General features: G+C 44.3%; 8 non-coding genes across 8 annotated transcripts; all 8 read right to left on the reverse strand.

Moving 5' to 3' along the window:
- Window positions 1–15,190: 15,190 nt before the first annotated feature.
- On the reverse strand, window positions 15,191–15,275 carry TRNAR-UCU (transfer RNA arginine (anticodon UCU)). Its single transcript is given in 2 exon segments — window positions 15,191–15,226; window positions 15,239–15,275. It is a non-coding gene; the product is annotated as a tRNA-Arg (tRNA).
- An 11,625-nt stretch (window positions 15,276–26,900) lies between these two features.
- Window positions 26,901–26,985, reverse strand: TRNAR-UCU (transfer RNA arginine (anticodon UCU)). Its single transcript is given in 2 exon segments — window positions 26,901–26,936; window positions 26,949–26,985. It is a non-coding gene; the product is annotated as a tRNA-Arg (tRNA).
- Window positions 26,986–32,327: 5,342 nt separating this feature from the next.
- Window positions 32,328–32,412, reverse strand: TRNAR-UCU (transfer RNA arginine (anticodon UCU)). Its single transcript is given in 2 exon segments — window positions 32,328–32,363; window positions 32,376–32,412. It is a non-coding gene; the product is annotated as a tRNA-Arg (tRNA).
- A 4,169-nt stretch (window positions 32,413–36,581) lies between these two features.
- TRNAR-UCU (transfer RNA arginine (anticodon UCU)) lies at window positions 36,582–36,666 on the reverse strand. Its single transcript is given in 2 exon segments — window positions 36,582–36,617; window positions 36,630–36,666. It is a non-coding gene; the product is annotated as a tRNA-Arg (tRNA).
- Window positions 36,667–40,834: 4,168 nt separating this feature from the next.
- On the reverse strand, window positions 40,835–40,919 carry TRNAR-UCU (transfer RNA arginine (anticodon UCU)). Its single transcript is given in 2 exon segments — window positions 40,835–40,870; window positions 40,883–40,919. It is a non-coding gene; the product is annotated as a tRNA-Arg (tRNA).
- A 3,102-nt stretch (window positions 40,920–44,021) lies between these two features.
- Window positions 44,022–44,106, reverse strand: TRNAR-UCU (transfer RNA arginine (anticodon UCU)). The gene is given in 2 exon segments: window positions 44,022–44,057; window positions 44,070–44,106. It is a non-coding gene; the product is annotated as a tRNA-Arg (tRNA).
- Window positions 44,107–45,086: 980 nt separating this feature from the next.
- TRNAR-UCU (transfer RNA arginine (anticodon UCU)) lies at window positions 45,087–45,171 on the reverse strand. The gene is given in 2 exon segments: window positions 45,087–45,122; window positions 45,135–45,171. It is a non-coding gene; the product is annotated as a tRNA-Arg (tRNA).
- A 980-nt stretch (window positions 45,172–46,151) lies between these two features.
- TRNAR-UCU (transfer RNA arginine (anticodon UCU)) lies at window positions 46,152–46,236 on the reverse strand. The gene is given in 2 exon segments: window positions 46,152–46,187; window positions 46,200–46,236. It is a non-coding gene; the product is annotated as a tRNA-Arg (tRNA).
- Between the last annotated feature and the right edge of the window lie 25,853 nt (window positions 46,237–72,089).

The raw sequence follows: 72,089 nt of genomic DNA on the forward strand, positions 1-72,089 counted from the left end.
ATGCATACCACAAATTACACCCCAAAACACATTCTGCTATTACTCCCGAGTATGGCGATACCACATGTGTGAGACTTTTACACAACGTGGCCACATACAGAGGCCCAACTTGCAGGGAGCGCCATCAGGCGTTCTGGAGCACCCAGGCCAATTCTGACATTTCTCTCCTACATGTCAAAATCATCATTAATTTGCTAGAAAATTACATAGAACCCCAAAACATTATATATTTTTTTTAGCAAACACCCTAGAGAATACAATGGTGGTCGTTGCAACTTTTTATCACACACAGTATTTGCGCAGCAATTTTTCGAAACGCGTTTTTAAAAACAAAAACAGTTTTGTGCTTAAAAAAAACAAAAACAGTAATGTTAGCCCAATGTTTTTGCATAATGTGAAAGATGAAGTTACACTGAGTAAATAGATACCTAACATGTCACCCTTCAAAATTGCACACGCTCGTGGAATGGCGCCAAACGTCGCTACTTAAAAATCCCCATAGGCAACACTTTCAATTTTTTTTTTACTGGTTACATTTTTGAGTTACAGAGGAGGTCTAGGGCCAAAATTATTGCTCTCGCTCTAACGTTTGCAGCAATACCTCACATGTGTGGTTTGAACACTGTTTTCTTATGTGGGCGGGACTTACGTATGCGTTCGCTTCTGCATGCGAGCACATGGGGACAGGGGCGCTTTACATTTTTTTTTTTTTTTTATTGTTCATTTTACTTTATTTATTTTAGTTTGACATTTTTTTTCCCCAAAAATATTTTTTTTATCACTTTTATTCCTATTATAAGGAATGTAAACATCCCTTGTAATAGGAATAGGCATCACAGGTCCTCTTTACAGTGAGATATGGGGTCAATAAGACCTCACATCTCACCTCTAGGCTGGGAAGCCTGAAATAAATAAATTAAATAAATAAAAATGGCAGGGTATTGGCAGAGTATTGGCAGAGTATTGGCAGAGTATTGGCAGGGTATTGGCAGGGTATTGGCAGGGTATTGCAGAGTATTGGCAGGGTATGGCAGGGTATTGGCAGGGTATTGCAGAGTATTGGCAGGGTATTGGGTATTGCAGAGTATTGGCAGGGTATGGCAGAGTATTGGCGTGTATTGCAGAGTATTGGCAGGGTATTGCAGAGTATTGGCAGGGTATTGCAGAGTATTGGCGTGTATTGCAGAGTATTGGCAGGGTATTGGGTATTGCAGAGTATTGGCAGGGTATTGTAGAGTATTGGCAGGGTATTGCAGGGTATTGCAGAGTAATGGCAGGGTATTGGGTATTGCAGAGAATTTAATGTGTATAACTGACTCAATTATAAGCAAGTAGAAAAAATAAGTACCCTTACCAGATGGGTTGGACACATCCACCTTATAGTAGTGTGTCTTGCGAGCTTATGGGGGGGCTCCGGCCACTCACCCCAGTACACCGACCCGATATATTTTCCTCTCAGGGTTCCTCGCGGTCTGCGGATAGGAAAGGTGAGTGGGATTTCCGTGTCAAACGCTGCGATCGAACTTGAAGCCAGACGTCCCGCAAAAGTTCACCATAAAGGAAATAGAGCATAGAATACGCTTCGCATGGTGAAATACAACCAATGATGGTTTATTGAAAAAAAATTTCGATGAACAAAACTAAAATGATAAAATCACGTGATACATAAAAAATAGCAATGTGGGGAGCAGACAACTGCTAGCCCTACGCGTTTCGACCTCAAAGTCTTCAACAGGGGCATAGCCTGACTCCCCCACATTGCTGCAATATATAGACTGAATATTCAATTAGAAAAACAAAGGCTCATGGGAAAACTCCACCCCCAAAGTTAACCCCATGTATGCTCACACCATGTTAAGAACGTGAACACACAGGACTCTGAACGCTTCTCAGCATACTCAAATTACATGCCCAAAGTCACAGCACGGCACACAGTACCTGTCGTTGGTATAGCACTCATACATAACCAACTATAGGCTCAGATAGATTCAAATTATCGTACTTCCTGCGTTCCAACTGAAACCGGAAGCAGGACGTGTGTTGGTATATCTGTGTGATGACGCCAGTGTATCAATTAACCGGCGCCATCATATCCCTCGGGTGGCTCTGGACGGACATCTGTACCCGTCTCACCCCAAAAAACGTTTTATGTCTGAAGGCAGTCATCCCGTATACCGGGGGAAATGACGTTTTACCATCTCTAGGGCGGAAACGGCATCGCTGGTAAACAAAATCAGCGACGTCACATCCGCAGGGACTTCTAGTGTAAATCTCGTCGGCGGAAATGACGTCGCCGACAAATCAGCGACGCCATATCCCCCCCGTGCCCCAAGCCTCATCCTGATGCCTAAGGAAAGGATGAAGTGACGTCTGATAATAAACAATGGACGTCCACTCTCCGTGGAGAACCATTACAATATGAAATCAAATGAATCAATGGGTAAATAGAATAGATTGAAATGAAATGAGAATGGAGAGTGATAAGGAGTGTAAATAGAAATTGAAAGGAAAATAAAATAAGAATATGAATAAAAATATAAATAAAAATAAATATAAATCAATATACAAATGAAAAATAAATGAAAAAATCAATGAAAAAAGAATAGATTGAAATGAAATGAGAATGGAGAGTGATAAGGAGTGTAAATAGAAATTGAAAGGAAAATAAATTAAGAATATGAATAAAAATATAAATAAAAATAAATATAAATCAATATACAAATGAAAAATAAATGAAAAAATCAATGAAAATAAAAATAAAAAAATAAAAATAAAAATAGAAATAAAAATAGAACTGAAAATAAAAATAAAATAAAATTGAAAATAAAATAAATATGAAAATAAATATGAAAATAAAGAAGAATGTAAAAAAAAAAAATATATATATAATGAAAATGATAAAAATGAAAATAACAATGAAAATGATAATAAAAATCAATAAACTTGCTGCCCAGGGTGCTCTTCATGCTTCAGATGGTCCCGTTTGGGATACCGGTGGGGTTTTTCACAACTTTGACATCTCTGGTTTACCGGTACATATGGAATAGGAGAAAGCCCAGGCTGAATAGATCTCTCCTCATCCGCCCTAAGTGTAGCGGGGGTTTAGCTGTACCGGACTTTAAGCTTTATTACAGGGCCGTTGTGCTGACTAGACTCTCTGACCTGAAGTATTGCAAGGGCTCAAAACTCTGGGTAAACTTAGAAGCGGACCTTTGTGGCGCTGAACCTTCCACACTGATGTGGATCCCGAGGAAGTTCCGGACCCTTTTGCCTACCACGTCACCGCTTACACACTCCTCCTTGATGGTGTGGGACTCTATCTGTAAGATGAATGGCTGGTTGTGTAACTCCCCCCTAATGCCCTTGGTGGGTCACAATTTCTTCCCACCGGGTAACATGGACCCTCAGATTCACCCGTGGCGGCTGGGCACTAACACATGTCTACATCAGTTCACCGGCCCATCCGGGGTGTTGCCTCTTTCTTCCATCTTGGGCGACTCCTCCATATCCTACATGGATCGATGGAAGCATCATCAACTACTGAACTTTGTTCGCATGCTACCAAAGCCCCTGCGCACCTTGGCGGAGCTTACTCCGGTGGAAACCGCATTCGCTGACTCTGACCCGATTGAGAGGCCGGTCTCGTACTTTTATCAGGCATTGCTGTCCCTCACCTCTACGGGTACTCCCTCCTTCCTACGGTACTGGGAAAGGGAACTACATACGGCCCTGTCTCCGTCCCAGCAGTCACAAATCCTAACCCTGGCTCATACCTCCTCTGGATCCTCTAAGACGTCAGAAATGGCGTATAAACTTTTGACCAGATGGCACTACACACCGGTTGTTTTACATAGGTTTTCTCCTCAGTCCTCCCCACTTTGTTGGCGGGAGTGCGGGGAGGTAGCCACTCATGCTCATATTTGGTGGTACTGCCCGAGGATCCGACCATTCTGGCTAGCGATTTTCTACACGATCAAAGAAATCCAGGGGTGGGAGGTACCTAATGACCCGTGGTATGTTTTGTTCCATTGCACGGGGAAGCCGACGGGCCCCTATAAGAGGTCGATTACGCCACACCTCTTAAACGCTGCCAAAACCCTCATTCCTCAGTTTTGGAAGATGAAGACGATCCCCACGCTCCGGCGTTGGTTACTTAACGTGGATACCACATATTACATGGAGGACATGACCCTCTCCCTCCGGGGTAAATCTGAGTTGGCAACGAAGATCTGGGCCTGTTGGGTTGCCTTTAAATATTCCTCTAGTTATGCAGCCATAATGTCTCAACCAGTGTGATGTGATCATAATTTTTGTTTTTACTATATCTACTGTACTTTTGCAATTGATTGTCTGAGGGTGGTCTGCCCCCCCCCCCCCATCCCCTCCTCCCCCCCCCCCCTTCTTTCTCTTTTTCTCTCTCTTCCTGTTTATTTTCCCTTTCCTTTACTTCCCCTCTATTTCTGTCCACTATATTCCCTCTTTTATAATAGAAGAGATGGGTGTATTTATCTATGCCATGGTAACTGAGGATATACTGTTGCTGCCCTTGATGTTGGTTGATGTATTGATCGTTATGCTTTGTACACGCTTCTCTTCTTTAATAAACATTAATTAAAAAAAAAAAAAAAAAAAAAATCAATAAAAATCTAAATATATGTAAATGAAAATAAAGAGAAAATGAAAAATAAAATGGTGAAAGTTAAAGTAAAAATAAAAATAAAGATGAAAACAAAAATAAAAATACAAAAATACAAAGATAACTAAATAGAGACTAATGAGGTGCCACTCACCCCCGGTCGATGAAACAATTAATGTCCCATTCGACGTTCATACCATGGGGTGAGTAGCACCTCAACTCATGTATTCAGTAGGTCTCAAGACGGGATATACCTCTAACCCGTGGTTCTCCTCTCCAATGGGGGGTGAACTTGTCAATTATCTGGAACATAGTCCCTTTAGGGTCTTTCTGATGATGCTCCAGAAAATGACGGGGTACAGTATGTTTGTTGCATCCTTTCTTAATCTTCGCAATGTGTCCATTAATGCGAACCGAAAACTCTCTCTTAGTGCGACCAACATACTGCATTTTACACGGGCAAGTAATTAAATACACCACATATTACGTGGCACAGGTAGCAAAATGTCTCATGTTATACACACGTGATGTGGTGCTGGACATAAAAGAATCTGATTTCGGCTTCAAAACATTGTGTGAGCACACATTGCACCTTCTACAAGGAAAATATCCCTTACACTCCGGAAAGAAAACAGGCTTCCTAGGTGGGTCAATGACATTAGGAGCCAATTCCCCCCTCACTGAACGTGCTCCCCTAAAAATAACTGCAGCTCGTTCTGGTAAAGATGGTCCTAATATTTTATCGTTACGTAAGACCTTCCAATGTCTATTTAATATTTTGGTAATTTCTCGATACTGGACAGAAAAGGAAGTAAAAAAGGACCATTTCCAATGGTCTGCTTCTCTAATTTTTTGTTTAGGAACCAGCCATGATTTTCTGTCCACTTGTTGTACGGCTACAATATCCCTATCAAGAGTTTCTGGTTTATAACCTTTTTCTAGGAACTTCTGTCTCAGAACCATTGATTGTGACCGATAGTCCTCCATATTTGAGCAATTCCACCGTAGGCGTAAAAATTGACCTTTAGGAATAGACTTCAACCATTGCTGGTGATGGCAGCTATCTACCGGAATAAATCCATTCCGGTCGGTAGGTTTGAAATGGGTACGCAACACCAGTTGTCTATTCAAGATAGAAATCTCTAAATCTAAGAAATGTATCATATTAGTACTAATTTCAAAGGAAAGTGAGATCCCACGGTCGTTAGCATTCAATTCTGCTATAAAATTAGAAAGCGACAGATTGTCACCCCTCCATAGGAGGAGGATGTCGTCTATATACCTCGCCCACAGGACCAACTCCGGTCTCTCATGGGCATAGACGACATCCTCCTCCCACTGGGCCATGAATAAATTGGCTAAGCTGGGGGCATATTTCGCTCCCATAGCCACGCCCTTGATTTGAGAGTAAAACTCACCCTGAAACCAAAAATAATTGTGGTCTGTTGCAAATTTTAACAGTTCCATAATATAATTTTTATGGATCAATGACAAGGTGGATTTTCTAAAAAGAAAGGATTCTACTGCAGCTAAACCTAAATCAAGCAGTATAGATGTGTATAAAGATGACACATCTGCTGTTACTAGAAGGAGGTCATCATAATACTCGACTTGTTCTAACCTATTGATGGTATCTCGAGTATCCTTCAAATAGGAGGGTATGTCTCTAACTAGGGGCTGTAAATAAAAGTCAATATATTTACCAATCCAAGAAGTAACAGAATCGATCCCGCTCACAATTGGTCTACCTGGCGGGTGAACAGGGTCCTTGTGTACCTTAGGGAGGTAATATATGACTGGGATCCTAGGAGCTAACGGGACTAGATGTTCTTGTTGCTTCTTATTAAGGATCTTCAAAGAAAAGCCCTCATTGACCAATTCAACTAGAGCTGATTTATATTCCGTTGTGGGATCTTTGGACAGAACCCTATATGTAGCGCAATCACTTAATAAGGATTTCATCTCAGTAATGTAATCTTTTTTATCTAAGACTACTATTCCCCCACCCTTATCTGCGGGGCGAATAATGAGGTCCTTCTTATCACAAAGGGACCAAAGACCTGATTGAATAGCTGGATCCTGATGAATATGTTTTTTGGGCAATGAATCTAAATCCTGAAGGACAAGATTCTTGAACACATTAATAGAATGTGCGGAAACATTGGGGGGGTTAAAGAGGGATGGGTTCGAAAGCCCGGAATGTAGAACGTCGGATGGTTGGTCTCTATTCGGACCGTTAAAAGGATTTGATAAAAAGTGTCTTTGTATGTTAAGTTTCCGAACATATTTGTGTAGATCAACAAATGTGTGGAATTTATTCAATTGTCGGGGGGGTACAAATTTGAGTCCCTTGTCCAGAACACGTTTTTCGTTCTCTGATAGGACAACTTGACTCAAATTGAAAATGCCTTTACCTACTGAACTCTTTTGCGTTTTCCTCCATTGGAGGCGCCACCCCCCTCTGCACCCTCTTTTGGTTTTGGACTTCGAATATAATTTTGCCTTGGGTCGTGAAAACCCGAAGGATAAGAAGGACCCCCAAATCCATGGTTATATGGGGTCTGCATATATTCTTCCTCCCTATTCCAATAGGCTAGTTCATATTGTACATTTCGGAAGTCCCCATCTTACAACGCTGCATAACGGTTTGTGGTGTGCATTGGGGTGGTATGTTGGTAACTGGTGTCTCCATTATGAGATCCAGTATTGTAGCTGGGCATCCTCTGGTTATTAGGTCCATTTCTATGTGGTGCCCCTTTGTATTGGAGATTGCTGGAATTGTTCCTCCTCTCGTGTTGGCCCCTGCCCTTTTTAGGGGGTAAATATGTATTATATATTTGGCCTGGATGTTTATTAGGGAATTAATTCGTTGACTGATTATGGTTCCCAGAATTGAAATTCCTAGGAGAGAAAGGTTGTACTAAATGCATATTTGGATTAGATGTATAATAACCCGAAGGGATGAAAGGGGGTATTACCTGCTCAGATATCTGTTCAGGCAATGGAAACGTGGAAGTCATAACGTCCGTTGGAACATTTAAGTTAATCTGTTCAGTAGTCTGAACAATTTTTTTTTGCCAATTAAAAACCAAACGGGTCTGGTAATCAGTGACATCTCGATTGTACTTTTTCTGTTTTTTTCAGTTTTTTTATTCTTTGATCTTTTTCTTCTTTCTCTAATAGAACTCTAAGGTTAGCCAATTTATTCATGGCCCAGTGGGAGGAGGATGTCGTCTATGCCCATGAGAGACCGGAGTTGGTCCTGTGGGCGAGGTATATAGACGACATCCTATGGAGGGGTGACAATCTGTCGCTTTCTAATTTTATAGCAGAATTGAATGCTAACGACCGTGGGATCTCACTTTCCTTTGAAATTAGTACTAATATGATACATTTCTTAGATTTAGAGATTTCTATCTTGAATAGACAACTGGTGTTGCGTACCCATTTCAAACCTACCGACCGGAATGGATTTATTCCGGTAGATAGCTGCCATCACCAGCAATGGTTGAAGTCTATTCCTAAAGGTCAATTTTTACGCCTACGGCGGAATTGCTCAAATATGGAGGACTATCGGTCACAATCAATGGTTCTGAGACAGAAGTTCCTAGAAAAAGGTTATAAACCAGAAACTCTTGATAGGGATATTGTAGCCGTACAACAAGTGGACAGAAAATCATGGCTGGTTCCTAAACAAAAAATTAGAGAAGCAGACCATTGGAAATGGTCCTTTTTTACTTCCTTTTCTGTTTAGTATTGAGAAATTACCAAAATATTAAATAGACATTGGAAGGTCTTACGTAACGATAAAATATTAGGACCATCTTTACCAGAACGAGCTGCAGTTATTTTTAGGGGAGCACGTTCAGTGAGGGGGGAATTGGCTCCTAATGTCATTGACCCACCTAGGAAGCCTGTTTTCTTTCCGGAGTGTAAGGGATATTTTCCTTGTAGAAGGTGCAATGTGTGCTCACACAATGTTTTGAAGCGGAAATCAGATTCTTTTATGTCCAGCACCACATCACGTGTGTATAACATGAGACATTTTGCTACCTGTGCCACGAAATATGTGGTGTATTTAATTACTTGCCTGTGTAAAATGCAGTATGTTGGTCGCACTAAGAGAGAGTTTTCGGTTCGCATTAATGAACACATTGCGAAGATTAAGAAAGGATGCGACAAACATACTGTACCCCGTCATTTTCTGGAGCATCATCAGAAAGACCCTAAAGGGACTATGTTCCAGATAATTGACAAGTTCACCCCCCATTGGAGAGGAGAACCACGGGTTAGAGGTATATCCCGTCTTGAGACCTACTGGATACATGAGTTGAGGTGCTACTCACCCCATGGTATGAACGTCGAATGGGACATTAATTGTTTCATCGACCGGGGGTGAGTGGCACCTCATTAGTCTCTATTTAGTTATCTTTGTATTTTTGTATTTTTATTTTTGTTTTCACCTTTATTTTTACTTTAACTTTATTCTATTTTCACCATTTTATTTTTCATTTTCTCTTTATTTTCATTGACATATATTTAGATTTTTATTGATTTTTATTATCATTTTCATTGTTATTTTCATTTTTATCATTTTCATTATATTTTTATATATATATATATTTTTTTTACATTCTTCTTTATTTTCATATTTATTTTCATATTTATTTTATTTTCAATTTTATTTTATTTTTATTTTCAGTTCTATTTTTATTTCTATTTTTATTTTTATTTTATTTTTTTTATTTTTTATTCTATTTTTATTTTTATTTTCATTGATTTTTTCATTTATTTTTCATTTGTATATTGATTTATATTTATTTTTATTTATATTTTTATTCATATTCTTATTTTATTTTTCTTTCAATTTCTATTTACACTCCTTATCACTCTCCATTCTCATTTCATTTCAATCTATTCTATTTACCCATTGATTCATTTGATTTCATATTGTAATGGTTCTCCACGGAGAGTGGACGTCAATTGTTTATTATCAGACGTCACTTCCTCCTTTCCTTAGGCATCAGGATAAGGCTTGGGGCACGGGGGGATATGGTGTCGCTGATTTGTCGGCGACGTCATTTCCGTCGACGAGATTTACACTAGAAGTCCCTGCGGATGTGACGTCGTTGGTTTTGTTTACCAGCGACGCCGTTTCCGCCCTAGAGATGGTAAAACGTCATTTCCGGAACCGGACGCGAGGCTTGGAACGCAAGCCGGCGTTCCGGCCCCCGTTAATAAGGATGCCCCCGGTATACGGGATGACTGCCTTCAGACATAAAAAGTTTTTTGGGGTGAGACGGGTACAGATGTCCGTCCAGAGCCACCCGAGGGATATGATGGCGCCGGTTAATTGATACACCGGCGTCATCACACAGATATACCAACACACTTCCTGCTTCCGGTTTCAGTTGGAACGCAGGAAGTACGATAATTTGAATCTATCTGAGCCTATAGTTGGTTATGTATGAGTGCTATACCAACGACAGGTACTGTGTGCCGTGCTGTGACTTTGGGCATGTAATTTGAGTATGCTGAGAAGCGTTCAGAGTCCTGTGTGTTCACGTTCTTAACATGGTGTGAGCATACATGGGGTTAACTTTGGGGGTGGAGTTTTCCCATGAGCCTTTGTTTTTCTAATTGAATATTCAGTCTATATATTGCAGCAATGTGGGGGAGTCAGGCTATGCCCCTGTTGAAGACTTTGAGGTCGAAACGCGTAGGGCTAGCAGTTGTCTGCTCCCCACATTGCTATTTTTTATGTATCACGTGATTTTATCATTTTAGTTTTGTTCATCGAAAAAAAAATTCAATAAACCATCATTGGTTGTATTTCACCATGCGAAGCGTATTCTATGCTCTATTTCCTTTATGGTGAACTTTTGCGGGACTTCTGGCATCAAGTTCGATCGCAGCGTTTGACACGGAAATCCCACTCACCTTTCCTATCCGCAGACCGCGAGGAACCCTGAGAGGAAAATATATCGGGTCGGTGTACTGGGGTGAGTGGCCGGAGCCCCCCCATAAGCTCGCAAGACACACTACTATAAGGTGGATGTGTCCAACCCATCTGGTAAGGGTACTTATTTTTTCTACTTGCTTATAATTGAGTTCCAAGAGTCGCCAAGGGCGGAGAACTTAGCAGGATAATTCACCCTGAATGCCATCTGCGGACTTGTAATTCAGCTTGAGACGCACCAGAGTGAATCATTTTTTGGGACTGTTCTCAAATACTTCATGAACTTTTGTATTCACTTGCTTGTATTGTCAGTTATATACATTATTTACTTCTTTCACCTATTTAAATAGGTGCCTTCTATTTATGTTATCTGAACTTGGTTTGTTTGTGTGCTAGCGGCTGGGCTGTGTTCTTCACAGAAATTTTGTAGTTTTATCACTTTTCCTTTCACTTGTTTTTGTTTGAATTAGCGCGGTGTTTTCCTTTTGTATTGCAGAGTATTGGCAGGGTAGTGCAGAGTACTGGCAGGGTATTGCAGAGTATTGGCAGGGTATTGCAGAGTATTGGCGTGTATTGCAGAGTTTCGGCAGGGTATTGCAGAGTATCGGCAGGGTATTGCAGAGTATTGACAGGGTATTGCAGAGTATTAGCAGGGTATTGGGTATTGCCGAGTATTGGCAGGGTATTGCAGAGTATTGGCAGGGTATTGGGTATTGCAGAGTATTGGCAGGGTATCGTAGATTTTTGGCAGGGTATTGGGTATTGCAGAGTATTGGCAGGGTATTGGGTATTGCAGAGTATTGGCAGGGTAGTGCAGAGTATTGGCAGGGTATTGCAGAGTATTGGCAGGGTATTGCAGAGTATTGGCAGGGTATTGCAGAGTATTTGGTAATGCAGAGTATTAGCAGGGTATTGCAGAGTATTGGGTAATGCAGAGTTTTGGGTAATGCAGAGTATTGGCAGGGTATGGCAGAGTATTGGCAGGGTATGGCAGAGCATTGGGTAATGCAGAGTATTGGCAGGGATTGGCAGAGGATTGGCAGAGTATTGCAGAGTATTGGCAGGGTATGGCAGAGTATTGCAGAGTACTGGCAGGGAATTAAGGGGTTCAATTTCGGTGAGCGGCGATGTGAGCACTGCAGATGCAGCCCACAGCGCTGCTGACACCGATCTCTTCCCCCTCCGCTGTACCGATCGGTACAGAGAGGGGGAGGGAGGAACCGGCGTCATAACATGACACCGGTTTGTTTACAAGTGATCCCTCTGTCATTTCACGGAGCGATCATGTGGTAAACGCCCGCGATGAGCGGCCGTTTACCGTGATCCATGATGCGGACCCGGCGGTCACGGATGCTCTCGAGTGCGTGCCCCAGGGGGCACGCGAGAGCTGAATTCTGGGAGGCCGTTAATTAACGGCCTCTCAGAGTTAGACGACCGCCATGAAGCCGTTAATCGGCTATGGGCCGGTTGTTAAGTGGTTAACAGGGACGTTTAATTAAAATTTTTGATGCAATGCTTTGCAGCAGGGCTCATTCCTGCACTACAACTAGAGTATATGGGAGAGGTTGCAGTGTTATGGCACCAGCACCAGTGCCTAAGGCCCAATTTTTCAGCCCCTGTTTAACAGGGGCATTTAATTACAATTTTTGATGCAATGCTTTGCTGCAGGGCTCATTCCTGCACTACAACTAGAGTATATGGGAGAGGTTGCAGTTTCGTGGCACCAGCACCAGTGCCTAAGGCCGAATTTTTCAGCCCCTGTTTAACAGGGGCATTTAATTAAAATTTTTGATGCAATGCTTTGCTGCAGGGCTCATTCCTGCACTACAACTAGAGTATATGGGAGAGGTTGCAGTGTTGTGGCACCAGCACCAGTGCCAGCAGCCCAATTTTTCAGCCCCTGTTTAACAGGGGCGTTTAATTACAATTTTTGGTGCAATGCTTTGCAGCAGGGCTCATTCCTGCACCACAACTAGATTATATGGGAGAGGTTGCAGTGTCGTGGCACCAGCACCAGTGCCTAAGGCCCAATTTTTCACCCCCTGTTTAACATGGGCGTTTAATTAAAATTTTTGGTGCAATGCTTTGCAGCAGGGCTCATTCCTGCACCACAACTAGAGTATATGGGAGAGGTTGCAGTATTGTGGCACCAGCACCAGTGCCTAAGGCCCAGTTTTTCAGCCCTGTTTAACAGGGGCGTTTAATTACAATTTTTAATGCAATGCTTTGCAGCAGGGCTCATTCCTGCACCACAACTAGAGTATATGGGAGAGGTTGCAGTGCCGTGGCACCAGCACCAGTGCCTAAGGCCCAATTTTTCAGCCCCTGTTTAACAGGGGCATGTAATTACAATTCTTGATATGATATTTCACAGCAGAACCCGTTCCTGTGCCCATCGAGAGTAACTGTGAAGACTTATAGTGTTGTGGCACCAGCACCACAACCACCAAAGGCCCAATTTTTCTACCACTGTTCAACAATGGCATGTAATTACAATTCTTGATATAATCGTTCACAGCAGGGCGCTCCAGCACCCACCAAGAGTCACTTTGAGGGCTTACAATGTTGTGGCAACACCAACACCTTGTTCCGCCATTTCTGCAGAACATATAGGGCAGGCCCCTACTTTCAAACATCCAACTTACAAACGTCTGCTACTTGCAAACGGAAGGAGACAACAGGAAGTGAGATGAAAAAAGACGGACGAAAAACAAATTATGCAGGGGTGATAACCCTTCCCTATGTTTTCCAAAAAGCTTAAAAATAGATATTTTGACTGGAGCTACACTTTAAAAATTTACCAGTTCAAAATTACAAACAGATTCTACTTAACACAACAAACCTACACAGACCCTGTCTTGTTTGCACCACCTGTATACTGCTGTTCTGAGTATATAGGGCCTAGGGACCCCATGTCTTTCCTTTTTTTAATAGGGGTACGGGGTTGCCCTTAATATCCGTACAAGACCCAAAGGGGCCGGTAATGGGCAGGGGGGGGGCTATCCATGCCATTTTTCTCAATGATTTTCATCCCTATTGCCAGAACCAGATATTACATTAAGACCGCAAGCAGTTTTAAATTACTTTTTTTACGTTAAATGTTATTTTGTGCAGGGACTGTTCTAAACACGGGAAACACGTGGAACTTCACAGGCATACTATAGACACCCCCCAGGCACGATATTTAAAGCAATATTTCACTTTTTATTCACTTTAATCGTCATTAAAATCAGTGCTCCCGCAAAAACGGCCATTTTTAAAAACATTTTAGGCATTGACCCATGTACCCTGGGGCAGGAGGCAGGTCCCCAAGCCCTTTTTAGGACAGTATCTTGCATATTAGCCATTAAAATTAGCACTTTTTATTTCAAACATTGGAGTCCCATAGATTCAGCGGGGTTTTAAAGTTCGCACAAATTTTCGGTCCATTCGAGGGTTCTGGTGCGAACTGAGCCGGGGGGGGGGGGGGGGTTGTTCGGCTCATCCCTACTTTATAGCATTAGAGCAGCATCACTATGTACACAGACTATATAAAATGGACTCTGGTGGAACTGGAACCCACAACCTTTGAATTACTACACCACCTAGAAGTCCAATGTGCTATCCATTGCGCCACAGAGCCCTCCCTGTGTGCATTTTTTCAGAGGACCTTGCCTGAGGAACTACTCAAGTCATAGAACATAAACACATCCCCATGCTGGCTGCCACTAAATAATAGGGATGAGCTCGAGTTCTGGTCCAGATACAGTTTAAGATTGAAATGTTGCTATTTGGCCTTAGCACTACATCTTTTTATCTTTAGGTGGGAACTGGAGGTTAAGTAGCAGTATTTGTGTTGTTGGAGAAAGGAAAAGCTCAGCTATTAGGTAATGGTGGGATAGCTTCCCTGAAGAGTTTCCAGGGATCAACTGAGGCATAGAGAGTTGGAAATAGCCATATAGATTGGAGTTTAAGTGGATGGGAGAGAACAAGGTAGTTTGTTTCATACTATCAGATAAGGTTGATGTTGTAGCTAGGGGCAGAGTTGTGGGTAGCTTTTTATGTTAGTATTTTGAATTTGATTTGTTGGGTGAACAGAAGCCAGGGAGAGATTGGCAGAGAGGTGTTGGCTGACACTTCTACTGGTAAATGGTTGGCAAGAGGGATAAGACTGGCAGCATCATATAAGAAAGACTGAAGGGACCATGGTCTGTTTAGAAGCAGGCCAAATAATAGGGAGTTGCAATAGTCAAGGCGAGACATATCAAGGGAGTGAAGTGGAAGTTTGGTGGTGTCATCGGCTAAGATGGGGCATTAGTTGGAAATTTTATTGAGGTGAAGTTAGCAAAATTTGGACAGTAAATGGTTGTGGGGCTGACACTGTAATAGGGAAGAGAACAATAGACTGCAGGTTAGCTTACCAATCCCCCTCTTTACTTTGAACTTCACAGGGTACCTCCAATTTTGCTAATATCAGCTCTCAAGATAAGCCTTAGACAGTAGGTGCCATCTTTAGCTTGTATGGCAAATTCACTTCACTACAGCTACCTTATTATTGGAATCCATTACTTTATAGCATTAGAGCAGCAGCACTATGAACACAGACTATATAAAACCGACTCTGGTGGGACTCGAACCCACGACCTTTGAATTACTACACCACCTAGAAGTCCAATGTGCTATCCATTGCGCCACAGAGCCCTCCCTGTCTATTTTTTTCAGAGGACCTTGCCTAAGGAACTACTCAAGTCATAGCACATAAAAACATCTTCATGCTGGCTGCCACTAAATAATAGGGATGAGCTCGAGTTTTGGTCCAGATACAGTTTAAGATTGAAATGTTGCTATTTGGCCTTCGCACTACATCTTTTGATCTTTAGGTGGGAACTGGAGGTTAAGTGCAGTAGTTGTGTTGTTGGAGAAAGGAAAAGCTCAGCTATTAGGTAATGGCGGGATAGCTTCCCTGAAGAGTTTCCAGGGATCAACTGAGGCATAGAGAGTTGGAAATAGCCATATAGATTGGAGTTTAAGAGGATGGGAGAGAACAAGGTAGTTTGTTTGATACTATCAGATAAGGTTGATGTTGTAGCTAGGGGCAGAGTTGTGGGTAACTTTTTATGTTAGTATTTTGAATTTGATTTGTTGGGTGAACGGAAGCCAGGGAGAGATTGGCTGAGAGGTGTTGGCTGACACTTCTACTGGTAAATGGTTGGTAAGAGGGATAAGACTGGCAGCAGGATATAAGAAAGACTGAAGGGACCATGGTCTGTTTAGAAGCAGGCCAAATAATAGGGAGTTGCAATAGTCAAGGCGAGACATATCAAGGGAGTGAAGTGGAAGTTTGGTGGTGTCATCGGCTAAGATAGGACATTGTTTGGAAATCTTACTGAGATGAAGTTAGCAAGATTTGGACAGTAAATGGTTGTGGGGCTGACACTGTAATAGGGAAGAGAACAATAGACTGCAGGTTAGCTTACCAATCCCCCTCTTTACTTTGAACTTCACAGGGTACCTCCAATTTTGCTAATATCAACTCTCAAGATAAACCTGAGACAGTAGGTGCCATCTTTAGCTTGTATGGCAAATCCACTTCACTACAGCTACGTTATTATTGGAATCCATTACTTTATAGCATTAGAGCAGCATCACTATAAACACAGACTATATAAAACCGACTGTGGTGGGACTCGAACCCACAACCTTTGAATTACTACAACACCTAAAAGTCCAATGCGCTAACCATGACGCCACAGAGCCCTCTCTACGTGTGTTTCAGAAGACCTTGCCTGAGGAACTACTCAAGTCATAGCACATAAACACATCCCCATGCTGGCTGCCACTAAATAATAGGGATGAGCTCGAGTTCTGGTCCAGATACAGTTTAAGATTGAAATGTTGCTATTTGGCCTTAGCACTACATCTTTTGATCTTTAGGTGGGAAATGAAGGTTAAGTAGCAGTATTTGTGTTGTTGGAGAAAGGAAAAGCTCAGCTATTAGGAAATGGCGGGATAGCTTCGCTGAAGAGTTTCCAGGGATCAACTGAGGCATAGAGAGTTGGAAATAGCCATTTAGATTGGAGTTTAAGAGGATGGGAGAGAACAAGGTAGTTTGTTTGATACTATCAGATAAGGTTGATGTTGTAGCTAGGGGCAGAGTTGTGGGTAGCTTTTTATGTTAGTATTTTGAATTTGATTTGTTGGGTGAACAGAAGCCAGGGACAGATTGGCAGAGAGGTGTTGGCTGACACTTCTATTGGTAAATGGTTGGTAAGAGGGATAAGACTGGCAGCAGCATATAAGAAAGACTGAAGGGACCATGGTCTGTTTAGAAGCAGGCCAAATAATAGGGAGTTGCAATAGTCAAGGCGAGACATATCAAGGGAGTGAAGTGGAAGTTTGTTGGTGTCATCGGCTAAGACGGGGCATTGTTTGGAAATCTTATTGAGGAGAAGTTAGCAAAATTTGGACAGTAAATGGTTGTGGGGCTGACACTGTAATAGGGAAGAGAACAATAAACTGCAGGTTTGCTTATCAATCCCCTTCTTTACTTTGAACTTCACAAGGTACCTCCAATTTTGCTAATATAAACTCTCAAGATAAGCCTGAGACAGTAGGTGCCATCTTTAGCTTGTATGGCAAATTCACTTCACTACAGCTACCTTATTATTGCAATCCATTACTTTATAGCATTAGAGCAGCATCACTATAAACACAGACTATATAAAACCGACTCTGCTGGGACTCGAACCCACAACCTTTGAATTACTACAACACCTAAAAGTCCAATGCGCTAACCATGACGCCACAGAGCCCTCTCTACGTGTGTTTCAGAAGACCTTGCCTGAGGAACTACTCAAGTCATAGCACATAAACACATCCCCATGCTGGCTGCCACTAAATAATCGGGATGAGCTCGAGTTCTGGTCCAGATACAGTTTAAGATTGAAATGTTTCTATTTGGCCTTAGCACTACATCTTTTGATCTTTAGATGGGAACTGGAGGTTAAGTAGCAGTATTTGTGTTGTTGGAGAAAGGAAAAGCTCAGCTATTAGATAATGGCGGGATAGCTTCTCTGAAGAGTTTCCAGAGATCAACTGAGGCATAGAGAGTTGGAAATAGCCATTTAGATTGGAATTTAAGAGGATGGGAGAGAACAAGGTAGTTTGTTTGATACTATCAGATAAGGTTGATGTTGTAGCTAGGGGCAGAGTTGTGGGTAGCTTTTTATGTTAGTATTTTGAATTTGATTTGTTGGGTGAACAGAAGCCAGGGACAGATTGGCAGAGAGGTGTTGGCTGACACTTCTACTGGTACATGGTTGGTAAGAGGGATAAGACTGGCAGCAGCATATAAGAAAGACTGAAGGGACCATGGTCTGTTTAGAAGCAGGCCAAATAATAGGGAGTTGCAATAGTCAAGGCGAGACATATCAAGGGAGTGAAGTGGAAGTTTGGTGGTGTCATCGGCTAAGATAGGACATTGTTTGGAAATCTTACTGAGATGAAGTTAGCAAGATTTGGACAGTAAATGGTTGTGGGGCTGACACTGTAATAGGGAAGAGAACAATAAACTGCAGGTTAGCTTACCAATCCCCCTCTTTACTTTGAACTTCACAGGGTACCTCCAATTTTGCTAATATCAACTCTCAAGATAAGCCTGAGACAGTAGGTGCCATCTTTAGCTTGTATGGCTAATTCACTTCACTACAGCTACCTTATTATTGCAATCCATTACTTTATAGCATTAGAGCAGCATCACTATAAACACAGACTATATAAAACCGACTCTGGTGGGACTCGAACTAACAACCTTTGAATTATTACACCACCTAGAAGTCCAATGTGCTATCCATTGCGCCACAGAGCCCTCCCTGTGTGTCTTTTCAGAGGACCTTGCCTGAGGAACTACTCAAGTCATAGCACATAAACACATCCCCATGCTGGCTGCCACTAAATAATAGGGATGAGCTCGAGTTCTGGTCCAGATACAGTTTAAGATTGAAATGTTTCTATTTGGCCTTAGCACTACATCTTTTGATCTTTAGGTGGGAACTGGAGGTTAAGTAGCAGTATTTGTGTTGTTGGAGAAAGGAAAAGCTCAGCTATTAGGTACTGGCGGGATAGCTTCCCTGAAGAGTTTCCAGGGATCAACTGAGGCATAGAGAGTTGGAAATAGCCATATAGATTGGAGTTTAAGAGGATGGGAGAGAACAAGGTAGTTTGTTTGATACTATCAGATAAGGTTGATGTTGTAGCTAGGGGCAGAGTTGTGGGTAGCTTTTTATGTTAGTATTTTGAATTTGATTTGTTGGGTGAACAGAAGCCAGGGACAGATTGGCAGAGAGGTGTTGGCTGACACTTCTACTGGTAAATGGTTGGTAAGAGGGATAAGACTGGCAGCAGCATATAAGAAAGACTGAAGGGACCATGGTCTGTTTAGAAGGAGGCCAAATAATAGGGAGTTGCAATAGTCAAGGCGAGACATATCAAGGGAGTGAAGTGGAAGTTTGTTGGTGTTATCGGCTAAGACGGGGCATTGTTTGGAAATCTTATTGAGGTGAAGTTAGCAAAATTTGGACAGTAAATGGTTGTGGGGCTGACACTGTAATAGGGAAGAGAACAATAAACTGCAGGTTTGGCTTCCAATCCCCCTCTTTACTTTGAACTTCACAGGGTACCTCCAAGCCATCTTTAGCTTGTATGGCAAATTCACTTCACTACAGCTACCTTATTATTGGATTCCATTACTTTATAGCAGGGGTCTCAAACTGGCGGCCCTCCAGCTGTTGCGGAACTACAAGTCCCAGCATGCCTTTGCCTATGGGAGCCATGCTTGTAACTGTCAGTCTTGCAATGCCTCATGGGAATTGTAGTTCCGCAACAGCTGGAGGGCCACCAGTTTGAGACCCCTGCTTTATAGCATTAGAGCAGCATCACTATGAACACAGACTATATAAAACAGACTCTGGTTGGACTTGAACCCACAACCTTTGAATTAATACACCACATAGAAGTCCAGCATGCTATCCGTTGCACCACAGAGCCTTCCCTACGTGTGCTTTCAGAGGACCTTGCCTGAGGAACTACTCAAGTCATAGCACATAAACACATCCCCATGCTGGCTGCCACTAAATAATAGGGATGAACTCAAGTTCTGGTCCAGATACAGTTAAAGATTGAAATGTTGCTATTTGGCCTTAGCACTACATCTTTTGATCTTTAGGTGGGAACTGGAGGTTAAGTAGCAGTATTTGTGTTGTTGGAGAAAAGAAAAGCTCAGCTATTAGGTAATGGCGGGATAGATTCCCTGAAGAGTTTCCAGGGATTAACTGAGGCATAGAGAGTGGGATATAGCCATATAGATTGGAGTAAGGAATTTAAGAGGATGGGAGAGAACAAGGTAGTTTGTTTGATACTATCAGATAAGGTTGATGTTGTAGCTAGGGGCAGAGTTGTGGGTAGATTTTTATGTTAGTATTTTGAATTTGATTTGTTGGGTGAACAGAAGCCAGGGAGAGATTGGCAGAGAGGTGTTGGCTGACACTTCTACTGGTAAATGGTTGGTAAGAGGGATAAGACTGGCAGCAGCATATAAGAAAGACTGAAGGGACCATGGTCTGTTTAGAAGCAGGCCAAATAATAGGGAGTTGCAATAGTCAAGGCGAGACATATCAAGGGAGTGAAGTGGAAGTTTGTTGGTGTCATCGGCTAAGACGGGGCATTGTTTGGAAATCTTATTGAGGAGAAGTTAGCAAAATTTGGACAGTAAATGGTTGTGGGGCTGACACTGTAATAGGGAAGAGAACAATAAACTGCAGGTTTGCTTATCAATCCCCTTCTTTACTTTGAACTTCACAAGGTACCTCCAATTTTGCTAATATAAACTCTCAAGATAAGCCTGAGACAGTAGGTGCCATCTTTAGCTTGTATGGCAAATTCACTTCACTACAGCTACCTTATTATTGCAATCCATTACTTTATAGCATTAGAGCAGCATCACTATAAACACAGACTATATAAAACTGACTCTGGTGGGACTCGAACCCACAACCTTTGAATTACTACAACACCTAAAAGTCCAATGCGCTAACCATGACGCCACAGAGCCCTCTCTACGTGTGTTCAGAAGACCTTGCCTGAGGAACTACTCAAGTCATAGCACATAAACACATCCCCATGCTGGCTGCCACTAAATAATAGGGATGAGCTCGAGTTCTGGTCCAGATACAGTTTAAGATTGAAATGTTTCTATTTGGCCTTAGCACTACATCTTTTGATCTTTAGGTGGGAACTGGAGGTTAAGTAGCAGTATTTGTGTTGTTGGAGAAAGGAAAAGCTCAGCTATTAGGTAATGGCGGGATAGCTTCTCTGAAGAGTTTCCAGGGATCAACTGAGGCATAGAGAGTTGGAAATAGCCATTTAGATTGGAATTTAAGAGGATGGGAGAGAACAAGGTAGTTTGTTTGATACTATCAGATAAGGTTGATGTTGTAGCTAGGGGCAGAGTTGTGGGTAGCTTTTTATGTTAGTATTTTGAATTTGATTTGTTGGGTGAACAGAAGCCAGGGACAGATTGGCAGAGAGGTGTTGGCTGACACTTCTACTGGTAAATGGTTGGTAAGAGGGATAAGACTGGCAGCAGCATATAAGAAAGACTGAAGGGACCATGGTCTGTTTAGAAGCAGGCCAAATAATAGGGAGTTGCAATAGTCAAGGCGAGACATATCAAGGGAGTGAAGTGGAAGTTTGGTGGTGTCATCGGCTAAGATAGGACATTGTTTGGAAATCTTACTGAGATGAAGTTAGCAAGATTTGGACAGTAAATGGTTGTGGGGCTGACACTGTAATAGGGAAGAGAACAATAGACTGCAGGTTAGCTTACCAATCCCCCTCTTTACTTTGAACTTCACAGGGTACCTCCAATTTTGCTAATATCAACTCTCAAGATAAACCTGAGACAGTAGGTGCCATCTTTAGCTTGTATGGCAAATCCACTTCACTACAGCTACGTTATTATTGGAATCCATTACTTTATAGCATTAGAGCAGCATCACTATAAACACAGACTATATAAAACCGACTGTGGTGGGACTCGAACCCACAACCTTTGAATTACTACAACACCTAAAAGTCCAATGCGCTAACCATGACGCCACAGAGCCCTCTCTACGTGTGTTTCAGAAGACCTTGCCTGAGGAACTACTCAAGTCATAGCACATAAACACATCCCCATGCTGGCTGCCACTAAATAATAGGGATGAGCTCGAGTTCTGGTCCAGATACAGTTTAAGATTGAAATGTTGCTATTTGGCCTTAGCACTACATCTTTTGATCTTTAGGTGGGAACTGGAGGTTAAGTAGCAGTATTTGTGTTGTTGGAGAAAGGAAAAGCTCAGCTATTAGGTAATGGCGGGATAGCTTCCCTGAAGAGTTTCCAGGGATCAACTGAGGCATAGAGAGTTGGAAATAGCCATATAGATTGGAGTAAGGAATTTAAGAGGATGGGAGAGAACAAGGTAGTTTGTTTCATACTATGAGATAAGGTTGATGTTGTGGCTAGGAGCAGAGTTTTTGGGTAGCTTTTTATGTTAGTATTTTGAATTTGATTTGTTGGGTGAACAGAAGCCAGGGACAGATTGGCAGAGAGGTGTTGGCTGACACTTCTACTGGTAAATGGTTGGTAAGAGGGATAAGACTGGCAGCAGCATATAAGAAAGACTGAAGGGACCATGGTCTGTTTAGAAGCAGGCCAAATAATAGGGAGTTGCAATAGTCAAGGCGAGACATATCAAGGGAGTGAAGTGGAAGTTTGGTGGTGTCATCGGCTAAGATAGGACATTGTTTGGAAATCTTACTGAGATGAAGTTAGCAAGATTTGGACAGTAAATGGTTGTGGGGCTGACACTGTAATAGGGAAGAGAACAATAAACTGCAGGTTAGCTTACCAATCCCCCTCTTTACTTTGAACTTCACAGGGTACCTCCAATTTTGCTAATATCAACTCTCAAGATAAGCCTGAGACAGTAGGTGCCATCTTTAGCTTGTATGGCTAATTCACTTCACTACAGCTACCTTATTATTGCAATCCATTACTTTATAGCATTAGAGCAGCATCACTGTAAACACAGACTATATAAAACCGACTCTGGTGGGACTCGAACCTACAACCTTTGAATTACTACAACACCTAAAAGTCCAATGCGCTAACCATGACGCCACAGAGCCCTCTCTACGTGTGTTTCAGAAGACCTTGCCTGAGGAACTACTCAAGTCATAGCACATAAACACATCCCCATGCTGGCTGCCACTAAATAATAGGGATGAGCTCGAGTTCTGGTCCAGATACAGTTTAAGATTGAAATGTTTCTATTTGGCCTTAGCACTACATCTTTTGATCTTTAGGTGGGAACTGGAGGTTAAGTAGCAGTATTTGTGTTGTTGGAGAAAGGAAAAGCTCAGCTATTAGGTAATGGCGGGATAGCTTCTCTGAAGAGTTTCCAGGGATCAACTGAGGCATAGAGAGTTGGAAATAGCCATTTAGATTGGAATTTAAGAGGATGGGAGAGAACAAGGTAGTTTGTTTGATACTATCAGATAAGGTTGATGTTGTAGCTAGGGGCAGAGTTGTGGGTAGCTTTTTATGTTAGTATTTTGAATTTGATTTGTTGGGTGAACAGAAGCCAGGGACAGATTGGCAGAGAGGTGTTGGCTGACACTTCTACTGGTAAATGGTTGGTAAGAGGGATAAGACTGGCAGCAGCATATAAGAAAGACTGAAGGGACCATGGTCTGTTTAGAAGCAGGCCAAATAATAGGGAGTTGCAATAGTCAAGGCGAGACATATCAAGGGAGTGAAGTGGAAGTTTGGTGGTGTCATCGGCTAAGATAGGACATTGTTTGGAAATCTTACTGAGATGAAGTTAGCAAGATTTGGACAGTAAATGGTTGTGGGGCTGACACTGTAATAGGGAAGAGAACAATAAACTGCAGGTTAGCTTACCAATCCCCCTCTTTACTTTGAACTTCACAGGGTACCTCCAATTTTGCTAATATCAACTCTCAAGATAAGCCTGAGACAGTAGGTGCCATCTTTAGCTTGTATGGCTAATTCACTTCACTACAGCTACCTTATTATTGCAATCCATTACTTTATAGCATTAGAGCAGCATCACTGTAAACACAGACTATATAAAACCGACTCTGGTGGGACTCGAACCTACAACCTTTGAATTACTACAACACCTAAAAGTCCAATGCGCTAACCATGACGCCACAGAGCCCTCTCTACGTGTGTTTCAGAAGACCTTGCCTGAGGAACTACTCAAGTCATAGCACATAAACACATCCCCATGCTGGCTGCCACTAAATAATAGGGATGAGCTCGAGTTCTGGTCCAGATACAGTTTAAGATTGAAATGTTTCTATTTGGCCTTAGCACTACATCTTTTGATCTTTAGGTGGGAACTGGAGGTTAAGTAGCAGTATTTGTGTTGCTGGAGAAAGGAAAAGCTCAGCTATTAGGTAATGGCGGGATAGCTTCTCTGAAGAGTTTCCAGGGATCAACTGAGGCATAGAGAGTTGGAAATAGCCATTTAGATTGGAATTTAAGAGGATGGGAGAGAACAAGGTAGTTTGTTTGATACTATCAGATAAGGTTGATGTTGTAGCTAGGGGCAGAGTTGTGGGTAGCTTTTTATGTTAGTATTTTGAATTTGATTTGTTGGGTGAACAGAAGCCAGGGACAGATTGGCAGAGAGGTGTTGGCTGACACTTCTACTGGTAAATGGTTGGTAAGAGGGATAAGACTGGCAGCAGCATATAAGAAAGACTGAAGGGACCATGGTCTGTTTAGAAGCAGGCCAAATAATAGGGAGTTGCAATAGTCAAGGCGAGACATATCAAGGGAGTGAAGTGGAAGTTTGGTGGTGTCATCGGCTAAGATAGGACATTGTTTGGAAATCTTACTGAGATGAAGTTAGCAAGATTTGGACAGTAAATGGTTGTGGGGCTGACACTGTAATAGGGAAGAGAACAATAGACTGCAGGTTAGCTTACCAATCCCCCTCTTTACTTTGAACTTCACAGGGTACCTCCAATTTTGCTAATATCAACTCTCAAGATAAACCTGAGACAGTAGGTGCCATCTTTAGCTTGTATGGCAAATCCACTTCACTACAGCTACGTTATTATTGGAATCCATTACTTTATAGCATTAGAGCAGCATCACTATAAACACAGACTATATAAAACCGACTGTGGTGGGACTCGAACCCACAACCTTTGAATTACTACAACACCTAAAAGTCCAATGCGCTAACCATGACGCCACAGAGCCCTCTCTACATGTGTTTCAGAAGACCTTGCCTGAGGAACTACTCAAGTCATAGCACATAAACACATCCCCATGCTGGCTGCCACTAAATAATAGGGATGAGCTCGAGTTCTGGTCCAGATACAGTTTAAGATTGAAATGTTGCTATTTGGCCTTAGCACTACATCTTTTGATCTTTAGGTGGGAACTGGAGGTTAAGTAGCAGTATTTGTGTTGTTGGAGAAAGGAAAAGCTCAGCTATTAGGTAATGGCGGGATAGCTTCCCTGAAGAGTTTCCAGGGATCAACTGAGGCATAGAGAGTTGGAAATAGCCATATAGATTGGAGTAAGGAATTTAAGAGGATGGGAGAGAACAAGGTAGTTTGTTTCATACTATGAGATAAGGTTGATGTTGTGGCTAGGAGCAGAGTTTTTGGGTAGCTTTTTATGTTAGTATTTTGAATTTGATTTGTTGGGTGAACAGAAGCCAGGGACAGATTGGCAGAGAGGTGTTGGCTGACACTTCTACTGGTAAATGGTTGGTAAGAGGGATAAGACTGGCAGCAGCATATAAGAAAGACTGAAGGGACCATGGTCTGTTTAGAAGCAGGCCAAATAATAGGGAGTTGCAATAGTCAAGGCGAGACATATCAAGGGAGTGAAGTGGAAGTTTGTTGGTGTTATCGGCTAAGATGGGGCATTGTTTGGAAATCTTATTGAGGTGAAGTTAGCAAAATTTGGACAGTAAATGGTTGTGGGGCTGACACTGTAATAGGGAAGAGAACAATAAACTGCAGGTTTGGCTTCCAATCCCCCTCTTTACTTTGAACTTCACAGGGTACCTCCAAGCCATCTTTAGCTTGTATGGCAAATTCACTTCACTACAGCTACCTTATTATTGGATTCCATTACTTTATAGCATTAGAGCAGCATCACTATGAACACAGACTATATAAAACAGACTCTGGTTGGACTTGAACCCACAACCTTTGAATTAATACACCACATAGAAGTCCAACATGCTATCCGTTGCACCACAGAGCCTTCCCTACGTGTGCTTTCAGAGGACCTTGCCTGAGGAACTACTCAAGTCATAGCACATAAACACATCCCCATGCTGGCTGCCACTAAATAATAGGGATGAGCTCGAGTTCTGGTCCAGATACAGTTTAAGATTGAAATGTTGCTATTTGGCCTTAGCACTACATCTTTTGATCTTTAGGTGGGAACTGGAGGTTAAGTAGCAGTATTTGTGTTGTTGGAGAAAGGAAAAGCTCAGCTATTAGGTACTGGCGGGATAGCTTCCCTGAAGAGTTTCCAGGGATCAACTGAGGCATAGAGAGTTGGAAATAGCCATATAGATTGGAGTTTAAGAGGATGGGAGAGAACAAGGTAGTTTGTTTGATACTATCAGATAAGGTTGATGTTGTAGCTAAGGGCAGAGTTGTAGGTAGCTTTTTATGTTAGTATTTTGAATTTGATTTGTTGGGTGAACAGAAGCCAGGGAGAGATTGGCAGAGAGGTGTTGGCTGACACTTCTACAGGTAAATGGTTGGTAAGAGGGATAAGACTGGCAGCAGCATATAAGAAAGACTGAAGGGACCATGGTCTGTTTAGAAGCAGGCCAAATAATAGGGAGTTGCAATAGTCAAAGCGAGACATATCAAGGGAGTGAAGTGGAAGTTTGTTGGTGTTATCGGCTAAGATGGGGCATTGTTTGGAAATCTTATTGAGGTGAAGTTAGCAAAATTTGGACAGTAAATGGTTGTGGGGCTGACACTGTAATAGGGAAGAGAACAATAAACTGCAGGTTTGCTTCCCAATCCCCTTCTTTACTTTGAACTTCACAGGGTACCTCCAATTTTGCTAATATAAACTCTCAAGATAAGCCTGAGACAGTAGGTGCCATCTTTAGCTTGTATGGCAAATTCACTTCACTACAGCTACCTTATTATTGCAATCCATTACTTTATAGCATTAGAGCAACATCACTATAAACACAGACTATATAAAACCGACTCTGGTGGGACTCGAACCCACAACCTTTGAATTACTACACCACCTAGAAGTCCAATGCGCTATCCATTGTGCCACAGAGCCCTCCCTGCGAGATTTTTTTCAGAGGACCTTGCCTGAGGAACTACTCAAGTCATAGCACATAAACACATCCCCATGCTGGCTGCCACTAAATAATAGGGATGAACTCAAGTTCTGGTCCAGATACAGTTTAACCACTTTCAGACCGGACCATTTTGCTGGTAAATGACCAGAGGTCTTTTTACACTTTGGCACTGCGCTGCTTTAACTGGTAATTGCGCGGTCATGCAATGTTGTACCCAAACAAAATTTGCGTCCTTTTCTTCCCACAAATAGAGCTTTCTTTTGATGGTATTTGATTGCCTCTGCGATTTTTATTTTTTGCGATATAAACGTAAAAAGACCGCAAATTTTGAAAAAAAATGATATTTTCTACTTTTTGTTATTAGAAAAATCCAATAAACTCAATTTTAGTCATACATTTAGGCCAAAATGTATTCAGCCACATGTCTTTGGTAAAAAAAAAGTCAATAATTGTATATTTATTGGTTTGCGCAAAATTTGTCACATCTACAAACTAAGGTACGTTTTCTGGAATTTACACAGCTTTTAGTTTACGACTGCCTATCTCATTTCTTGAGGTGCTAAATTGGCAGGGCAGTACAAACCCCCCCAAATGACCCCATTTTGGAAAGTAGACCCCCTAAGGAAATTGATAAGAGGCATGTTGAGCCCATTGAATATTTTATTTTTTTGCCTCAAGCGATTGAATAATGACAAAAAAAATTTTTTTTTTTTTTTTACACAAAGTTGTCACTAAATGATATATTGCTCACACATGCTATGGGCATATGTGAAATGACACCCCAAAATAAATTCTGCTGCTTCTCCTGAGTACGGGGATACCACATATGTGGGACTTTTTGGGAGCCTAGCCGCGTACGGGGCCCCGAAAACCAAGCACCGCCTTCAGGCTTTCTAAGGGCGTAAATTTTTGAGTTCACTTCTCACTACCTATTACAGTTTTGAAGGCCATAAAATGCCAAGATGGCACAAAACCCCCACAAATGACCCCATTTTAGAAAGTAGACACCCCAAGCTATTTGCTGAGAGGCATGTTGAGTTCATGGAATATTTTATATTTTGCCACAAGTTACGGGAAAATTACAAACTTTTTTTTTTTTATTTTTTTTTTCACAAAGTTGTCACTAAATGATATATTGCTCATGCATGCCATGGGCATATGTGAAATGACACCCCAAAATAAATTCTGCTGCTTCTCCTGAGTACGGGGATACCACATATGTGGGACTTTTTGGGAGCCTAGCCGCGTACGGGGCCCCGAAAACCAAGCACCGCCTTCAGGCTTTCTAAGGGCGTTACAGTTTTGAAGGCCATAAAATGCCAAGATGGCACAAACCCCCCCCAAATGACCCCATTTTGGAAAGTAGACACCCCTAAATTTAGGGGTACACTAGTGAGACTAGGTAATAAATGGCGGGTGCCCTGAAACTATAAAAAAATAACTAACCAACCAGCTTCACCTGTAACAGTTATATGGTGATCACTGGTGAAAGGGTTAACTAGGGGGCAATCAGGGGGCTTTATGCGGTAGTATATGGGGGTCCCTGGCGCTATAAAAAGCTGCGGCGAACCTAAATACCTACCTGCCTAACTAGCGTCACCTGTGACACTAATACAGCGATCAGAAAAACGATCGCTTATTAGGCTGGGTTCACACTGGAGCGATGCGGGAACGCCACGAATGCGCGGCGGGTTCCCGCATCGCATGCCTCCCGGCGGCAGTTCACACTGCCCTATGCGAACTGCTGGGAGTGTCAGTGAAATGTTAATGACACCCCCAGATCAGTTCGCATATCGCAGTGCGATATGCAAACTTGGATCGCATGGTGTGAACACCCATGCGATCCGATTCTGCTGCGGACCAAAAAAAGGGTCCCGTGCGAGTTTGCGGCGGGTGCGACACGAATTCAGCCATACTATCTGTATAGCTGAACTCGAATCGCACAGAGATCGGATGTGATTTGCACTGCAGTGCGGTGCGAATCACATCCGTTCTCATAAACCGCTGCAATGTGAACCCAGCCTTAGTGACACTGGCGACGGGGGGTGATCACGGGGTTAAACCTTTATTGGGGGGGTTAGGGGGGTACCTTAGAACTAAAGGGGGCTAACCCTAACTGCCCTAACAGTTATTAGTCACAAATGACACCCGCCGGGTGATCAGGGGGTTAAACCTTTATTAGGTAATAAATGGCGGGTGCCCTGAAACTATAAAAAAATAACTAACCAACCAGCGTCACCTGTAACAGTTATATGGTGATCACTGGTGAAAGGGTTAACTAGGGGGCAATCAGGGGGCTTTATGCGGTAGTATATGGGGGTCCCTGGCGCTATAAAAAGCTGCGGCGAACCTAAATACCTACCTGCCTAACTAGCGTCACCTGTGACACTAATACGGCGATCAGAAAAATGATCGCTTATTAGGCTGGGTTCACACTGGAGCGATGCGGAAACGCCGCGAATCCGCGGCGGGTTCCCGCATCGCATGCCTCCCGGCGGCAGTTCACACTGCCCTATGCGGACTGCTGGGAGTGTCAGTGAAATGTTACTGACACCCCCAGATCAGTTCGCATATCGCAGTGCGATCTGCAAACTCGGATCGCATGGTGTGAACACCCATGCGATCCGATTCTGCTGCGGGCCAAAAAAAGGGTCCCGTGCGAATTTGCGGCGGGTGCGGCGGGTGTGGCGGGTGCGGCGAATGGCTGAACTCGAATCGCACAGAGATCGGATGTGATTTGCACTGCAGTGCGGTGCGAATCACATTCGTTCTCATAAACCGCTGCAATGTGAACCCAGCCTTAGTGACACTGGCGACGGGGGGTGATCACGGGGTTAAACCTTTATTGGGGGGGTTAGGGGGGTACATTAGAACTAAAGGGGGCTAACCCTAACTGCCCTAACAGTTATTACAGTCACAAATGACACCAATGCAAAAAAAAAAAAAAAAAAAAAAAAAATGACATTGGTGTCACTGTGACTGGGGGGCAGGGGTAATTGGGGGGGTGATCGGGGGGTAAAGGGGGGGTGTGAGTGTGCCTGGCATGTTCTACTGTGTGTGTAGAGTGTTGGTGCAACTCACCGATCCGCTCTCCTCCGTGTCGGAACGAAAAATACCGACACGGAGGAGAGAATACATCACTTCCTCTCCTGTGTTTACATTACAGGAGAGGAAGTGATGTCACGGGGGATTCCTATTCGTCGGGAGCGATCGCGTGGGGGTGGCCATGAATGAATGGCTGCCCCCTCGTCCCGGATCACTCCCGGACGAAAACCGACCGCCGCAGGCACCGGGCGGGGGCCCTATCGGGCCCCCGACCCGCGGGAGGCAAGGGACGTACATGTACGCCAATATGCCTGCCCGTGCCATGCTGTCGACGTACATCGTCGTGCGGCGGTCGGCAACTGGTTAAGATTGAAATGTTGCTATTTGGCCTTAGCACTACATCTTTTGATCTTTAGGTGGGAACTGGAGGTTAAGTAGCAGTATTTGTGTTGTTGGAGAAAGGAAAAGCTCAGCTATTAGGAAATGGCGGGATAGCTACCCTGAAGAGTCTCCAGGGATCAACTGAGGCATAGAGAGTTGGAAATAGCCATATAGATTGGAGTTTAAGAGGATGGGAGAGAACAAGGTAGTTTGTTTGATACTATCAGATAAGGTTGATGTTGTAGCTAGGGGCAGAGTTGTGGGTAGCTTTTTATGTTAGTATTTTGAATTTGATTTGTTGGGTGAACAGAAGCCAGGGACAGATTGGCAGAGAGGTGTTGGCTGACACTTCTACTGGTAAATGGTTGGTAAGAGGGATAAGACTGGCAGCAGCATATAAGAAAGACTGAAGGGACCATGGTCTGTTTAGAAGCAGGCCAAATAATAGGGAGTTGCAATAGTCAAGGCGAGACATATCAAGGGAGTGAAGTGGAAGTTTGTTGGTGTTATCGGCTAAGATGGGGCATTGTTTGGAAATCTTATTGAGGTGAAGTTAGCAAAATTTGGACAGTAAATGGTTGTGGGGCTGACACTGTAATAGGGAAGAGAACAATAGACTGCAGGTTAGCTTACCAATACCCCTCTTTACTTTGAACTTCACAGGGTACCTCCAATTTTGCTAATATCAACTCTCAAGATAAGCCTTAGACAGTAGGTGCCATCTTTAGCTTGTATGGCAAATTCACTCCACTACAGCTACCTTATAATTGGAATCCATTACTTTATAGCATTAGAGCAGCATCACTATGAACACAGACTATATAAAACTGACTCTGGTGGGACTCGAACTCACAACCTTTGTTATTACTACACCACCTAGAAGTCCAACGCGCTATCCATTGCGCCACAGAGCCCTCCCTGTGTGTTTTTTTCAGAGGACCTTGCCTGAGGAACTACTCAAGTCATAGTACATAAACACATCCCCATGCTGGCTGCCACTAAATAATAGGGATGAGCTCGAGTTCTGGTCCAGATACAGTTTAAGATTGAAATGTTGCTATTTGGCCTTAGCACTACATCTTTTGATCTTTAGGTGGGAACTGGAGGTTAAGTAGCAGTATTTGTGTTGTTGGAGAAAGGAAAAGCTCAGCTATTAGGTAATGGCGGGATAGCTTCCCTGAAGAGTTTCCAGGGATCAACTGAGGCATAGAGAGTTGGAAATAGCCATATAGATTGGAGTAAGGAATTTAAGAGGATGGGAGAGAACAAGGTAGTTTGTTTGATACTATCAGATAAGGTTGATGTTGTAGCTAGGAGCAGAGTTTTTGGGTAGCTTTTTATGTTAGTATTTTGAATTTGATTTGTTGGGTGAACAGAAGCCAGGGACAGATTGGCAGAGAGGTGTTGGCTGACACTTCTACTGGTAAATGGTTGGTAAGAGGGATAAGACTGGCAGCAGCATATAAGAAAGACTGAAGGGACCATGGTCTGTGTAGAAGCAGGCCAAATAATAGGGAGTTGCAATAGTCAAGGCGAGACATATCAAGGGAGTGAAGTGGAAGTTTGTTGGTGTCATCAGCTAAGATGGGGCATTGTTTGGAAATCTTATTGAGGTGAAGTTAGCAAGATTTGGACAGTAAATAGTTATGGGGCTGACACTGTAATAGGGAAGAGAACAATAGACTGCAGGTTAGCTTACCAATACCCCTCTTTACTTTGAACTTCACAGGGTACCTCCAATTTTGCTAATATCAACTCTCAAGATAAACCTGAGACAGTAGGTGCCATCTTTAGCTTGTATGGCAAATTCACTTCACTACAGCTACCTTATTATTGGAATCCATTACTTTATAGCATTAGAGCAGCATCACTATGAACACAGACTATATAAAACAGACTCTGGTGGGACTCGAACCCACAACCTTTGAATTACTACACCACCTAGAAGTCCAATGTGCTATCCATTGCGCCACAGAGCCCTCCCTGTGTGTTTTTTTCAGAGGACCTTGCCTGAGGAACTACTCAAGTCATAGCACATAAACACATCCCCATGCTAGCTGCCACTAAATAATAGGGATGAACTCAAGTTCTGGTCCAGATACAGTTTAAGATTGAAATGTTGCTATTTGGCCTTAGCACTACATCTTTTGATCTTTAGGTGGGAACTGGAGGTTAAGTATCAGTATTTGTGTTGTTGGAGAAAGGAAAAGCTCAGCTATTAGGTAATGGCGGGATAGCTACCCTGAAGAGTCTCCAGGGATCAACTGAGGCATAGAGAGTTGGAAATAGCCATATAGATTGGAGTTTAAGAGGATGGGAGAGAACAAGGTAGTTTGTTTGATACTATCAGATAAGGTTGATGTTGTAGCTAGGGGCAGAGTTGTGGGTAGCTTTTTATGTTAGTATTTTGAATTTGATTTGTTGGGTGAACAGAAGCCAGGGACAGATTGGCAGAGAGGTGTTGGCTGACACTTCTACTGGTACATGGTTGGTAAGAGGGATAAGACTGGCAGCAGCATATAAGAAAGACTGAAGGGACCATGGTCTGTTTAGAAGCAGGCCAAATAATAGGGAGTTGCAATAGTCAAGGCGAGACATATCAAGGGAGTGAAGTGGAAGTTTGTTGGTGTTATCGGCTAAGATGGGGCATTGTTTGGAAATCTTATTGAGGTGAAGTTAGCAAAATTTGGACAGTAAATGGTTGTGGGGCTGACACTGTAATAGGGAAGAGAACAATAAACTGCAGGTTAGCTTACCAATCCCCCTCTTTACTTTGAACTTCACAGGGTACCTCCAATTTTGCTAATATCAGCTCTCAAGATAAGCCTTAGACAGTAGGTGCCATCTTTAGCTTGTATGGCAAATTCACTCCACTACAGCTACCTTATAATTGGAATCCATTACTTTATAGCATTAGAGCAGCATCACTATGAACACAGACTATATAAAACTGACTCTGGTGGGACTCGAACTCACAACCTTTGTTATTACTACACCACCTAGAAGTCCAACGCGCTATCCATTGCGCCACAGAGCCCTCCCTGTGTGTTTTTTTCAGAGGACCTTGCCTGAGGAACTACTCAAGTCATAGCACATAAACACATCCCCATGCTGGCTGCCACTAAATAATAGGGATGAGCTCGAGTTCTGGTCCAGATACAGTTTAAGATTGAAATGTTGCTATTTGGCCTTAGCACTACATCTTTTGATCTTTAGGTGGGAACTGGAGGTTAAGTAGCAGTATTTGTGTTGTTGGAGAAAGGAAAAGCTCAGCTATTAGGTAATGGCGGGATAGCTTCCCTGAAGAGTTTCCAGGGATCAACTGAGGCATAGAGAGTTGGAAATAGCCATATAAATTGGAGTAAGGAATTTAAGAGGATGGGAGAGAACAAGGAAGTTTGTTTCATACTATCAGATAAGGTTGATGTTGTGGCTAGGAGCAGAGTTTTTGGGTAGCTTTTTATGTTAGTATTTTGAATTTGATTTGTTGGGTGAACAGAAGCCAGGGAGAGATTGGCAGAGAGGTGTTGGCTGACACTTCTACTGGTAAATGGTTGGTAAGAGGGATAAGACTGGCAGCAGCATATAAGAAAGACTGAAGGGACCATGGTCTGTTTAGAAGCAGGCCAAATAATAGGGAGTTGCAATAGTCAAGGCGAGACATATCAAGGGAGTGAAGTGGAAGTTTGTTGGTGTTATCGGCTAAGATGGGGCATTGTTTGGAAATCTTATTGAGGTGAAGTTAGCAAAATTTGGACAGTAAATGGTTGTGGGGCTGACACTGTAATAGGGAAGAGAACAATAAACTGCAGGTTTGCTTACCAATCCCCCTCTTTACTTTGAACTTCACAGGGTACCTCCAATTTTGCTAATATCAACTCTCAAGATAAGCCTGAGACAGTAGGTGCCATCTTTAGCTTGTATGGCAAATTCACTTCAGTACAGCTACCTTATTATTGGAATCCATTACTTTATAGCATTAGAGCAGCACCACTATGAACACAGACTATATAAATCTGACTCTGGTGGGACTTGAACCCTCAACCTTTGAATTACTACACCACCTAGAAGTCCAATGCGCTATCCATTGCGCCACAGAGCCCTCCCTGTGTGTTTTTTTCAGAGGACCTTGCCTGAGGAACTACTCAAGTCATAGCACATAAACACATCCCCATGCTGGCTGCCACTAAATAATAGGGATGAGCTCAAGTTCTGGTCCAGATACAGTTTAAGATTGAAATGTTGCTATTTGGCCTTAGCACTACATCTTTTGATCTTTAGGTGGGAACTGGAGGTTAAGTAGCAGTATTTGTGTTGTTGGAGAAAGGAAAAGCTCAGCTATTAGGTAATGGCGGGATAGCTTCCCTGAAGAGTTTCCAGGGATCAACTGAGGCATAGAGAGTTGGAAATAGCCATATAGATTGGAGTAAGGAATTTAAGAGGATGGGAGAGAACAAGGTAGTTTGTTTCATACTATCAGATAAGGTTGATGTTGTGGCTAGGAGCAGAGTTTTTGGGTAGCTTTTTATGTTAGTATTTTGAATTTGATTTGTTGGGTGAACAGAAGCCAGGGACAGATTGGCAGAGAGGTGTTGGCTGACACTTCTACTGGTAAATGGTTGGTAAGAGGGATAAGACTGGCAGCAGCATATAAGAAAGACTGAAGGGACCATGGTCTGTTTAGAAGCAGGCCAAATAATAGGGAGTTGCAATAGTCAAGGCGAGACATATCAAGGGAGTGAAGTGGAAGTTTGTTGGTGTTATCGGCTAAGATGGGGCATTGTTTGGAAATCTTATTGAGGTGAAGTTAGCAAAATTTGGACAGTAAATGGTTGTGGGGCTGACACTGTAATAGGGAAGAGAACAATAAACTGCAGGTTAGCTTACCAATCCCCCTCTTTACTTTGAACTTCACAGGGTACCTCCAATTTTGCTAATATCAACTCTCAAGATAAGCCTTAGACAGTAGGTGCCATCTTTAGCTTGTATGGCAAATTCACTCCACTACAGCTACCTTATAATTGGAATCCATTACTTTATAGCATTAGAGCAGCATCACTATGAACACAGACTATATAAAACTGACTCTGGTGGGACTCGAACTCACAACCTTTGTTATTACTACACCACCTAGAAGTCCAACGCGCTATCCATTGCGCCACAGAGCCCTCCCTGTGTGTTTTTTTCAGAGGACCTTGCCTGAGGAACTACTCAAGTCATAGTACATAAACACATCCCCATGCTGGCTGCCACTAAATAATAGGGATGAGCTCGAGTTCTGGTCCAGATACAGTTTAAGATTGAAATGTTGCTATTTGGCCTTAGCACTACATCTTTTGATCTTTAGGTGGGAACTGGAGGTTAAGTAGCAGTATTTGTGTTGTTGGAGAAAGGAAAAGCTCAGCTATTAGGTAATGGCGGGATAGCTTCCCTGAAGAGTTTCCAGGGATCAACTGAGGCATAGAGAGTTGGAAATAGCCATATAGATTGGAGTAAGGAATTTAAGAGGATGGGAGAGAACAAGGTAGTTTGTTTCATACTATCAGATAAGGTTGATGTTGTGGCTAGGAGCAGAGTTTTTGGGTAGCTTTTTATGTTAGTATTTTGAATTTGATTTGTTGGGTGAACAGAAGCCAGGGACAGATTGGCAGAGAGGTGTTGGCTGACACTTCTACTGGTAAATGGTTGGTAAGAGGGATAAGACTGGCAGCAGCATATAAGAAAGACTGAAGGGACCATGGTCTGTGTAGAAGCAGGCCAAATAATAGGGAGTTGCAATAGTCAAGGCGAGACATATCAAGGGAGTGAAGTGGAAGTTTGTTGGTGTCATCAGCTAAGATGGGGCATTGTTTGGAAATCTTATTGAGGTGAAGTTAGCAAGATTTGGACAGTAAATAGTTATGGGGCTGACACTGTAATAGGGAAGAGAACAATAGACTGCAGGTTAGCTTACCAATACCCCTCTTTACTTTGAACTTCACAGGGTACCTCCAATTTTGCTAATATCAACTCTCAAGATAAACCTGAGACAGTAGGTGCCATCTTTAGCTTGTATGGCAAATTCACTTCACTACAGCTACCTTATTATTGGAATCCATTACTTTATAGCATTAGAGCAGCATCACTATGAACACAGACTATATAAAACAGACTCTGGTGGGACTCGAACCCACAACCTTTGAATTACTACACCACCTAGAAGTCCAATGTGCTATCCATTGCGCCACAGAGCCCTCCCTGTGTGTTTTTTTCAGAGGACCTTGCCTGAGGAACTACTCAAGTCATAGCACATAAACACATCCCCATGCTAGCTGCCACTAAATAATAGGGATGAACTCAAGTTCTGGTCCAGATACAGTTTAAGATTGAAATGTTGCTATTTGGCCTTAGCACTACATCTTTTGATCTTTAGGTGGGAACTGGAGGTTAAGTATCAGTATTTGTGTTGTTGGAGAAAGGAAAAGCTCAGCTATTAGGTAATGGCGGGATAGCTACCCTGAAGAGTCTCCAGGGATCAACTGAGGCATAGAGAGTTGGAAATAGCCATATAGATTGGAGTTTAAGAGGATGGGAGAGAACAAGGTAGTTTGTTTGATACTATCAGATAAGGTTGATGTTGTAGCTAGGGGCAGAGTTGTGGGTAGCTTTTTATGTTAGTATTTTGAATTTGATTTGTTGGGTGAACAGAAGCCAGGGACAGATTGGCAGAGAGGTGTTGGCTGACACTTCTACTGGTACATGGTTGGTAAGAGGGATAAGACTGGCAGCAGCATATAAGAAAGACTGAAGGGACCATGGTCTGTTTAGAAGCAGGCCAAATAATAGGGAGTTGCAATAGTCAAGGCGAGACATATCAAGGGAGTGAAGTGGAAGTTTGTTGGTGTTATCGGCTAAGATGGGGCATTGTTTGAAATCTTATTGAGGTGAAGTTAGCAAAATTTGGACAGTAAATGGTTGTGGGGCTGACACTGTAATAGGGAAGAGAACAATAAACTGCAGGTTAGCTTACCAATCCCCCTCTTTACTTTGAACTTCACAGGGTACCTCCAATTTTGCTAATATCAGCTCTCAAGATAAGCCTTAGACAGTAGGTGCCATCTTTAGCTTGTATGGCAAATTCACTCCACTACAGCTACCTTATAATTGGAATCCATTACTTTATAGCATTAGAGCAGCATCACTATGAACACAGACTATATAAAACTGACTCTGGTGGGACTCGAACTCACAACCTTTGTTATTACTACACCACCTAGAAGTCCAACGCGCTATCCATTGCGCCACAGAGCCCTCCCTGTGTGTTTTTTTCAGAGGACCTTGCCTGAGGAACTACTCAAGTCATAGCACATAAACACATCCCCATGCTGGCTGCCACTAAATAATAGGGATGAGCTCGAGTTCTGGTCCAGATACAGTTTAAGATTGAAATGTTGCTATTTGGCCTTAGCACTACATCTTTTGATCTTTAGGTGGGAACTGGAGGTTAAGTAGCAGTATTTGTGTTGTTGGAGAAAGGAAAAGCTCAGCTATTAGGTAATGGCGGGATAGCTTCCCTGAAGAGTTTCCAGGGATCAACTGAGGCATAGAGAGTTGGAAATAGCCATATAAATTGGAGTAAGGAATTTAAGAGGATGGGAGAGAACAAGGAAGTTTGTTTCATACTATCAGATAAGGTTGATGTTGTGGCTAGGAGCAGAGTTTTTGGGTAGCTTTTTATGTTAGTATTTTGAATTTGATTTGTTGGGTGAACAGAAGCCAGGGAGAGATTGGCAGAGAGGTGTTGGCTGACACTTCTACTGGTAAATGGTTGGTAAGAGGGATAAGACTGGCAGCAGCATATAAGAAAGACTGAAGGGACCATGGTCTGTTTAGAAGCAGGCCAAATAATAGGGAGTTGCAATAGTCAAGGCGAGACATATCAAGGGAGTGAAGTGGAAGTTTGTTGGTGTTATCGGCTAAGATGGGGCATTGTTTGGAAATCTTATTGAGGTGAAGTTAGCAAAATTTGGACAGTAAATGGTTGTGGGGCTGACACTGTAATAGGGAAGAGAACAATAAACTGCAGGTTTGCTTACCAATCCCCCTCTTTACTTTGAACTTCACAGGGTACCTCCAATTTTGCTAATATCAACTCTCAAGATAAGCCTGAGACAGTAGGTGCCATCTTTAGCTTGTATGGCAAATTCACTTCAGTACAGCTACCTTATTATTGGAATCCATTACTTTATAGCATTAGAGCAGCACCACTATGAACACAGACTATATAAATCTGACTCTGGTGGGACTTGAACCCTCAACCTTTGAATTACTACACCACCTAGAAGTCCAATGCGCTATCCATTGCGCCACAGAGCCCTCCCTGTGTGTTTTTTTCAGAGGACCTTGCCTGAGGAACTACTCAAGTCATAGCACATAAACACATCCCCATGCTGGCTGCCACTAAATAATAGGGATGAGCTCAAGTTCTGGTCCAGATACAGTTTAAGATTGAAATGTTGCTATTTGGCCTTAGCACTACATCTTTTGATCTTTAGGTGGGAACTGGAGGTTAAGTAGCAGTATTTGTGTTGTTGGAGAAAGGAAAAGCTCAGCTATTAGGTAATGGCGGGATAGCTTCCCTGAAGAGTTTCCAGGGATCAACTGAGGCATAGAGAGTTGGAAATAGCCATATAGATTGGAGTAAGGAATTTAAGAGGATGGGAGAGAACAAGGTAGTTTGTTTCATACTATCAGATAAGGTTGATGTTGTGGCTAGGAGCAGAGTTTTTGGGTAGCTTTTTATGTTAGTATTTTGAATTTGATTTGTTGGGTGAACAGAAGCCAGGGACAGATTGGCAGAGAGGTGTTGGCTGACACTTCTACTGGTAAATGGTTGGTAAGAGGGATAAGACTGGCAGCAGCATATAAGAAAGACTGAAGGGACCATGGTCTGTTTAGAAGCAGGCCAAATAATAGGGAGTTGCAATAGTCAAGGCGAGACATATCAAGGGAGTGAAGTGGAAGTTTGTTGGTGTTATCGGCTAAGATGGGGCATTGTTTGGAAATCTTATTGAGGTGAAGTTAGCAAAATTTGGACAGTAAATGGTTGTGGGGCTGACACTGTAATAGGGAAGAGAACAATAAACTGCAGGTTAGCTTACCAATCCCCCTCTTTACTTTGAACTTCACAGGGTACCTCCAATTTTGCTAATATCAACTCTCAAGATAAGCCTTAGACAGTAGGTGCCATCTTTAGCTTGTATGGCAAATTCACTCCACTACAGCTACCTTATAATTGGAATCCATTACTTTATAGCATTAGAGCAGCATCACTATGAACACAGACTATATAAAACTGACTCTGGTGGGACTCGAACTCACAACCTTTGTTATTACTACACCACCTAGAAGTCCAACGCGCTATCCATTGCGCCACAGAGCCCTCCCTGTGTGTTTTTTTCAGAGGACCTTGCCTGAGGAACTACTCAAGTCATAGTACATAAACACATCCCCATGCTGGCTGCCACTAAATAATAGGGATGAGCTCGAGTTCTGGTCCAGATACAGTTTAAGATTGAAATGTTGCTATTTGGCCTTAGCACTACATCTTTTGATCTTTAGGTGGGAACTGGAGGTTAAGTAGCAGTATTTGTGTTGTTGGAGAAAGGAAAAGCTCAGCTATTAGGTAATGGCGGGATAGCTTCCCTGAAGAGTTTCCAGGGATCAACTGAGGCATAGAGAGTTGGAAATAGCCATATAGATTGGAGTAAGGAATTTAAGAGGATGGGAGAGAACAAGGTAGTTTGTTTCATACTATCAGATAAGGTTGATGTTGTGGCTAGGAGCAGAGTTTTTGGGTAGCTTTTTATGTTAGTATTTTGAATTTGATTTGTTGGGTGAACAGAAGCCAGGGACAGATTGGCAGAGAGGTGTTGGCTGACACTTCTACTGGTAAATGGTTGGTAAGAGGGATAAGACTGGCAGCAGCATATAAGAAAGACTGAAGGGACCATGGTCTGTGTAGAAGCAGGCCAAATAATAGGGAGTTGCAATAGTCAAGGCGAGACATATCAAGGGAATGAAGTGGAAGTTTGTTGGTGTCATCAGCTAAGATGGGGCATTGTTTGGAAATCTTATTGAGGTGAAGTTAGCAAGATTTGGACAGTAAATAGTTATGGGGCTGACACTGTAATAGGGAAGAGAACAATAGACTGCAGGTTAGCTTACCAATACCCCTCTTTACTTTGAACTTCACAGGGTACCTCCAATTTTGCTAATATCAACTCTCAAGATAAACCTGAGACAGTAGGTGCCATCTTTAGCTTGTATGGCAAATTCACTTCACTACAGCTACCTTATTATTGGAATCCATTACTTTATAGCATTAGAGCAGCATCACTATGAACACAGACTATATAAAACAGACTCTGGTGGGACTCGAACCCACAACCTTTGAATTACTACACCACCTAGAAGTCCAATGTGCTATCCATTGCGCCACAGAGCCCTCCCTGTGTGTTTTTTTCAGAGGACCTTGCCTGAGGAACTACTCAAGTCATAGCACATAAACACATCCCCATGCTAGCTGCCACTAAATAATAGGGATGAACTCAAGTTCTGGTCCAGATACAGTTTAAGATTGAAATGTTGCTATTTGGCCTTAGCACTACATCTTTTGATCTTTAGGTGGGAACTGGAGGTTAAGTATCAGTATTTGTGTTGTTGGAGAAAGGAAAAGCTCAGCTATTAGGTAATGGCGGGATAGCTACCCTGAAGAGTCTCCAGGGATCAACTGAGGCATAGAGAGTTGGAAATAGCCATATAGATTGGAGTTTAAGAGGATGGGAGAGAACAAGGTAGTTTGTTTGATACTATCAGATAAGGTTGATGTTGTAGCTAGGGGCAGAGTTGTGGGTAGCTTTTTATGTTAGTATTTTGAATTTGATTTGTTGGGTGAACAGAAGCCAGGGACAGATTGGCAGAGAGGTGTTGGCTGACACTTCTACTGGTACATGGTTGGTAAGAGGGATAAGACTGGCAGCAGCATATAAGAAAGACTTAAGGGACCATGGTCTGTTTAGAAGCAGGCCAAATAATAGGGAGTTGCAATAGTCAAGGCGAGACATATCAAGGGAGTGAAGTGGAAGTTTGTTGGTGTTATCGGCTAAGATGGGGCATTGTTTGGAAATCTTATTGAGGTGAAGTTAGCAAAATTTGGACAGTAAATGGTTGTGGGGCTGACACTGTAATAGGGAAGAGAACAATAAACTGCAGGTTAGCTTACCAATCCCCCTCTTTACTTTGAACTTCACAGGGTACCTCCAATTTTGCTAATATCAGCTCTCAAGATAAGCCTTAGACAGTAGGTGCCATCTTTAGCTTGTATGGCAAATTCACTCCACTACAGCTACCTTATAATTGGAATCCATTACTTTATAGCATTAGAGCAGCATCACTATGAACACAGACTATATAAAACTGACTCTGGTGGGACTCGAACTCACAACCTTTGTTATTACTACACCACCTAGAAGTCCAACGCGCTATCCATTGCGCCACAGAGCCCTCCCTGTGTGTTTTTTTCAGAGGACCTTGCCTGAGGAACTACTCAAGTCATAGCACATAAACACATCCCCATGCTGGCTGCCACTAAATAATAGGGATGAGCTCGAGTTCTGGTCCAGATACAGTTTAAGATTGAAATGTTGCTATTTGGCCTTAGCACTACATCTTTTGATCTTTAGGTGGGAACTGGAGGTTAAGTAGCAGTATTTGTGTTGTTGGAGAAAGGAAAAGCTCAGCTATTAGGTAATGGCGGGATAGCTTCCCTGAAGAGTTTCCAGGGATCAACTGAGGCATAGAGAGTTGGAAATAGCCATATAAATTGGAGTAAGGAATTTAAGAGGATGGGAGAGAACAAGGAAGTTTGTTTCATACTATCAGATAAGGTTGATGTTGTGGCTAGGAGCAGAGTTTTTGGGTAGCTTTTTATGTTAGTATTTTGAATTTGATTTGTTGGGTGAACAGAAGCCAGGGAGAGATTGGCAGAGAGGTGTTGGCTGACACTTCTACTGGTAAATGGTTGGTAAGAGGGATAAGACTGGCAGCAGCATATAAGAAAGACTGAAGGGACCATGGTCTGTTTAGAAGCAGGCCAAATAATAGGGAGTTGCAATAGTCAAGGCGAGACATAGCAAGGGAGTGAAGTGGAAGTTTGTTTGTGTTATCGGCTAAGATGGGGCATTGTTTGGAAATCTTATTGAGGTGAAGTTAGCAAAATTTGGACAGTAAATGGTTGTGGGGCTGACACTGTAATAGGGAAGAGAACAATAAACTGCAGGTTTGCTTACCAATCCCCCTCTTTACTTTGAACTTCACAGGGTACCTCCAATTTTGCTAATATCAACGCTCAAGATAAGCCTGAGACAGTAGGTGCCATCTTTAGCTTGTATGGCAAATTCACTTCAGTACAGCTACCTTATTATTGGAATCCATTACTTTATAGCATTAGAGCAGCACCACTATGAACACAGACTATATAAATCTGACTCTGGTGGGACTTGAACCCTCAACCTTTGAATTACTACACCACCTAGAAGTCCAATGCGCTATCCATTGCGCCACAGAGCCCTCCCTGTGTGTTTTTTTCAGAGGACCTTGCCTGAGGAACTACTCAAGTCATAGCACATAAACACATCCCCATGCTGGCTGCCACTAAATAATAGGGATGAGCTCAAGTTCTGGTCCAGATACAGTTTAAGATTGAAATGTTGCTATTTGGCCTTAGCACTACATCTTTTGATCTTTAGGTGGGAACTGGAGGTTAAGTAGCAGTATTTGTGTTGTTGGAGAAAGGAAAAGCTCAGCTATTAGGTAATGGCGGGATAGCTTCCCTGAAGAGTTTCCAGGGATCAACTGAGGCATAGAGAGTTGGAAATAGCCATATAGATTGGAGTAAGGAATTTAAGAGGATGGGAGAGAACAAGGTAGTTTGTTTCATACTATCAGATAAGGTTGATGTTGTGGCTAGGAGCAGAGTTTTTGGGTAGCTTTTTATGTTAGTATTTTGAATTTGATTTGTTGGGTGAACAGAAGCCAGGGACAGATTGGCAGAGAGGTGTTGGCTGACACTTCTACTGGTAAATGGTTGGTAAGAGGGATAAGACTGGCAGCAGCATATAAGAAAGACTGAAGGGCCATGGTCTGTTTAGAAGCAGGCCAAATAATAGGGAGTTGCAATAGTCAAGGCGAGACATATCAAGGGAGTGAAGTGGAAGTTTGTTGGTGTTATCGGCTAAGATGGGGCATTGTTTGGAAATCTTATTGAGGTGAAGTTAGCAAAATTTGGACAGTAAATGGTTGTGGTGCTGACACTGTAATAGGGAAGAGAACAATAGACTGCAGGTTAGCTTACCAATCCCCCTCTTTACTTTGAACTTCACAGGGTACCTCCAATTTTGCTAATATCAACTCTCAAGATAAGCCTGAGACAGTAGGTGCCATCTTTAGCTTGTATGGCAAATTCACTTCACTACAGCTACCTTATTATTGGAATCCATTACTTTATAGCATTAGAGCAGCACGACTATGAACACAGACTATATAAATCTGACTCTGGTGGGACTTGAACCCACAACCTTTGAATTACTACACCACCTAGAAGTCCAATGCGCTATCCATTGCGCCACAGAGCCCTCCCTGTGTGTTTTTTTCAGAGGACCTTGCCTGAGGAACTACTCAAGTCATAGCACATAAACACATCCCCATGCTGGCTGCCACTAAATAATAGGGATGAGCTCGAGTTCTGGTCCAGATACAGTTTAAGATTGAAATGTTGCTATTTGGCCTTAGCACTACATCTTTTGATCTTTAGGTGGGAACTGGAGGTTAAGTAGCAGTATTTGTGTTGTTGGAGAAAGGAAAAGCTCAGCTATTAGGTAATGGCGGGATAGCTTCCCTGAAGAGTTTCCAGGGATCAACTGAGGCATAGAGAGTTGGAAATAGCCATATAGATTGGAGTAAGGAATTTAAGAGGATGGGAGAGAACAAGGTAGTTTGTTTGATACTATCAGATAAGGTTGATGTTGTAGCTAGGAGCAGAGTTTTTGGGTAGCTTTTTATGTTAGTATTTTGAATTTGATTTGTTGGGTGAACAGAAGCCAGGGACAGATTGTCAGAGAGGTGTTGGCTGACACTTCTACTGGTAAATGGTTGGTAAGAGGGATAAGACTGGCAGCAGTATATAAGAAAGACTGAAGGGACCATGGTCTGTTTAGAAGCAGGCCAAATAATAGGGAGTTGCAATAGTCAAGGCGAGACATATCAAGGGAGTGAAGTGGAAGTTTGTTGGTGTTATCGGCTAAGATGGGGCATTGTTTTGAAATCTTATTGAGGTGAAGTTAGCAAAATTTGGACAGTAAATGGTTGTGGGGCTGACACTGTAATAGGGAAGAGAACAATAAACTGCAGGTTTGCTTACCAATCCCCCTCTTTACTTTGAACTTCACAGGGTACCTCCAATTTTGCTAATATCAACTCTCAAGATAAGCCTGAGACAGTGGGTGCCATCTTTAGCTTGTATGGCAAATTCACTACACTACAGCTACCTTATTATTGGAATCCATTACTTTATAGCATTAGAGCAGCACCACTATGAACACAGACTATATAAATCTGACTCTGGTGGGACTTGAACCCACAACCTTTGAATTACTACACCACCTAGAAGTCCAATGCGCTATCCATTGCGCCACAGAGCCCTCCCTGTGTGTTTTTTTCAGAGGACCTTGCCTGAGGAACTACTCAAGTCATAGCACATAAACACATCCCCATGCTGGCTGCCACTAAATAATAGGGATGAGCTCGAGTTCTGGTCCAGATACAGTTTAAGATTGAAATGTTGCTATTTGGCCTTAGCACTACATCTTTTGATCTTTAGGTGGGAACTGGAGGTTAAGTAGCAGTATTTGTGTTGTTGGTGAAAGGAAAAGCTCAGCTATTAGGTAATGGCGGGATAGCTTCCCTAAAGAGTTTCCAGGGATCAACTGAGGCATAGAGAGTTGGAAATAGCCATATAGATTGGAGTAAGGAATTTAAGAGGATGGGAGAGAACAAGGTAGTTTGTTTCATACTATCAGATAAGGTTGATGTTGTGGCTAGGAGCAGAGTTTTTGGGTAGCTTTTTATGTTAGTATTTTGAATTTGATTTGTTGGGTGAACAGAAGCCAGGGACAGATTGGCAGAGAGGTGTTGGCTGACACTTCTACTGGTAAATGGTTGGTAAGAGGGATAAGACTGGCAGCAGCATATAAGAAAGACTGAAGGGACCATGGTCTGTTTAGAAGCAGGCCAAATAATAGGGAGTTGCAATAGTCAAGGCGAGACATATCAAGGGAGTGAAGTGGAAGTTTGTTGGTGTTATCGGCTAAGATGGGGCATTGTTTGGAAATCTTATTGAGGTGAAGTTAGCAAAATTTGGACAGTAAATGGTTGTGGTGCTGACACTGTAATAGGGAAGAGAACAATAGACTGCAGGTTAGCTTACCAATCCCCCTCTTTACTTTGAACTTCACAGGGTACCTCCAATTTTGCTAATATAAACTCTCAAGATAAGCCTGAGACAGTAGGTGCCATCTTTAGCTTGTATGGCAAATTCACTTCACTACAGCTACCTTATTATTGCAATCCATTACTTTATAGCATTAGAGCAGCATCACTATAAACACAGACTATATAAAACCGACTCTGGTGGGACTCGAACCCACAACCTTTGAATTACTACACCACCTAGAAGTCCAATGCGCTATCCATTGCGCCACAGAGCCCTCCCTGTGTGTTTGTTTCAGAGGACCTTGCCTGAGGAACTACTCAAGTCATAGCACATAAACACATCCCCATGCTGGCTGCCACTAAATAATAGGGATGAGCTCGAGTTCTGGTCCAGATACAGTTTAACCACTTGCCGACCGCCGCACGACGATATACGTCGGCAGAATGGCACGGGCAGGCATATGGACGTATATGTAAGTCCCTGCCTTCCCGCGGGTGGGGGGCCCGATCGGGCCCCCCCCCCGGTGCCTGCGGCGGTCGGCATTCGTTCGGGAGCGATCCGGGATGAGGGGGCAGCCATTCATTCATGGCCACCCCCTCGCGATCGCTCCCGACGAATAGAAATGCTCCACGACATCACTTCCTCTCCTCACAGGAGAGGAAGTGATGTAATCTCTCCTCCGTGACGGTATTTTTTGTTCCGGCACCGAGGAGAGAGGATCGGTGAGTTGCACAAACACTACACAATACAGTAGAACATGCCAGGCACACTCACACCCCCCTTTACCCCCCGATCACCCCCCCAATTACCCCTGCCCCCCCCCCAGTCACAGTGACACCAATTGCATTTTTTTTTTTTTTGCATTGGTGTCATTTGTGACTGTAATAACTGTTAGGGCAGTTAGGGTTAGCCCCCTTTAGTTCTAATGTGCCCCCCTAACCCCCCAATAAAGGTTTAACCCCGTGATCACCCCCCGTCGCCAGTGTCACTAAGGCTGGGTACACATTGCAGCGGTTTATGAGAACGAATGTGATTCGCACCGCACTGCAGTGCAAATCACATCCGATCTCTGTGCGATTCGAGTTCAGCCATACAGATAGTGTGGCTGAATTCGCGCCGCACCCGCCGCACCCGCCGCAAATTCGCACGGGACCCTTTTTTTGGTCCGCAGCAGAATCGGATCGCATGGGTGTTCACACCATGCGATCCGAGTTTGCAGATCGCACTGCGATATGCGAACTGATCTGGGGGTGTCATTAACATTTCACTGACACTCCCAGCAGTTCGCATAGGGCAGTGTGAACTGCCGCCAGGAGGCATGCGATGCGGGAAGCCGCTGCGGATTCGTGGCGTTCCCGCATCGCTCCAGTGTGAACCCAGCCTAATAAGCAATCGTTTTTCTGATCGCTGTATTAGTGTCACAGGTGACGCTAGTTAGGCAGGTAGGTATTTAGGTTCGCCGCAACTTTTTATAGCGCCAGGGACCCCCATATACTACCGCATAAAGCCCCCTGATTGCCCCCTAGTTAACCCTTTCACCAGTGATCACCATATAACTGTTACAGGTGACGCTGGTTGGTTAGTTATTTTTTTATAGTTTCAGGGCACCCGCCATTTATTACCTAATAATAAAGGTTTAACCCCCTGATCACCCGGCGGGTGTCATTTGTGACTGTAATAACTGTTAGGGCAGTTAGGGTTAGCCCCCTTTAGTTCTAAGGTACCCCCCTAACCCCCCCAATAAAGGTTTAACCCCGTGATCACCCCCCGTCGCCAGTGTCACTAAGGCTGGGTTCACATTGCAGCGGTTTATGAGAACGTATGTGATTCGCACCGCACTGCAGTGCAAATCACATCCGATCTCTGTGCGATTCGAGTTCAGCCATACAGATAGTATGGCTGAATTCGCGTTGCACCCGCCGCACCTGCCGCAAACTCGCACGGGACCCTTTTTTTGGTCCGCAGCAGAATCGGATCGCATGGGTGTTCACACCATGCGATCCGAGTTTGCAGATCGCACTGCGATATGCGAACTGATCTGGGGGTGTCATTAACATTTCACTGACACTCCCAGCAGTTCGCATAGGGCAGTGTGAACTGCCGCCGGGAGGCATGCGATGCGGGAACCCGCTGCGGATTCGTGGCGTTCCCGCATCGCTCCAGTGTGAACCCAGCCTAATAAGCGATCGTTTTTCTGATCGCTGTATTAGTGTCACAGGTGACGCTAGTTAGGCAGGTAGGTATTTAGGTTCGCCGCAACTTTTTATAGCGCCAGGGACCCCCATATACTACCGCATAAAGCCCCCTGATTGCCCCCTAGTTAACCCTTTCACCAGTGATCACCATATAACTGTTACAGGTGGCGCTGGTTGGTTAGTTATTTTTTTATAGTTTCAGGACACCCGCCATTTATTACCTAATAATAAAGGTTTAACCCCCTGATCACCCGGCGGGTGTCATTTGTGACTGTAATAACTCTTAGGGCAGTTAGGGTTAGCCCCCTTTAGTTCTAAGGTACCCCCCTAACCCCCCCAATAAAGGTTTAACCCCGTGATCACCCCCCGTCGCCAGTGTCACTAAGGCTGGGTTCACATTGCAGCGGTTTATGAGAACGGATGTGATTCGCACCGCACTGCAGTGCAAATCACATCCGATCTCTGTGCGATTCGAGTTCAGCCATACAGATAGTATGGCTGAATTCGCGTTGCACCCGCCGCACCCGCCGCAAACTCGCACGGGACCCTTTTTTTGGTCCGCAGCAGAATCGGATCGCATGGGTGTTCACACCATGCGATCCGAGTTTGCAGATCACACTGCGATATGCGAACTGATCTGGGGGTGTCATTAACATTTCACTGACACTCCCAGCAATTCGCATAGGGCAGTGTGAACTGCCGCCGGGAGGCATGCGATGCGGGAACCCGCCGCGGATTCGTGGCGTTCCCGCATCGCTCCAGTGTGAACCCAGCCTAATAAGCGATCGTTTTTCTGATCACTGTATTAGTGTCACAGGTGACGCTAGTTAGGCAGGTAGGTATTTAGGTTCGCCGCAGCTTTTTATAGCGCCAGGGACCCCCATATACTACCGCATAAAGCCCCCTGATTGCCCCCTAGTTAACCCTTTCACCAGTGATCACCATATAACTGTTACAGGTGACGCTGGTTGGTTAGTTATTTTTTTATAGTTTCAGGGCACCCGCCATTTATTACCTAGTCTCACTAGTGTACCCCTAAATTTAGGGGTGTCTACTTTCCAAAATGGGGTCATTTGGGGGGGGGTTTGTGCCATCTTGGCATTTTATGGCCTTCAAAACTGTAACGCCCTTAGAAAGCCTGAAGGCGGTTCTTGGCTTTCGGGGCCCCGTACGCGGATAGGCTCCCAAAAAATCCCACACATGTGGTATCCCCGTACTCAGGAGAAGCAGCAGAATTTATTTTGGGGTGTCATTTCACATATGCCCATGGCATGCGTGAGCAATATATCATTTAGTGACAACTTTGTGAAAAAAAAATAAAAAAAAATTAAAGTTTGTAATTTTCCCGCAACTTGTGGCAAAATATAAAATATTCCATGGACTCAACATGCCTCTCAGCAAATAGCTTGGGGTGTCTACTTTCTAAAATGGGGTCATTTGTGGGGATTTTGTGCCATCTTGGCATTTTATGGCCTTCAAAACTGTAATAGGTAGTGAGAAGTGAAATCAAAAATTTACGCCCTTAGAAAGCCTGAAGGCGGTTCTTGGCTTTCGGGGCCCCGTACGCGGCTAGGCTCCCAAAAAGTCCCACATATGGGGTATCCCCGTACTCAGGAGAAGCAGCAGAATTTATTTTGGGGTGTCATTTCACATATGCCCATAGCATGTGTGAGCAATATATCATTTAGTGACAACTTTGTGTAAAAAAAAATAAAAAAATTTATTTTTGTCATTATTCAATCGCTTGAGGCAAAAAAATAAAATATTCAATGGGCTCAACATGCCACTTATCAATTTCCTTAGGGGGTCTACTTTCCAAAATGGGGTCATTTGGGGGGGTTTTGTACTGCCCTGCCATTTTAGCACCTCAAGAAATGAGATAGGCAGTCGTAAACTAAAAGCTGCGTAAATTCCAGAAAACTTACCTTAGTTTGTAGATGTGACAACTTTTGCGCAAACCAATAAATATACAGTTATTGACTTTTTTTTTACCAAAGACATGTGGCTGAATACATTTTGGCCTAAATGTATGACTAAAATTGAGTTTATTGGATTTTTCTAATAACAAAAAGTAGAAAATATCATTTTTTTTCAAAATTTGCGGTCTTTTTACGTTTATATCGCAAAAAATAAAAATCGCAGAGTCAGTCAAATACCTTTAAAAGAAAGCTCTATTTGTGGGAAGAAAAGGACGCAAATTTCGTTTGGGTACAACATTGCATGACCGCGCAATTACCAGTTAAAGCAGCGCAGTGCCAAAGTGTAAAAAGACCTCTGGTCATTTACCAGCAAAATGGTCCGGTCTGAAAGTGGTTAAGATTGAAATGTTGCTATTTGGCCTTAGCACTACATCTTTTGATCTTTAGGTGGGAACTGGAGGTTAGTGATGGCCGAACGGTTCGCCCGGCGGTCGTTTCGCGGCGAATTTCCGACTTTCGCCGTCCGCGGGTTCGAACGCCTTTTTCCGTCGTTCGCCCCGGCGGACTTACGTGTTTAATGTATACAAGAACTTTAACCTTTCGTGACACGTTTATCATGTGTTACAGGACAACCAATTGAGACATGACAGCTCATGGACACTTGGACATTCCCCCTAACCTATAAATACACCCGATCCGGTGGCCATTTTACATTCTTTCTTCTGTCACTGTAGGGAAAGGATCCTGTGTGGAGTAGGGACAGAGAAAACGCTAGCTATTTGGTACACAAAAGTTCTTTTCAGGACTGGTATAGGTGTTAGGTCAGCAGCCTGAGTTTCTTTTGTCAGTTTAGATAAAGGGACAGAGCGCTGTATGCTGCTATTTTAGGGACAGCTCAGCCAGATTAGTCTTTCTTCATCATCATCATCATCATCATCATTAGCTGTTACTATCAGGTCCACAAAAGAGCTGTTCCAGCTAATCGTTCCAGCCTACTCTTTTTTGCCAATTTGTATAGGGACAGGCAGGAAGCAGTGTGTCAGGCAGTGAGGATAATTTTAAAGACTTGCTGTTACTATTAGTTCCACAAAGGTTCTTTTCAGGACTGGTATCAGTGGTACGGTAATAGGCTTGTACACGTATAATATTCTTTCTTCCAAATATAGAAAGAATATTATACTTGACTGCTGCCCTTCTGCTGCAGTCTGCTAATCATTCACAACTCACTTGTTCCACAAAGCTCTTTATCAGGACTGGTAACTTGGTCTGTCTAGGGTGCTACGGTACATAGGCTTGGGTGCGGTACAGTCTGCTGTTCTGTAAGGACCGCTATCGGTCCACAATACATAGGGTTGCCGTGCACTACTGCTGACCGCTGCCCTATACTGCAGCAGTCCTTCATTGGTATAGGGACTGACGTACAGTCTGCTAATCACTAACACACAACCTGCTTGGTCCACAAAAGTTCTTATAAGGACTGGTAACTTGGTATAGGGTGCTACGGTACATAGGCCTGAGTGCGTTACAGTCTGCTGTTCTGTAAGGACCGCTATCGGTCCACAATACATAGGGTTGCCGTGCACTACTGCTGACCGCTGCCCTATACTGCAGCAGTCCTTCAGCGGTATAGGGACTGACGCACAGTCTGCTAAACACTAACACACAACCTGCTTGGTCCACAAAAGTTTTTATAAGGACTGGTAACTTGGTATAGGGTGCTACGGTACATAGGCCTGAGTGCAGTACAGTCTGCTGTTCTGTAAGGACCGCTATCGGTCCACAATACATAGGGTTGCCGTGCACTACTGCTGACCGCTGCCCTATACTGCAGCAGTCCTTCATTGGTATAGGGACTGACGTACAGTCTGCTAATCACTAACACACAACCTGCTTGGTCCACAAAAGTTCTTATAAGGACTGGTAACTTGGTATAGGGTGCTACGGTACATAGGCCTGAGTGCGTTACAGTCTGCTGTTCTGTAAGGACCGCTATCGGTCCACAATACATAGGGTTGCCGTGCACTACTGCTGACCGCTGCCCTATACTGCAGCAGTCCTTCATTGGTATAGGGACTGACGTACAGTCTGCTAATCACTAACACACAACCTGCTTGTTCCACAAAAGTTCTTATAAGGACTGGTAACTTGGTATAGGGTGCTACGGTACATAGGCCTGAGTGCGTTACAGTCTGCTGTTCTGTAAGGACCGCTATCGGTCCACAATACATAGGGTTGCCGTGCACTACTGCTGACCGCTGCCCTATACTGCAGCAGTCCTTCATTGGTATAGGGACTGACGTACAGTCTGCTAATCACTAACACACAACCTGCTTGGTCCACAAAAGTTCTTATAAGGACTGGTAACTTGGTATAGGGTGCTACGGTACATAGGCCTGAGTGCGTTACAGTCTGCTGTTCTGTAAGGACCGCTATCGGTCCACAATACATAGGGTTGCCGTGCACTACTGCTGACCGCTGCCCTATACTGCAGCAGTCCTTCAGCGGTATAGGGACTGACGCACAGTCTGCTAAACACTAACACACAACCTGCTTGGTCCACAAAAGTTTTTATAAGGACTGGTAACTTGGTATAGGGTGCTACGGTACATAGGCCTGAGTGCGTTACAGTCTGCTGTTCTGTAAGGACCGCTATCGGTCCACAATACATAGGGTTGCCGTGCACTACTGCTGACCGCTGCCCTATACTGCAGCAGTCCTTCATTGGTATAGGGACTGACGTACAGTCTGCTAATCACTAACACACAACCTGCTTGGTCCACAAAAGTTCTTATAAGGACTGGTAACTTGGTATAGGGTGCTACGGTACATAGGCCTGAGTGCGTTACAGTCTGCTGTTCTGTAAGGACCGCTATCGGTCCACAATACATAGGGTTGCCGTGCACTACTGCTGACCGCTGCCCTATACTGCAGCAGTCCTTCAGCGGTATAGGGACTGACGCACAGTCTGCTAAACACTAACACACAACCTGCTTGGTCCACAAAAGTTCTTATAAGGACTGGTAACTTGGTATAGGGTGCTACGGTACATAGGCCTGAGTGCAGTACAGTCTGCTGTTCTGTAAGGACCGCTATCGGTCCACAATACATAGGGTTGCCGTGCACTACTGCTGACCGCTGCCCTATACTGCAGCAGTCCTTCATTGGTATAGGGACTGACGTACAGTCTGCTAATCACTAACACACAACCTGCTTGGTCCACAAAAGTTCTTATAAGGACTGGTAACTTGGTATAGGGTGCTACGGTACATAGGCCTGAGTGCGTTACAGTCTGCTGTTCTGTAAGGACCGCTATCGGTCCACAATACATAGGGTTGCCGTGCACTACTGCTGACCGCTGCCCTATACTGCAGCAGTCCTTCATTGGTATAGGGACTGACGTACAGTCTGCTAATCACTAACACACAACCTGCTTGTTCCACAAAAGTTCTTATAAGGACTGGTAACTTGGTATAGGGTGCTACGGTACATAGGCCTGAGTGCGTTACAGTCTGCTGTTCTGTAAGGACCGCTATCGGTCCACAATACATAGGGTTGCCGTGCACTACTGCTGACCGCTGCCCTATACTGCAGCAGTCCTTCATTGGTATAGGGACTGACGTACAGTCTGCTAATCACTAACACACAACCTGCTTGTTCCACAAAAGTTCTTATAAGGACTGGTAACTTGGTATAGGGTGCTACGGTACATAGGCTTGAGTGCGGTACAGTCTGCTGTTCTGTAAGGACCGCTATCGGTCCACAATAGATAGGGTTGACGTGCACCACTGCTGACCGCTGCCCTATACTGCAGCAGTCCTTCAGCGGTATAGGGACTGACGTACAGTCTGCTAAACACTAATACACAACCTGCTTGGTCCACAAAAGTTCTTATAAGGACTGGTAACTTGGTATAGGGTGCTACGGTACATAGGCTTGAGTGCGGTACAGTCTGCTGTTCTGTAAGGACCGCTATCGGTCCACAATAGATAGGGTTGACGTGCACCACTGCTGACCGCTGCCCTATACTGCAGCAGTCCTTCAGCGGTATAGGGACTGACGCACAGTCTGCTAAACACTAACACACAACCTGCTTGGTCCACAAAAGTTTTTATAAGGACTGGTAACTTGGTATAGGGTGCTACGGTACATAGGCCTGAGTGCGTTACAGTCTGCTGTTCTGTAAGGACCGCTATCGGTCCACAATACATAGGGTTGCCGTGCACTACTGCTGACCGCTGCCCTATACTGCAGCAGTCCTTCATTGGTATAGGGACTGACGTACAGTCTGCTAATCACTAACACACAACCTGCTTGGTCCACAAAAGTTCTTATAAGGACTGGTAACTTGGTATAGGGTGCTACGGTACATAGGCCTGAGTGCGTTACAGTCTGCTGTTCTGTAAGGACCGCTATCGGTCCACAATACATAGGGTTGCCGTGCACTACTGCTGACCGCTGCCCTATACTGCAGCAGTCCTTCAGCGGTATAGGGACTGACGCACAGTCTGCTAAACACTAACACACAACCTGCTTGGTCCACAAAAGTTTTTATAAGGACTGGTAACTTGGTATAGGGTGCTACGGTACATAGGCCTGAGTGCAGTACAGTCTGCTGTTCTGTAAGGACCGCTATCGGTCCACAATACATAGGGTTGCCGTGCACTACTGCTGACCGCTGCCCTATACTGCAGCAGTCCTTCATTGGTATAGGGACTGACGTACAGTCTGCTAATCACTAACACACAACCTGCTTGTTCCACAAAAGTTCTTATAAGGACTGGTAACTTGGTATAGGGTGCTACGGTACATAGGCTTGAGTGCGGTACAGTCTGCTGTTCTGTAAGGACCGCTATCGGTCCACAATAGATAGGGTTGACGTGCACCACTGCTGACCGCTGCCCTATACTGCAGCAGTCCTTCAGCGGTATAGGGACTGACGTACAGTCTGCTAAACACTAATACACAACCTGCTTGGTCCACAAAAGTTCTTATAAGGACTGGTAACTTGGTATAGGGTGCTACGGTACATAGGCTTGAGTGCGGTACAGTCTGCTGTTCTGTAAGGACCGCTATCGGTCCACAATAGATAGGGTTGACGTGCACCACTGCTGACCGCTGCCCTATACTGCAGCAGTCCTTCAGCGGTATAGGGACTGACGCACAGTCTGCTAAACACTAACACACAACCTGCTTGGTCCACAAAAGTTTTTATAAGGACTGGTAACTTGGTATAGGGTGCTACGGTACATAGGCCTGAGTGCGTTACAGTCTGCTGTTCTGTAAGGACCGCTATCGGTCCACAATACATAGGGTTGCCGTGCACTACTGCTGACCGCTGCCCTATACTGCAGCAGTCCTTCATTGGTATAGGGACTGACGTACAGTCTGCTAATCACTAACACACAACCTGCTTGGTCCACAAAAGTTCTTATAAGGACTGGTAACTTGGTATAGGGTGCTACGGTACATAGGCCTGAGTGCGTTACAGTCTGCTGTTCTGTAAGGACCGCTATCGGTCCACAATACATAGGGTTGCCGTGCACTACTGCTGACCGCTGCCCTATACTGCAGCAGTCCTTCAGCGGTATAGGGACTGACGCACAGTCTGCTAAACACTAACACACAACCTGCTTGGTCCACAAAAGTTCTTATAAGGACTGGTAACTTGGTATAGGGTGCTACGGTACATAGGCTTGAGTGCGGTACAGTCTGCTGTTCTGTAAGGACCGCTATCGGTCCACAATAGATAGGGTTGACGTGCACCACTGCTGACCGCTGCCCTATACTGCAGCAGTCCTTCAGCGGTATAGGGACTGACGTACAGTCTGCTAAACACTAATACACAACCTGCTTGGTCCACAAAAGTTCTTATAAGGACTGGTAACTTGGTATAGGGTGCTACGGTACATAGGCTTGAGTGCGGTACAGTCTGCTGTTCTGTAAGGACCGCTATAGGTCCACAATAGATAGGGTTGACGTGCACCACTGCTGACCGCTCACCTATACTGCAGCAGTCCTTCAGCGGTATAGGGACTAAGAGTTTTGTCACAGGGTCATTTAAAAAATGACATGCAGAGGAAGAGGCAGGCCCTTCCGCAGGGGTGGTAGGGGTAGGGCAGGAGCAACAGGCTTGAGCCAAAGTGGGAAGTTGCAGAAGGTGCGTTCAATTACTTTAAAGGATGCACCAGACTTGGTTGAGTGGCTCGCTCAGCCTTACTCTTCTGCACCCTCCTCATCCTCTCGATCTGCACCCTCTTCTTCACTCTCTGCTATGTGCACCCCCAAAGACACTACCACCAACAACACGACCACCACCACCACCACCACATACCTTCCGCTTGAGTCACTGGAATTATTTTCCGATCCATATCAAGAGGACATTTCTGATGCGCAGCCACTCTTGGTATTGGATCAGGAAGAGGAGGTAGCAACAAGCGCTACTCAGCAGTCTGACGCCAGTACCCAGATCAGCCCAAGGAGGAGGTTGGTCCCCGGTGTTGCTGCCTACTCTACTTATAGCGGTGGGGAAGGTGACGTTGATGATGACGTGTCTAGTGATGTCACGTGGGTGCCCACAAGAGAGGAAGAGGAGGGGAGTTCAGAGGGAGATATGGACCAGCAGATAGGGAGGAGAAGCAGCAATGACTTACATTGCACAGCAGGGACAAAGCAGACTGCAAATGTATCAGGAGCGAGTCATCGACCATGTACGGTCACATCTGGCGCTCCCAGGACACCGGCACATGGCTCCGCAGTGTGGGCTTTTTTTAACGTGTCCGCTGCTGACAATAGCGTTGCCATCTGCAATCTTTGCAGTCAACGCGTTAGTCGCGGTAAGCCCAATACTCACCTAGGGACGACCGCCTTAAGAAGGCACATGAGCAGCCATCACCGAGCCCAGTGGGAGCAACGGAACACACAAAGCCACACTGCAGGCTCTCACCGTCCAGCCTCGTCTTCTACTTCTCCTTCTCCTCTCTCCTCACAATTGTCCTCCACTCCACCTTCCATCACGCCAAGCTCACATTTTTCTGCAAAAAGGCAGGCTTCCGTGGGCCTAATGTTTGAGCGTAAAAAAATGATGACGCCGGATAACCCTCTTGCCCAACGGTTGGCGGCTGGCTTGTCAGAACTCATAGCCCGCCAACTACTGCCATATAAACTGGTGGACTCGGAGGCCTTTCGCAAATTTGTGGCCATTGGAACACCACAATGGAAGGTCCCAGGAAGGAAGTATTTCTCAGAGAAGGGCATCCCAGAGCTATATGGCCATGTTCAGCGGCAAGTGAATGTATCTCTGGCACACAGTGTCGGTGCCAAGATACATCTGACCACAGACACGTGGTCTAGCAAACACGGGCAGGGAAGGTATATCAGTTTTACTGCCCACTGGGTGAACCTTCTGACGGCCGTCAAGCATGTAACCCGTGGCACCCGTGTAGATTTGGTTTTACCGCCACGGATTGCATGCAGGCCTGACTCTTCTTCTCCTCCTCCTACTCCATCCTCCTCCCTCTCCTCCTCAGCTGCCTCCTCCTTTTCCGCTGCTAGCGTCTCTTCCACTGCACCGCCCAAGCTCCCCAGAACCTATTCCACATGCCAGGTGAGACGTTGCCATGCCGTGCTGCGTCTGTTGTGCCTGGAAGCAAAGAGCCACACTGGCCCGGCACTCCTTTCAGCTTTGCGTTCACAGGCAGATGAGTGGCTAACACCGCTCAATTTGACAGTTGGTAAAGTGGTGTGTGACAACGGTGCCAATCTGCTTAGCGCATTGAAACAGGGCAAAATCACGCACGTGCCGTGCATGGCACACGTCTTAAACTTGGTCGTGCAGCGATTCCTTGTCAAATACCCTGGGGTCCAGGACATCTTGCGGCAGGCAAGGAAAATCTCGGCCCATTTCAGAAGATCTTACACGGCCATGGCTCGCCTTGCTGACATTCAGCGGCGACACCATCTGCCGGTCAGACGTCTTATTTGCGATTGCCCGACGCGATGGAACTCAACCTTCTATATGCTTGATAGGCTGCTCCAGCAGAAACGTGCAGTTAACGTCTACCTGTATGAACTCTGCGAAAGAAACGGTTCTGGGGAGCTGGGTTTTTTTTCACCGCGCCAGTGGCTGCTCATGCGCGACACATGCAGACTTCTGCGGCCATTTGAGGAGATCACCAAACTGGTCAGTCGCAGCCATGGCGCCATCAGTGACATGGTACCTTATGCCTTCTTTCTGGAGCGTGCATTGCGTCGTGTCATTGATCAGGCTGTGGAGGAGCAGGAGCGGGAAGATGAGGAAGTCGCAATGCTGGATGAATTCCCAGGGGGGGCTACTCTATCTGAGACAAGTCAACAACAGGAGTCTGATGAGGAGTCAGAGGAGGATGGTGCCGGGGCGGATGAGCAGGAGCAAGAAGAGCATGCTTTAAACCTTTCTGGGATCCCTGTTGTGCGAGGATGGGGAGAGGAGAATGAAGAGGACGACATTATCCTGGATGATGAGCAGGAGCCAGGCCACCACACCGCTTCCACTTTAGTGCAAATGGGGGCCTTCATGCTCCAGTGTTTTAATAGGGACCCCCGTATAAAAAGCATGAGGGTCAAGGACCAGTACTGGGTGGCAACGTACTTAGACCCCCGGTACAAACACAAAATGGCGGAAATGTTACCGCCGTCGCAGAGGGCTGTCAGAATGCAGCACTTCCAGGCCTTGCTTCGAGAAATGCTGCATTCTGCTTTTGCGTGCGCTGGCAGAGGAGCAATTCCCACTCCCAGAGAAGGATTTGCGGGTACCAATCCAACAGCGCCTGCAAGAAGAGGCCGGTTTGAAGATGTGTTGGTGACTTCGGATATGAGGTCATTCTTTCAGCCGACCCATCGACAGGTGTCATCCGGATCCAGCATCAGGGAACGCCTAGACCGTCAGGTGTCCGACTACATTGGGTTAACGGCCGATGTGGACGCTCTGAGGAGTGATGAACCCCTAGACTACTGGGTGGGCAGGCTTGACCTCTGGCCAGAGCTTGCCCAATTTGCAATCGAACTGTTGGCTTGCCCCTCATCCAGTGTCCTGTCCGAAAGGACGTTCAGCGCAGCAGGGGGGATTGTGACCGATAAGCGTACTCGCCTAGCTCACCACAGTGTTAACTACCTCACATTTCTAAAAATGAATGAGGCATGGATCTCGGAGGAATTCAACACATGTGATCAGTAGACCATGTATATGTCTATAAACAATTTTTGGAATCAAGCACACAGACCTTCTTAATTCATTTGGCTCACTTCCCTGACCCAAAAAAGCACACCGTACTATATGCCCCTACCCTCCTCTTTGAAGAGGTTGAGCGGTGTCATATTTCTACTGGGGCTGCTTATTATGAGGGGTTCCCACCATCCCTGTGCTGTGCTGACTTCCTCCTGGGTGTTCTTATTATGAGGGGCTCCCACCATCCCTGTGCTGTGCTGACTTCCTCCTGGGGGTTCTTATTATGAGGGGATCACACCATCCCTGTGCTGTGCTGACTTCCTCCTGGGGCTGCTTACGGTGCTGCTGTCAGCGCTGTATGTCACGGAGCTGCTGTCAGCGCTGTATGTCACGGAGCTGCTGTCAGCGCTGTATGTCACGGAGCTGCTGTCAGCGCTGTATGTCACGGAGCTGCTGTCAGCGCTGTATGTCACGGAGCTGCTGTCAGCGCTGTATGTCACGGAGCTGCTGTCAGCGCTGTATGTCACGGAGCTGCTGTCAGCGCTGTATGTCACGGAGCTGCTGTCAGCGCTGTATGTCACGGAGCTGCTGTCAGCGCTGTATGTCACGGTGCTGCTGTCAGCGCTGTATGTCACGGAGCTGCTGTCAGCGCTGTATGTCACGGAGCTGCTGTCAGTGCTGTATGTCACGGAGCTGCTGTCAGCGCTGTATGTCACGGAGCTGCTGTCAGCGCTGTATGTCACGGAGCTGCTGTCAGCGCTGTATGTCACGGTGCTGCTGTCAGCGCTGTATGTCACGGAGCTGCTGTCAGCGCTGTATGTCACGGAGCTGCTGTCAGCGCTGTATGTCACGGAGCTGCTGTCAGCGCTGTATGTCACGGAGCTGCTGTCAGCGCTGTATGTCACGGAGCTGCTGTCAGCGCTGTATGTCACGGTGCTGATGTCAGTGCTCTGTATTACGGTGCTGCTGTCAGTGCTCTGTATCTCCTGCACCCTCTTGTTTGCCTACCCTGGTCCCTGACCTTCCCTCTCCTCCATTGCCTTCATTAGCTCCATAGTCCTGAATTGTCAGAACAATTTCCCAAATAAAAAAAAAATGCTTGTAGTTATCGATCCCAAATTCACCTCATACATGTATTATGCTATTGTCCAGGTGGTGGGACTACGTGCTACCCCCTAATAATTACCCCGTGGCCGCAAATTCGACCTAAAGGTTTGCGAAATTCGCCTCCCATTGAAGTCAATGGAGCCCGCGGCGAACGGTCGTTTTCGCGAACGTTTGTGTCCGTTCGCGTTTCGCGTTCGCGAAACGTCCCGTCGGAAGTTCGTCCATCACTACTGGAGGTTAAGTAGCAGTATTTGTGTTGTTGGAGAAAGGAAAAGCTCAGCTATTAGGTAATGGCGGGATAGCTTCCCTGAAGAGTTTCCAGGGATCAACTGAGGCATAGAGAGTTGGAAATAGCCATATAGATTGGAGTTTAAGAGCATGGGAGAGAACAAGGTAGTTTGTTTGATACTATCAGATAAGGTTGATGTTGTAGCTAGGGGCAGAGTTGTAGGTAGCTTTTTATGTTAGTATTTTGAATTTGATTTGTTGGGTGAACAGAAGCCAGGGAGAGATTGGCAGAGAGGTGTTGGCTGACACTTCTACTGGTAAATGGTTGGTAAGAGGGATAAGACTGGCAGCAGCATATAAGAAAGACTGAAGGGACCATGGTCTGTTTAGAAGCAGGCCAAATAATAGGGAGTTGCAATAGTTAAGGCGAGACATATCAAGGGAGTGAAGTGGAAGTTTGTTGGTGTTATCGGCTAAGATGGGGCATTGTTTGGAAATCTTATTGAGGTGAAGTTAGCAAAATTTGGACAGTAAATGGTTGTGGGGCTGACACTGTAATAGGGAAGAGAACAATAGACTGCAGGTTTGCTTACCAATCCCCCTCTTTACTTTGAACTTCACAGGGTACCTCCAATTTTGCTAATATCAACTCTCAAGATAAGCCTGAGACAGTAGGTGCCATCTTTAGCTTGTATGGCAAATTCACTTCACTACAGCTACCTTATTATTGGAATCCATTACTTTATAGCATTAGAGCAGCATCACTATGAACACAGACTATATAAAACCGACTCTGGTGGGACTCCAACCCACAACCTTTGAATTACTACACCACCTAGAAGTCCAATGCGCTATCCATTGCGCCACAGAGCCCTCCCTGTGTGTTTTTTTTCAGATGACCTTGCCTGAGGAACTACTCAAGTCATAGCACATAAACACATCCCCATGCTGGCTGCCACTAAATAATAGGGATGAGCTCGAGTTCTGGTCCAGATACAGTTTAAGATTGAAATGTTGCTATTTGGCCTTAGCACTACATCTTTTGATCTTTAGGTGGAAACTGGAGGTTAAGTAGCAGTATTTGTGTTGTTGGAGAAAGGAAAAGCTCAGCTATTAGGTAATGGCGGGATAGCTTCCCTGAAGAGTTTCCAGGGATCAACTGAGGCATAGAGAGTTGGAAATAGCCATATAGATTGGAGTTTAAGAGGATGGGAGAGAACAAGGTAGTTTGTTTGATACTATCAGATAAGGTTGATGTTGTAGCTAGGGGCAGAGTTGTAGGTAGCTTTTTATGTTAGTATTTTGAATTTGATTTGTTGGGTGAACAGAAGCCAGGGAGAGATTGGCAGAGAGGTGTTGGCTAACACTTCTACTGGTAAATGGTTGGTAAGAGGGATAAGACTGGCAGCAGCATATAAGAAAGACTGAAGGGACCATGGTCTGTTTAGAAGCAGGCCAAATAATAGGGAGTTGCAATAGTCAAGGCGAGACATATCAAGGGAGTGAAGTGGAAGTTTGTTGGTGTTATCGGCTAAGATGGGGCATTGTTTGGAAATCTTATTGAGGTGAAGTTAGCAAAATTAGGACAGTAAATGGTTGTGGGGCTGACACTGTAATAGGGAAGAGAACAATAGACAATGCTTACCAATCCCCTTCTTTACTTTGAACTTCACAGGGTACCTCCAATTTTGCTAATATCAACTCTCAAGATAAGCCTGAGACAGTAGGTGCCATCTTTAGCTTGTATGGCAAATTCACTTCACTACAGCTACCTTATTATTGGAATCCATTACTTTATAGCATTAGAGCAGCATCACTATGAACACAGACTATATAAAACCGACTCTGGTGGGACTCCAACCTACAACCTTTGAATTACTACACCACCTAGAAGTCCAATGCGCTATCCATTGTGCCACAGAGCCCTCCCTGTATGTTTTTTTTCAGAGGACCTTGCCTGAGGAACTACTCAAGTCATAGAACATTGTCAGAGAACTCACCATGCGAAGATCCGTCCCCGTGTAGCAGCAGCTCACTTTAGACCCAAGGATCATGCGCGGTGTCCCCGTCGGAGGCGTGCGAGTTCCGGTACGAACGGACGCATGCCAATACGAACACGTGGACGCACTCGCGCCAACCGAACGTGTGTACGTAATTACGTACACACGGCCACGTCCACCAATCTGGGCACATCTCACCCTATATAAACAGGATCCTGACGTGATACCAGTGCTGGATCGTCTTCAGCTACTCCTGAGACACCCTGACCATTGTTCCTGTGACCTTGTTCCTGATACCCATTCCTTTGGATACTCCTTGTTTTGATCTCCTGGACTACCTCTGACCTCGGCTTGGACTTTCGACTTTGGCTTGCTTCCTGATTTTGTACCTCATTGCTAGCACGTTACCAGACCCTTGCTCGTCCTTGACTACGCACCTGCCTCTCTTTCCTGTACCGCTTTGCCTGCCAGTTGCCGACCTTGCTTGTTCCAGAGGCGCAGAGTTTCCTGTATACCTGCTGAACCTCCGCTGTCTACCTCCGTGATCAACCAACACCTCTTCCTCCGTGAGGTCCCAGCGTCTCCAGGTCTTCAACTTCCACCTGCAGGCACCTGCACCCTTTCGCTGTCTTCACGCTCCCTGTTACCACCTCCAGGGGTGTGGAGACCGGAACCGTGCAAGAGGCCACCCTCAACAGTCTGACTCCGCTGTAAGGTACGTGACAGTACGATCCAGCCAGAATGGAGTCCGACAGGGGGGCCTCACCCTTGGAAGCCTTGTGCCAACAAATTTCCACCCTCACCCAAGCAGTCCAGGGCCTGCAAGATGGTTATCACCAACTCGAGCAGAGGGTGGAGTCATTTACACCAAGCACCGCTGCTCTCCAAGGGGCCACAGCATCCCGATCCTCTGTTCCGACAACATCCGCATCTGCACATACAGTAGTGATGCCACCCCCAGAACCTCGAGTTCCTACCCCAGAGAGGTTTTCCGGAGATCGCAGCAAATTTCGCGCCTTCAAGAACGCATGCCAGTTATATTTTTTGCTGCAGCCTCGTACTTTTTCCCTGGAAAGCACAAAGGTGGGATTCATTGTTTCCTTACTTCAGGGCGAACCCCAAACCTGGGCCCACCGCTTATTGGAACAGGCCAGCCCTCTGCTTGATACCATGGACTCTTTTTTAAATGAGATGGCTAAGTTATATGATGACCCTCAGCGTGCCACAACTGCAGAGGCCAGTCTCCATGCCCTTCAGCAGGGTCGCAGACCTGTAGAGGACTACGTAACAGACTTCAGGAGGTGGAGTTCTGATACTCAATGGAACGACGCCGCCCTCCGTTATCAGTTCCGCATTGGACTATCCGAGGCTCTAAAAGACGAGTTGGCCCGTATCGGAGTTCCCAGTTCTTTGGAGGACCTAATACAAGTGTCAATTCAAATTGATCGTCGTCTCAGGGAAAGGAGATCGGAGAGAATCAGCCAAATTCGTCCCACATGGATGTTGCCTAAAATCCCGAATCATCCTCCCATTCCTTCATCTCATACACCTGTTACCACTTGTGAAACTCCAGAACCAATGCAAATAGGCTTGCTTCGTTCGCCGTTATCTGGGGAAGAAAAACAGTGCCGTCGTCAGAACAATCTCTGTCTCTATTGTGGAGAAGCTGGTCATTATGCAAATACGTGTCCAAACAAGACTCGTAAGTTCCATCCTTCATTTCTTGAACCCAATGCTTTGCCTTTAACAAAATCCATTCACATCGCTGTTCCCATTTCCTTACAGCTTCCAAAAGGAACACTCCAGGTTCAAGCTATAGTTGACTCTGGCGCCTGCAGCTGCTTCATTGATCACGCTCTGGTCCTTCAACATAATATACCTCTGATATCCAAGCAACGTCAACTCTCCATACGGTTGGCGGATGGGTCAAACATTAAATCTGGCCCCATCACCCATGAGACTCAACCACTATCCGCCAGCATACTACCCAACCATCAGGAACTACTCCGCCTGGACGTTATTTCTTCACCTCTATTTCCGATCATTCTGGGGATGCCCTGGCTACAAGCCCATAATCCTCAAATAAACTGGGTGACTGGTGAAGTGGTTTTTCAATCCGCCTACTGCCTTCAGAACTGCCTCAAGATCTCCCATCACTTGGTCCCAGTTCTTGCCTGCTCAGAGCCCGCATCCGAGGCTCAAAGACTGGTCCCGGCTACTTATCACAGTTTTCTAGATGTTTTTGACAAACAAAAAGCTGACACTCTTCCTCCACATCGGGTTTACGATTGCCCAATTGAATTATTACCAGGAGCTGAAATTCCCTTCGGAAGGATATTTCCCTTATCGGAACCTGAACTTCTGGTCCTCAAAGAATATATTGATGAGAACCTCAAGAAGGGGTTCATCCGGCATTCCTCCTCTCCAGCTGGTGCTGGGATATTCTTTGTGGAGAAAAAAGATCATTCCCTCCGCCCATGCGTGGACTACAGGGACTTGCACAAAGTAACGATTAAAAATCGATATCCCCTTCCATTGATCCCGGAATTATTCCAGAGACTTCGGTCGGCAAGAATATTTACAAAACTAGATTTGCGAGGGGCCTATAATTTGATCAGAATCCGTGAAGGGGATGAGTGGAAAACGGCTTTCCGGTCACGCTTTGGCCACTTCGAGTATTTGGTCATGCCATTCGGACTCTGCAACGCACCAGCTACGTTCCAGCATTTTGTTAACGATATTTTCAGAGACTTTTTGGATTTGTTTGTGATCGTTTATTTGGACGATATTTTGATATTTTCAGACTCCTTAGAAACACATCGTAACCACGTAAAACAGGTTCTTCTCAGACTGAGGCAAAACGGACTCTATGCCAAAGCCGAGAAATGTGAGTTTGAGCGCCAGACCATTCACTTTCTCGGCTTGGTGATATCGATTGAGGGTGTGGAAATGGATCCTCAGAAGGTTTCAGCCATCTTATCCTGGCCACCTCCAACCGATAAGAAAGGGGTACAACGTTTTATTGGGTTTTCTAATTTCTATAGAAAATTTATCAAGAACTTCTCCAGCATTATTGCACCTATCACACAACTCACAAGAAAACAAAGTCGGTTTCAATGGACTGCTGCAGCTCAAGCTGCGTTTGATAAATTAAAAGGACTGTTCACATCTGCCCCAATATTAAAACATCCTGACCCTGCTCTGCCTTATACCCTGGAAGTGGATGCATCAGAAAATGCTGTAGGAGCCATTTTGTCCCAATGCCAAGGGCCCCAGTCCTTAATGCATCCTGTAGCTTTCTTTTCCAAAAAACTAGGTGCATCAGAAAAGAACTATGATGTGGGGGATCGGGAACTTTTGGCAATAAAATCAGCTTTAGAGGAATGGCGGTACCTCCTGGAAGGGGCAACACACCCAATATTGATCTTCACAGATCATAAAAATTTGGAGTACCTCAGAACGGCCAAACGTCTCAGGCCTCGGCAGGCAAGATGGGCTCTTTTCTTTTCTCGTTTTAATTTTCACATAACTTACAGACCAGGATCCAAGAACAGTAAACCTGATGCGTTATCCCGTATGTTCACAGAAACTGAAGTCTCATCTCCTCCAGACACTATCCTGCAAGCTGGAAATTTCTTATTAACACAACCTAGTTTCTTATCACAGGTTCGTCAGTCCTCCCAAGGAACATTAATCCCTCCAGATACAAACCTCCAAGAGAAGGATGGTCTCTTTTTTTTATTTTTTATTTTTATTTATTCTTTATTTTCCAAATTTTTCAAGCTTTACAAATATAAGCTATTCAACATAATAATAAAAACAGCAATATTTCTTTACAAATACTCATCCTTATACCTCACCCACCCCCCTCCCCCCCTCACTCGGTCCTTACCCAAAGAGTTTTCCTAACAATCAAGCAGGTTCAAATAACTTTCAGATTTTCGAAATTGTGTCCAGGGTCGCCATTTATTCTGATATCTCTCTTCTGAATTATCCAATTTAAACATTGTCTCTTCAATCTTTCGTATACTTTCTAATCTTTCTACCCACTCTTTCATAAATGGAGGGTCGGGATTCCTCCACCTTCTCGGGATCAGAGCCTTAGCAGAGTTCAATAAGCCAGGGACCAGAGAATGCGCATACTCTCTCTCTCCTTTTTCCGGGTCGTGAAATAGACACACCCAGGGGTCTCTCCTAATCCCTTCTCCTGTTATTTCAGAAATCACTTTTATGATTTTCTCCCAGAATAGCTGGATCTTGGGGCACTCCCACCATAAATGAGCAAAAGTACCCACCACTGGACAGCCTCTCCAACACGTTGAGGGGGTCTCACTCCTAATTTTATTTCCTTGCTGTGGGGTTATGTACCACCTTGTTAAGAGTTTGTATGACATTTCTCTAGTTTGCGAGTCTTTAGCTACCGAGTAGGTCCGTCTAATGATCCTATTTCTCTGGAGGTCGTTATCTAGAGATCCAATTTCCCTTTCCCACTTCTCCAAATATGGGGGGTACTTTTGCTCTCCTACATCTGTTAGGATTTCATATATTTTTGAGATCCTTTTTACCAGGCAATGACAGTTCTCTACCAACTTCTCTAGTGGCCTAAGTTGCTCCTTCCCCCGTAGTGGTTGTGTTAAAGACTGAGTGAAATAGTGTAACTGTGAATATCTCCATTTGTCTAGTGGCTTGTGTCCCCACTTCCCTATAATTTCCTCATATGTGCACAGCCTATTCCCTTCCATAACATCCTGTAGCTTAATATTGTCTTTTTTAGCCCATCTACTAAAATATACGTGTTCCTCTTGACCTGGTAAAAAAAATTTAGTGTCCAATAATGGGATTAGTGGTGAGTTGTGTTCCCAGTTATATCTCTTATTTATTGTGTCCCAAATTCGAAGTAAACCTTTTGTCAATAAATTTGTGCTATTCCCTAATTCTCTATACTTTGCAGGTATCCATATTATCCCCCCTAATTCCCTTCTACTTAGCTTTATTTCTAGTTCCACCCAATCCTTCCCCTTTTTATTATGTATCCAATCTGTGATTCGAGAAATTGCTATAGCCTCATAGTATCTTTTAAAATCGGACATTGCTAACCCTCCTCTATCTTTGCTTCTTGTCAGGATATTAAGAGCCACCCTCGCCGCTTTTTTTTTCCATATGAATCTTTTAATCATAGTTCTTAATTTATTTAAATAGCCCTGCGGTAGCAGTATGGGGACCATTTGACATGTGTATATAAACATTGGTAGAATAAACATTTTAACTACGTTTATTCTCCCTATCCATGATAGCGCTTTATATTGGATCTTATCCAAATGCTGTTTAATTTTATTTAATAAGGGGATATAATTGACCTCGAACAGATCGCCCATCACTGCCGTCAGCCTTATTCCCAAATAGACTAACTCCCTCCTACACCACCTAAAAGGGAATTTAGCTTGGAGAGTTCTCTGCTCTTCTGCTGGTATATTTAGGTTTAAGATTTCAGATTTAGTTGCATTAACCTTAAAGTTTGAGACTTTCCCAAATTTTAACAGTTCTTCCATAATCGCCGGTATGGAGGTTTCAGGGCTAGAAATATAAAGCAGGAGATCATCTGCAAAAGCAGCGACCTTATATTCCCTCCCTTCAACTCGTATTCCCTGGATGTTTTGATTCTTCCTAATTGCCGACAAGAGGGGCTCTAGTGACAATATGAATAATAGTGGGGAAAGCGGGCAGCCCTGTCTTGTCCCATTACATAATTCCAGGGGGCAGGACAGGGCCCCGTTTATTCTAATTTTCGCTTTAGGTTGAGTATACAACGCTTCTATCCAGCCTCTCATCCTCTCCCCTATTCCATATCGTTCCAACACTTCAAATAGGAACCCCCAACTAACCCTGTCGAATGCCTTTTCAGCATCTATAGACATGAGTATCGTGGGGGTGCCCTGTCTTATGGTTTCCTGGCTTAACATAATGGTCTTTAATACGTTGTCTCGCCCTTCTCTCCCCTGAATAAATCCAACCTGGTCCTGCTGTATCCACTCTGGCACATGAGGTCCTAATCGTTCAGATATAATTTTTGCAAAAAGTTTAACATCTGAATTTAGCAAGGAGATTGGTCTATAACTTTCCACCGCTAACGGGTCCTTTGCCTCTTTCAATATCAGGACCACATGTGCCAGTAATGTCTCATCTCGAAATTTTCCATCTCTCCCCACTGCATTAAAGTAGTCGCATAATTTTGGGATCAGCTGTTTTTGAAATTGCTTATAATATGAGATCGGGAAGCCATCTGGTCCAGGGCAGCCTCCCTTAGCTGTATTTTTAATCGCCCACTCAATTTCCGCTTTTGATATTGGGGCCTCTAGTGCTTCCATTTCTATGTGTTTAGCCCTGGGAATGTCTATCCCTTTCAAATAATCCTTTATGGTTTCCCGTCCGCTGTTCCCAATGTTATCTTGTTGTTGAATATTATAAAGGGCCCTATAGTATGTATAGAACGTGTTCACTATATCCTCAGGCATATTTTGTATATCTCCCATATCATTTCTCACTTTTGGGATAAAGGTTTTACTTTTTTTTTCCTTCACCCTCCTGGCCAGCCATTTGCCTGATTTATTTCCCCATTGATATTTCTCTGTTCCCAGGATGTGGTAAGCGGCCTCCCTGTCCTGCTCTAGGCAATCTTCTAATTCTCTTTTTTTAATTACTAAATCCTGAGTATCTTGAAGTCCCCTTGGTCTACTACTCAATTCCAGTCTCTGGATTTCTTTGTACAGAAGGGTTTTCCTCCTCTCTCTCTCACGCTTTTTCCCCGCTCCAATCCCTATTAATATTCCTCTTATAACTGTTTTATGCGTTTCCCATAATATAGGGCTGGAGATTCCTGGTGTGTCATTTAATCTAAAAAATTGTTCCAATTCTCTCTCAATCTTACTTACAGAGTCCTTGTCCTGTAACAGTGATTCATTCAATCTCCAGTTCATCCTCGGCCCCTGGTCCTCCCCTATCTCCAACTGGATCTTAACTGGCGCATGATCAGATACTGTTCTTATTTTTATTTCCGCTTTCTTAAGGGCCGTCAAAAATGAGTGTTCCAAAAAAATATAATCTATGCGAGAGTAGGAACCATGGACCGAGGAGAAGCATGTGTAATCTCTATCCTTTGGATGCAATACTCTCCAGGTATCCTGTAGTTGAAATACAGCTAGGGCCCTTAAAAACATTCTCTGCTTATATTCAGATGTCCTGGAACCCCCTGCTGTAGTATCCATTTTAGGGTTCATACTCCAGTTGAAATCCCCAGCCAGAATTAATTTCCCCTCTTTAAAATCTTCTATTTTGTTCAATACTTTTTTCAAGAATGTACCAGCGTTTTCATTTGGAGCATAAATATTGACAATTGTACATTTGAGATTAAACAGCATTCCTTTTAAACACAGGTATCGTCCCTCCGGGTCCACTAGTCGGTCCTCTAAATTAAACCTTGTTGTTTTACTAAAGCCTATAGCAACCCCTCTAGAGTATGAGGATGGGGAATCCCCATAAATCCATACCGGAAAATTAACCGAATTCAGACTAATCCTTGAGGTGCATGTTATATGCGTCTCTTGAAGACATACAATGTTTGCTTCCATATGGTCTAACTCATCATTTATCCTGTATCTTTTCCTTTTTGTGTTTAGGCCCCTTACATTATAGGTAATAACATTAACTATCACCATATCTCTTTTTCCATGACCATTCTCTCCTCCGTTTTGGGGCGTCTAGTGAACCCGGTAGAAACTACCCTTGCTAACCCTATGGGAGGACCGAGTGAGAGCCCAAAAAAGAAAAAGCAACGAAAAAACAAACCTCCCACCCTCCCCCCTCCCCTCCCCCCCTTGTCCTATAACAGAACGTCTCGTAAGACTGGGAAGGACTCCCCCTTTCCTGTTAAGCCTATGGGTCTGGTAGACCATTATTTGTGGTCTCCTCTCCCCCATAGTATCCCTGGGGCTCACCCCCATGTCCGTCCAGACCTCCCTCAAACCCCCCTCCAACCCCCTCCCCCAAACCCCCCTTCTCCCTGGACATCCTCCTAGCCGTCTTAGCTTCAAATAATTGGATTCTTTCGTCTCCAAAGGCTCGGTCCTTTCTGCCTCATACTCCTTTGAGTCATACTTCTCCCATCCCCTAGCTCTTCTTCACTATCCCATTCTATCTGTGGGGCAGGTTGAATACCTAACTGCTCACAAAATTCTTGGAGATCTTCCGGGAAACGTAGAACCGCAGATCGACCCTCTTTCTTCCCTATGAGACATGCCGGAAATCCCCATTGATATGGGATATCGGCTGCTCTCAATAGTTCCGTTAGCGGTTTCAATCGTCTCCTTCTGCCCAACGTTTCTCCCGATAAGTCGGAGTAAATCTGCAGTTCCACGTCCCCGTAGCTCACCCCTGGCTGTGTTCTAACTTTCCTCATTATCTGCATCCTCTCTGCTACATGATGAAATCTCACTATGACATCTCGTGGTGCTTCTGATCTGACTCCAAAAGAACGTGTCATCCTGTGTATTCTGTCTATCTTCAGTGGGATTGTAACTTCCCTATCTAGTAAGGGGTTGAAAATATGTTGGGCTATCTCTCCAAGAGCAGATCCGCTATGTGACTCAGGGAGGCCTTTTATTCGTAGGTTCTTCTTTCTGCTTCTATTCTCCTGGTCTTCTATTTTATATCTAATTGTTCTGTTTCCCCTGCGAAGAGCTGTTACTTGCTCTAGGATTTCACCTATTCTATGCTCATAGGTCTCTACTCTGTTTTCTATCTCCTCCACTCTCCCCAAGACCAGACCAATATCCCCCCTTATAGTTGCGATATCTGCCCTTAGAGAGACCTCCATTCTCGTGAACATCTCCGATAACATCTCCCTAATTTGTGGGGGGTGGGAGATTTCGCCTTGTGCGTCCAAACCCTCCTCTCCTACCTCCAGATGTACTAACCCCCCCTTTCCTTGAAGTTCATTCTGGCTTATATCACTATTTTGTAAGTTTGCACCATTTTTTTTTTTTGCCTCAGTTGTTTTAGTAGCTAGGTTTTTTGCCCCCCTACTCTCCTCCCCCTTCTGTCTACTTGGGCCTAAGCGGAGTGGTTTCTCTATCCTAGGGCTGCAACCCTCTTCCTCTACCCTTATACTGGTGTTCGCGGCCATATACTTTTGAATTCCAACTGGGCTTACAACAGGGGTTAAGGGCTTATTTGTTTTACCTGCTTTCCCCCTCATCCTAACCAAACTGATCTCCCTTCTCTCTATTCAAAAAAAAAAACCGCCTACCCCTAAAGCATCCACCACACTGTTATTATAATTAGTTAGAAGTAATCAATACCAACCGATTAAATTTCATAAACACAAATATCAAAAAAAAAAAAAAAGGAGAGAGGGAAATAACAAATAAGTCCTCTGTCTTGATTCCTCAGGCGTTATTTGCTTCCAGTTAACCATATATCAT

This window comes from Lithobates pipiens, unplaced genomic scaffold, assembly GCF_037356315.1.
Source record: "Lithobates pipiens isolate NorthernLeopardFrog02 unplaced genomic scaffold, aLitPip1_a1.2 Scaffold_13, whole genome shotgun sequence".
Lineage (NCBI taxonomy): Eukaryota > Metazoa > Chordata > Amphibia > Anura > Ranidae > Lithobates > Lithobates pipiens.